The sequence below is a fragment of the Schistocerca nitens genome, chromosome 1 (assembly GCF_023898315.1).
Source record: "Schistocerca nitens isolate TAMUIC-IGC-003100 chromosome 1, iqSchNite1.1, whole genome shotgun sequence".
NCBI lineage: Eukaryota > Metazoa > Arthropoda > Insecta > Orthoptera > Acrididae > Schistocerca > Schistocerca nitens.
Genome location: NC_064614.1, coordinates 846,046,187 through 846,118,275, shown reverse-complemented (window position 1 = coordinate 846,118,275; position 72,089 = coordinate 846,046,187).

Here is a 72,089-nt window from a genome sequence, read left to right as displayed (position 1 = left end):
GTCCAAACTATTTATCGTCCACGGTTCACTTCCATACATGGCTACACTCCATACAAATACTTTCAGAAACGACTTCCTGACACTTAAATCTATACTCGATGTTAACAAATTTCTCTTCTTCAGAAACGCTTTCCTTGCCATTGCAAGTCTACATTTTATATTCTCTCTACTTCGATCATCATCAGTTATTGTGCTCCCCAAATAGCAGAAATCCTTTACTACTTTAAGTTTCTTATTTCCGGATCTAATTTCTTATGTCCCATATGCAAGTTCAAATGGTTCAAATGGCTCTGAGCACTATGGGACTTAACATCTGAGGTCTTCAGTCCCCTAGACTTAGAACTACTTAAACCTAACTACCCTAACGACATCTCACACATCCATGCCCGGGGCAGGATTCGAACCTGCAACCGTAGCAGCAGCGCGGTTTCGGACTGAAGCGCCTAGAACCGCTCGGCCAGAGTATCTCTTTCCTGCGACGTACAGGGGTGGGTAAAAACATGATAACACAACACATTTTTACGCCTAATACGGTGTAGAGAAACGTTTGGCGTTCGAAACAGCTTCCAGTCGTCTGAGAATGGATAAGTACAAGTCCCGTGTTCTCAAGGGAGTCGTACACCATTCTTCGTGCAAAACAGTGGTAAGTTCAGGTAACGATGATGAAGGTGAATGGCGATGACGCACCCTTCTATCCAAAGTACATCACAAAGGTTCAATAATATTGCTACACTACTGGTCATTAAAATTGCTACACCAAGAAGAAATGCAGATGATGAACGGGTATTCATTGGACAAATATATTATACTACGACTGACATGTGATTACATTTTCACGCAATTCGGGTGCATAGATCCTGAGAAATCAGTACCCAGAACAACCACCTCTGGCCGTAATAACGGCCTTGATACGCCTGGGCACTGAGTCAAACAGACCTTGGTTGGCGTGTACAGGTACAGCTACCCATGCAGCTTCAACACGATACCACTGTTCATCAAGAGTAGTGAATGGCGTATTGTGACGAGCCAGTTGCTCGGCCACCATTGACCAGACGTTTTCAATTGGTGAGAGACCTGGAGAATGTGCTGGCCAGGGCAGCAGTCGAACATTTTCTGTATCCAGAAAGGCCCGTACAGGACCGGAAACATGCGGTCATGCATTAACCTGCTGAAACGTAGGGTTTCGCAGGGATCCAATGAAGGGTAACGTCCACTGTTCAAAGTGCCGTCAATGCGAACAAGAGGTGACCGAGACGTGTAACCAATGACACCCCATACCATCACGCCAGATGATACGCCAGTATGGCGCTTCCAATTTGCGTTCACCGCGATGTCGCCAACAATCATGCGACCATCATGATGCTGTAAACATAACCTGGATTCATCCGAAAAAATGACGTTTTGTCATTCGTGCACCAAGGTTCGTCGTTGAGTACACCATCGTAGGCGCTGCTGTCTGTGATGCAGCGTCAAGGGTAAACACAGCCATGGTCTCAGAGCTGATAGTCCATGCTGCTGCAAAGTTCGTCGAACTGTTCGTGCAGATGGTTGTTTTCTTGCCAACGTCCCCATCTGTTGACTCAGGGATCGAGACGTGGCTGCACGATCCGTTTCAGCCATGCGGATAAGATGCCTGTCATCTCGACTGCTGCTGATACGAGGCCGTTGGGATCCAGCAAGGCGTTCTGTAGTACCCTCCTGAACGCACCGATTCCATATTCTGCTAACAGTCATTGGATCTCGACCAACGCGAGCAGCAATGTCGCGATACGAGAAACCGCAATCGCGATAGGCTACAATCCGACCTTTATCAAAGTCGGAATCGTGATGGTACGCGTTTCTCCTCCTTACACGAGGCATCACAACAACGTTTCACCTGGCAACGCCGGTCAACTGCTGTTTGTGTATGAGAAATCGGTTGGAAACTTTTCTCATGTCAGCACGTTGTAGGTGTCGCCACCGGCGCCAACCTTGTGTGAATGCTCTGAAAAGCTAATCATTTGCATATCACAGCATCTTCGTCCTGTCGGTTAAATTTCGCTTCTGTGGAACGTCATCTTCGTGGTGTAGCTATCGTAATGGCCAGTAGTTTATTTGGTGACTGTGGTGGCCAGGGGACATGCGACAATCCGTTTCCTTCCTCACAAAACCGGTCATGGACGATAGGTGCTGTGTGAACACGTCATCCACCATGAGGGAATAAATATTGTGCTCTGGGACGGACCTGAACACCCAAAATGGTCACATAATCCTTGGCAGTAACGCGACCTCGCAGAGTAACCATAGGATCCTTGGAATACCACGATATGGTTGCCCAAATCACCATCCAGCCCACGCCATGCTTCGTTAACTCGGCCAGAAGTTGCAAACAGTGTGAAATAAGACTCATTCGATCAAATGACATTCGTCTATTACTCCATAGGCCAGATTTTGTGGCTTGTGCACCATGTTTCATGTTAAGGTCATTTGCATCACTACCGTGTGATTTTAGTATTCCAGTTCGCCCAGCAATTATCGGCTTATGAATATCCGTTCGTTTTCTTTTGGTGCTAAAAGTGTTCGCGGGTGGAACATTCAGTTCTGCAGCGACTTTTACGACTTTCATCTCCTCATATTTCGTCAAGATCCTCTTCACTGACCATTTGTCACAACCACTCAACAGACGGTCTCGTACACGTTGTAAGTTAGCGGATGATGTTTTTTCGCTTTCCTTGTATGCGATATGAATCTTCGATACGGTGCCTCTTGTAATACCTAACACTTCGACCCCCTTGGTTCTGGAAGCAAACATCATATGAGCACCAACGATTTCCCCACCTTCGATTTCACTTACAACCGACACAATACACTGACAATTACATATAACACTGTTCTAACCAAGACTGGCTCTTGAAACGTATTGAGAATATTGCACAAGTGCCGCATCACATCACAACTTGTAGTCTTGGCTATCATCTGCTTTTATGTTCAAACATGCATTTCTCGCTGTGTTCCCATAATTCACCCATCCCCTGCACCAGAACGAGACTGTTTTTTGCCTCGAATTGTGAATTTATGCAATGTCTAATTTAATCAAAATCGATCAACTCATAGGCAGGTGGACTCACCTGCGAAATACTAAGTTTGGTATCTGACAGAGATTTGGGTTCCTCACCCAGTCCCAGTATCGATGTGGAGGAATGGTCAGAGACACTGAGACTTCATACCATGGCAGCAGTTTGCTTCCGTGGAGAGCGTTGCCGCTACCATGGACATGTCACATGGTCCCATCCACTGACAGTGCCCATAAAACTGTATACGTGAGTGATTTCTGTTCTGTCAGACATTTCCGAAAGAGTAGCAACTTCTCAACAAGATTTAAAAAGCACTTTACATGTCCGATAAAACAGGCACTTCTCACATATATAATTCTTGGGTGCGGCAGCTTTTTGACACAAAGTTTAAGTGGGGATGCACAACCGACGTCCGAACTCCTGCAGGAATCAAAAATCTGCGAGTGGCGGTTATTGGTCATGGGTCGCTGCAGTGCTGTGAGCAGGAAGCTGTGAACTTGAGTGAGACGGAAAGCGAGTCCGGATGGCCAAAGTGGTTAAGGCAACCGTTCTAGAGAAGCGAAGCACCAGGATTCGAGTCCCGGGCCAGCAATTCTGATTGATTGCTTAGGTGTGAGTGTAGCTCATTCGTGGTCTAAGAATCAGCTCAGCCTTGCGAGTCGAGTGAGCAGGTTGTTCGTAATTCTGCCGCAAGCATCCAACTTTTTGTACTCAGTCTTGTGCGTGTATCGGCCTGTGTCAAATCGATCTTGCCTAGCGGAGTTCTTTGTCGTTTGTTCTCTGGCGGAGGCGTTCTCTGACCACGCCGTGATGTGTGTCGAGTCTCCCAAGAATATTCCTCGATGGTGTGCCGTTCGTTTCATTTTCGACGAGAGAACGCGTCATTTGCAACCGTATTCTCTAGAAATTCACGGTTGTCTTGTTGACACGATTCGAGATCAGGAAGACACTGTCTACTTTTATTCCGGTTTACATGTACTTTTTTGTGAAATTTTACGATTCCTTGTAAGTAGACGGGCTTTTCTAGGTGATGGTTCTCAGGTGATGTTTACACATCTTGGTGTTTCCGTCAGATCAGTCCTTCTTGCAAATGCAGCGATAGAGTACATTCCGGTTAGAGTTACCAATCTTCCACCCAAAGTCGACGATTCGTTTCTTAAGGCAACGTTGATTCTTTATGGAGTCGTTCGGCATATTCGGAGGGAACGCTGATCTGCTCAACATCACTTGCAATACTGCAGTGCTATCCGAACCATAGAAATGAGTGTTGAAAAGAAAATTTCTTCACACGTAAATGTTTGAAGTTACCGAATTCATGTTACGTATTCAGGGCGAGAAGGAATCTACCTCCTTTGTCATGAACGTGGCCATCTCAGATCCAATTTTCCGCACCGTGTTACGGTTTTGAAGTCGTCCTGTGGGAGACGCAGTCCGTTGACATTAGCTGAATTAGTGTCTTCGCAATCTCCAGCTTTAGAGGACGTTGGGGAGACATTGCCGTCACCGGCACGTTCACATGCGGCTCCTGATACCGTTAAGGCGCCGGCACAGGTAGCGCAATTTAAACGCCGGAAGATTCAGGATTACGAGGATTTTGAAGTCACCCCTCCCCAGTCTCGATTCTCCGAGAGGGTTGTGGTGGATGGTGCTTCTTCCAGTGGTGATGCTTTGAATACCGAGGATAACTACGGTTCTTATTTCGCCAAGAATGGCGTCGCTGGTTCTGTTGGTGTTGAAATGAATGTTGCATCTGCGTCCTCTCCTCCACCATTAGGAACATCTGTTCCCATAATTTAACGGAGACATCGTCTGCTGTTCTGTCATTACAGCGTTCTAGTGAAATGCGATCCCTTCTTCAGTCTGATACGCTGGAGGGATAGATTACTGTAGATTCTCTTCCGGGTAGTCAGTTGAGCCGGCCGCGGTGGCCTTGCGGTTCTAGGCGCTTCAGTCCGGAACCGTGGGACTGCTACGGTCGCAGGCTCGAATCCTGCTTCGGGCATGGATGTGTGTGATGTCCTTAGGTTAGTAAGGTTTAAGTAGTTCTAAGTTCTAGGGGACTTATGACCTAAGATGTTGAGTGCCATAGTGCTCAGAGCCATTTGAACCATTTTTTAGTCAGTTGATGCAACCAGCTTCAGACGCTGCATTGTCTGTCTCCTCGATGGGAAGAGGAATTCAGCCTTATGGAAGGCATCTTTTTTTCTGTTTCGTTTCACCCAGACATGTTTCAGCACATTTTGTGCTATCTTCATTGGGTTGTTTTTTATTTGTTATAAAAATTGTTGTTGTTACAAATTAACATTTAGCGAAACTTTTTTACATAATATTTGCAGTTGCGAATGAATAATTGTTGTGAAATATTATACATCATTTGTTCATAGTTCACAGTTGAGATATTTACAGCAGGCCGGTGTGTGCAACGGTTCTAGGCGCTTCAGTCTGGAACCGCGCGACCGCTACGGTCGCAAGTTCGAATCCTGCCTCGGGCATGGATGTGTGTGTGATGTCCTTAGGTTAGTTAGGTTTGAGTAGTTCTTAGTTCTAGGGACTGATGACCTCAGATGTTAAGTCCCATAGTGCTCGGAACCATTTTATTTGAGCTATTTACTAATGACCTGATGCACTATGTGTTGTTTATAACATTATGTCAAAGTTCTGTTTATAGCTAACTGGCAAGAAGAGTGGATGTATACATTAGTTGACATACATTACATGATACTACTGGACATTTATTTTGGTGGCTATTCTGCTACACAAGCTACAACTTCTCATCTGCAAAACAGGAAAACGTAATTTTTATTTTTCTGTTTATTATGCATTTACAATCGTAAATGAATATATAGCACGTTTTTCGTGTGTAACTTATGGTTTTGATATTGTAGTGCTTTCTGATATGTTGTTAGCGAAGTGAATAGGCAGATTTCATGGCCTGTGGTCGCTTGACACTGCACTTTCTCCGATTTTTCAAAACATAGGCAGAGTTTTCCCCGCCGTTACCTGTTGTTGTGGCTGTTCATTTGTTTGTAGCGCGTTTGCCTGGGTGGGGCGCACGAGTTTGAAGTGTAGGTGTTTGGTTTGTGTGTGTGTGTGTGTGTGTGTGTGTGTGTGTGTGTGTGTGTGTGTGTGTGCGTGTGTGAGTGTGTGTGTGTGTGTGTTTTCAGGACTGGGGCAATCCTGAACACATAGGCTCTCGTGCTCGGCGTCCTCGCCGCCTGTAGATCGGCGGCCATGTAGCTCAGTTCGACCAGGAAATTTCGGATGTGGGCGGGAGACGGAGCTATGTGATCGGCGGTCGAGGATCTCAGGGCGCGACAATCTGAAGCAGCGTTCCCGTCAAGCTGGTGCAGTTCGCCGTCCATGCGAGTAGCGTCGTCCGTAGGTGTAACACACGCGCGCGGTTGTGGACATGAAACAACCCCACGCCTCCCGCCAGCAGAGGTCTCATTGAAGTAGAGTAGCCGACTATGAGTATGTGACCTGCGCTCACAAAATGTCCGTGCACCGCCTGGAAACTATGGGCCAAGGCGCCCGTTAGGGGAAGAATGTGTGCAAAATAATTTAGTTTGGCCCTAGTTGATATAACGCATCCGAAAAATCATATCCACGTTGCGGAATCTGCTGTCACGGAGCAGCGCACGTGTCCGTTGTAGCAGACGGCCATATATGGATGTCGCAGTTAGGCTAACTGTACTGGAGAATTGCACTCCCAATGCGTTCAGTGAGGAACCTTCTGGAAGCGGATCGCTGTCGGAGGTAGAAGTTCTCTCCCGACATCCATGTATGTCGTCTTGCGGATGTTTACAACGCTGTCTGATACCGCACTGTAGCGACACAACCACTGAAGCGTCACTTGGCCTTCGTCGCCCATCCGCACCAAGAGCACCAGGTTGTCAGCGAAGGCACCACATCGGAAGATCACGTCTCGAATGCAGATGTATTCCAGTAGTTAGAGAATGCAGTGCAGTGCAGGTTCGATGGCTGCCGCGTATAAAACACCTGATAAATGGCTTCCCTATCGCACCAACAGTCCAAAGTGACGTATTTGGTTTAGCGGCCATTTACCATAATACTGGGGGGCGCCCCGTGGATTAAACGTAGGGTCACTCTTGCTGACGCCTGCGAGAGGCCCATGCATTCAATCACGGTGTGAATGAAACCGTGGTCGATACGATCAAAAGTGTGATCAAAATCGACGGATACAAGGGCGTCTCGGAGGCGGCAGGCCGCCGACAGCGCCGTGATGTCGCTTAGGCGCCAAATGCCCTGTGGATGTTGTTGTCGCCTCCTAAACATGTCTGGTCAGAATGGATCATGTGTCCAATTGTGGCCTGAAGATCTGTGCAAAGGATACAGGCGAAAAGTTTATAACACGCGTTCAGGCGTTAGACGACGATAGTCGTGACAACAGCGAGAAGCGGTCTGTTTTGGAACCGGTATCATGATGCCTTTGAGGAAATGCATGGGGACGGTAAAGTCGTCGTGGAGGAGATCTTGATGCATCTGAATCCACTGAGTACCTATCAGGGGATAGAAGGCGCAGGAGAATTCGTTCGTAAGCTGCCAAGTACCGGTGATTCGTTTGGGGCGCTGCGTGATAAGGCCGCTGTTGAGTCTTTAGCAGTTATGGGGGCCAGCAGGGCGTTGTACTGGGATACTAGTCCGGGGACGGACATATCGCGCAGGATGCCTTCGTACTCGCAGACAGACGGTGAGCCTTCGGCATGAAACCTTCTGTAATGCTGGACAAATGCTGCAACAATGACACACTGCGTATCGACACGTCCCCCCACTTCTGACTCTAGTGATGTTATAAGGATAAGGTGGCGTTTGCGGTGGGTCTCTCTCTGATGACGTGATATACGGATCCCATTTCGGTGGGGATGGTGTCCTGCGCCCTCGCCTGGACTCAGGCTCCGTCAAGTTGTTCCGCGATGAGATGGAGTAGGCGAGCTTTGAGACTATTAACCACTGTCTGAAGGTCTCGTGATGGTGGCTGCGTCATTAGTTCCCTCAGCGCTGCGTAATAAAATTCCGACGTTGCCCGACGCCAGCACGCTCTGTCACGGCCATATCCCGTGAGCGTCCGCCGGAGAGCCGGCTTTGCGCGGTCGAGTCACCAATGTAAGGTGGAAGGACGTACACGCAGACTCCAGAGGCAGCAGTCCCATATAGGAGCGGTCTCCCGCCGACATGCGTCCTCGTACAGGTAAGAAACGTTCAGTGGCCATGGGCAGCGACTTCAGCTTGTGAGATGTCGGGCGAATGTGACCGAACAGACGTATGCCAAATGGTCGGTGAAGGCTGTTGCCGACAGTTACGCGTCCCTTATGGCGGCTCAGAGTCCTCTGGAGACGTGTATTTGATCGAGGCGGCTGGCGGAGCGGTCGGTGAAGTTTGTATAACCACTGCAGTCCCCGAGGAGGAGACGCCACGTTTCTTGAAGCACCAGAAGCTCACCAGTGCCCATAGTGCTGGGCAGGTAGAGTAGCGCGGCGTTTGGTTAGCTGCATCCAGGATGCTATTAAAGTCGTCCCCTACCACGTAGTGCGCTGTATTCCCATTCAGGAGAAGAGCAATTTTGCCGGAATAAAAGGTGAGCCTTTCAATGTGGCGAGATGTCCTGGAGGACGCGTATACATTGACAATACGGACTGCTCCCGCCGTAATGGCAAGGCCTCGTGCAGATGGCAGATACGTGACGTCTGATGCCTCGATGCCGTTACGTCGCTAGATGGGATGCAGTAGGCCACGCACACACAAATGTTCAATTGCAGCTCGGGGTGGACTTCTTGAAGGAGGGTGATATCCAGGTCCACCGCGCAGTTCATGTCATGGAACATGCGCGTTTTGATGACAGAGTGTATACCGTTAAAACTGATCGTACCCACACGGTAGGATTAGGACATCTTAATGCGGAGTATGTAGATGCAAATGGCGGCCCCTCCGTGGTAATGGGCCGCTTGGCTACCCATCCTTATGGCAGGCATGTTTAACGCAGCCCTTCTGCAGGTGTCAGGCTCTCCCCAAGTGGGGCAACAATGACGGAGGAACGTCAAGGGCATCTGGGGCGTCTTCTGCCTCCATTTCAGCAGCCTAGTCACCTAGCGGGGAAGCGGTCGGTGACGTCGTGTCATCGCGGGCAATGGGCTCCATCGCCTGGTCTTTGTCCTGAGGAGCGTCGTTTATAGAGACGTCTGGGGTAGGTGAGGCCACCGTCCTGTCCGTGGCGTCGGATGCCTGGCTTCGGAAGGTGCTGGTAGCGTCTGTTAGCAATAACGAGTCAGAGACGGTGTCGGCAGCTTGCTCCCTGTCTCCGTCCCGTTGGTCGTCTTCCATCGAGAGACGGCGACCTTGGTTTCCGGGACCACGTGTCCACCGCCGTCGAAGGTCTGGGGTCAACACATTCGACCATGAGTCCGGCATCCGGAGCTGACACCCCTGATACGACGACGACGGTGGTGGTGGTGGAGGGCATTGTGTACTTCAAGAACGTCTCGTGCTGCGCTGCCGTCATGGCGGCTGGGCTCACGGTCGCGTTTGGCAGCGTGATGGGCGCGGCCTCTGTGCACACCGGCCGCACCGCTTCCACGTACGTAATCGGTAACGTGGTCGGCACCGCTGTCTGTATTGGCTCAGCACGTCGCACCTAGACAAGGTGGCGCTGGAGGCAGATTGATTGGACGTGGCCATTCTGTCCACAGCCGGCACACCTTCGCGGTTGTCTGTCATTAATAATGATGGCTCAGCAACCGCTGATAAACATGTACGACGGTACGCGTTTGCGGAGTTCGATGCGTATCAAATGGTTCAAATGGCTCTGAGCACTATGGGACTTAACTTCTGACGTCATCAGTCCCCTAGAACTTAGAACAACTTAAACCTAACTAACCTAAGAACATCACACACATCCATGCCCGAGTCAGGATTCGAACCTGCGACCGTAGCAGTCGCGCGGTTCCGGACTGCAGCGCCTAGAACCGCTCGGCCACCGTGGCCGGCTACACGCTTCCAATGTGCGTTCACGGGGATGTCGCCAAACACGGATGCGACCATCATGATGCTGTAAACAGAATCTGGATTCATCCGAAAACATGACGTTTTGCCATTCGTGCACCCAGGTTCGTCATCGAGTACACCATCGCAGGAGCTCCTGTCTGTGATGCAGCGTCAAGGGTAACCGCCGCCACGGTCTCCGAGCTGATTGCCCATGCTGCTGCAAACGGCGTCGAACTGTTCGTGCAGATGATTGTTGTCTTGGAAACGTCCCCATCTGGTGAGTCAGTGATCGAGACGTGTCTGCACGATCCGTTACAGCCATGCGAATAAGATGCCTGTCATCTCGACTGCTAGTGATACGAGGACGTTCGGATCCAGCATGGCGTTCCGTATTACCCTCCTGAATCTACCGATTCCATATTCTGCTAACAGTCATTGGTTCTCGACCAACGCGAGCAGCAACGTCGCAATACGAGAAACCGCAATCGCGATAGGCTACAATTCGACCTTTATCAAAGTCGGAAACGTGATGGTTCGCATTTCTCCACCTTACACGAGGCATCACAACAACGTTTCACCAGACAACGCCGGTCAACTGCTGTTTGTGTATGAGAAATCGGTGGGAAACATTCCTCAAGTCAGCACGTTGTAGGTGTCGCCACCGGCGCCAACCTTGTGTGAATGCTCTGAAAAGCTAATCATTTGCATATCACAGCATCTTCTTCCTGTCGGTTAAATATCGCGTCTGTAGCACGTCATCTTCGTGGTGTAGCAATCTTAATGGCCAGTAGTGTAGTTCATGACGTGTACAGCAAACCGACGAAGACAGACAGATATCTGCATGCGGAGTAGTACCACCATTCAGCACAAAAGAACGATGTGCTATGTACGTTGACAGTCCGAGCTCGCAAGACAGGCGACGCAGATAACCTCCTACAAGAAGACTGTAGCGCCTAGAACCGCTCGGCCACTCCGGCCGGCCGATGCGTATCCGTCGGATGCCATTGAGAACGTGATAGGTTTCAAACGCGTTCCACTTCTGTTCCATGTAGCTTAGGACCGTGCCATACGACCGTAACGCGTCATTGACGAACTCGGCCAGGACTTTGAATGGCAGTTCGAATATGCGCACTGTACGCACTCCCACACCCGCGTTGTCCACGGTTGCAGTGCTGCCGTTGCCATCTGCATGGCGAAAGCGGTAGCCGTTGATGGACAGTCAGAATAGATCGACACACGGCTTTTCGTTCTTCATCTTGAGGTAGGCCGTACTGGAAGTGATAGGTGGATGCCAATCAGCTCGTGTGGATCCACATGCATGTCGTCTCTCAATAACCGTTCGATTTCATAAACCTTTGGACGCGCGTAGGAATCGTCGAACGTGAGTTTGACCGTCGCCTGGCGGTAAGAGAAAGCCATATCTGGTGAAAGCACTAAATCACAACAACGAACACAGTACCTCGGTCAGCGAGTAAACACACACACGTGGGGAACGCTGCTCGGCGCGCTGTGCCGTGCGTCCGAGTCGGAGCCGTGTCGCTGCTGAAGACCGACTGTATCAACAATTTTGGAAACCTTGAAATTAAGATGGCAGGGACACACTGTAATGCATCGCCTCCTGTGCTTGTTACAAAGCAATGTGTGTTACAGGGAGGGTGAGGGGTGTTGAATGATTACATATTCTAAGTTAGCAGATTATAGTATTTCTGTGAGCAAAACTGTGTGCCAGCTCAATATGACGACGTATGTATGTATATTAATACTTCACTGAATTAAATCAAACTAATGGTTCCAGAGACATTTCGAAGTCTCAAACATCTATGATGTATATATGCAGACTAAACCGCCCAATAAAAACTTGTACCATGATCATGATTCGAACGCAGGCAGATGCGCTAACCACTATACTACCCTAGCAGCGTGGTATAGCACATCTGCACAGACTACCCGTACACGCCTCTCTCCTCAATCCAAATTCCCATTTACGCCTCAGTCCACTTGGTATTCCACCTACACTTGAACAGCACTCAAATGGCGCAAATGGCTCTGAGCACTATGGGACTTAACATCTATGGTCATCAGTCCCCTAGAACTTAGAACTACTTAAACCTAACTAACCTAAGGACAGCACACAACACCCAGCCATCACGAGGCAGAGAAAATCCCTGACCCCGCCGGGAATCGAACCCGGGAACCCGGGCGTGGGAAGCGAGAACGCTACCGCACGACCACGAGATGCGGGCTGAACAGCACTGCAGAGGCTTTCCAACTCTACTGGAATAGCACCTCAGCATCGAAAAAAATGGGGGAACCTGCCTGAAACCCAAGCATAGGTGGTTTTAGTCAGTCGAAACTACATGGTTCCAGAGACTTTTTGAAGTCTCAAACAACTACGATGTACCCGGTGGTTATAACTAAACTTGCCGTATTTAACGCCTTATAACACGGAAACTAATTACCGTATGAGTACCAAGCTTGGTAGCATTAACGCCAATGACATAGGAAAGAGAAATAATGCAAAACCAATTTAATCTGCCTGGAAGTTTCATATCAGTGCATACTCCGCTGCAGAGTGAAAATTTCATTCTCAAAATCAATTCAGTTGAAACACTTTTAGTCTACTGCTACGGTACATCATACCATTACATACCAATACCACTACTGCTACAAAAGGGGCTCCATATGGCGTTCGTCCGTGTCCAGAAGAGTCTGAAAGCGCAGGTTTGCATTCTTCACAGCTGAACGAAGCATGTCCGTAGGTATGCTGGCTACCTCATTCGATATGCTGCGCTTCAGATCAGCACATATGTGAATGTTCCCCTGGTAAACACTGTCTTTCAGGTGGCCCACAACCAGATATCACAGGCCTACGCGGAGTGGCCACGCGGTTTACGGCGTCATGTCACGGACTGTGCGGCCACTCCCGCCGGAGATTCGACTCCTCCCTTGGGCATGGGTGTGTGTCTTGTTCTTAGCGTAAGTTATTTTAAGTTAATTTAAGTAGTGTGTAAGCCTAGGGATCGATGCCGTAAGCAGTTTGGTCCCTAAGGAATTCACGCACATTTTGAACAGAAATCAAAGGAAGTGAGATCAGGTGTTCGTGCCAGCAAAGCATTTGCAAACTATCGGCTGATAATTCGATCGTTTCCAAATGTGTTTCAGAGAAGCAGGTGAACTTCACGAGCGATGTTCGGTGAGGTCCCATCATGCATCAAAATTGTTGAGTTCAATGCGTCTCTCTTCTTTAAGACTGGTAAAACATGTTGGTGAAGCATATCGTAGTAACACTGGGCAGTGGGAATGCACCTTGAGCGCCAGTCTTTTCAAAAAGGAATGGACCAATGATGAAAGTAGCCATGAATTACACGTTCACCATACAGAGGAACTTCATGCACAGTGACTGGAGGTGAAGATCCCCACACTCGGCAATTATGTGTGTTCACCTCACCCGTCAGAGAAGAATGAGCTTCGTCTGTCCATAAGAAGGTCCAGGGCCAACCCTCGTCAACTTCAGTCCTTGCGAGAAAGTGGAGAGTGAAGTCAACACGTCTTTGTGCGCCCTGTGGTGTAAGCTTCTGAACGATATGGATCTTGTACGGATACTATCCGAGAATGGATCGAGGCATGGACCACGGGATGTTCAGCTGTCGTGACACAGCTCGCGCACTGTTTGACAGTCAGGAATTTCACGCAGCGTTGTCTGCCATAGCAGCAGCGATTTCATCAACCACCTGTGATGCAACCGGTCTTCGACCTCGTCCCTGAGCGACGCTTGGTTCTCCAGCTGATTCGAACTTCATCACGCTCGGCACAGCAGGTGGTGAAAGAGGACCTTGCCGCAATCCTTTTAGACGGTGATATTCTTGAAGTGCAGCTCCAGCATTACAATTGATATAATAATAGAGCTTCATCAATGCATCAAAATTGTTGAGTTCAATGCGTCTCTCTTCTTTAAGACTGGTAAAACATGTTGGTGAAGCATATCGTAGTAACACAATGCGCTGCTCCTTTTGTCCAAGCTTACGTTGACACGTCAACAAGAGAGCTGCAACTGGTCAGGTGTGTGAGGCTATGAATCACGATGACTGGTCACACTACCTGGTGGCCATAGCTGGAACTGGACCGTCGCGCTGTGACGCATGGAAATCATGCACCCCATACTTTGCGCATTAATGCTACCAAGTTTGGTACTCACACGGTAATTAATTTCCGTGTTATAACATGTTAAATAGGGACAGTTTTATTATAGCCACCCGGTAGTCCGTCCCTGGTAGCTGAGTGGTAGCCAGCATGTTAGCTCAGCTACCGAGCGAGGTGGTGCAGTGGTTAGCACACTGGACTCGCATGCGGGAGGACGACGGTTCAATCCCGCGTCCGGCCATCCTGATTTAGGTTTTCCGTGATTTCCCCAAATCGCTCCAGGGAAATGCCGGGATGGTTTCTTTGAAAGGGCACTGCCGACTTCATTTCCCGTCCTTCCCTAATCCGATGAGACCGATGACCTCGCTGTTTGGTCTCCTCACCCCCCCCCCCTCCCCAAACAACTCAACGTAACTACTTGCACTAAGATATTTTGAAGGGTTGCGATTGTGTAATGGTTAGCATGTCCGCCTGCTTAGCTGAGTGGTTAGCCGGCACGGTAGCTCATCGTGTTCGGTCAGAGGGTTAGCTGCCCTCTGTAATAAAAAAAAAAAACTGAGTCAATGGATCAACAACGATCTTAAACGGATGTCTTACGACGCCCGCCCCGAGCAGATGCAACGAACAAAATGAGATTAAAAAAAAAAAAAGAAAAAAAATTGGTTACGTGCTTGCCTTCCTTGCAGCGGGCCCGGGTTCTATTCCCGGCCGGGTTGGAGATTTTCTCCGCACGTGGACTGGATGTTGTGTTGTCCTCATTATCATTTTAACCGGCACGGTAGCTCAGCGTGTTCCGTCAGAGAGCTCGTTGGCCTCTGTAATAAAAAAAAACTGAGTGAAACGATCAACAACGAGCTTCAACGGATGTCATGTGACGTTCGCTACGACGAAATACAACGAACCATAACGAACAAAATGCAAAAAAAAAAGCGTGTTCGGTCAGAGGGTTAGCTGCCCTCTGTAATAAAAAAACTGCGTTAATCGATCAACGACGAATTTAAACGGATGTCTTACGATGTCCGCCCTGAGCAGATGCAACGAACGAAAATGATCAAAATGAGATTTTTTTTAAAAAAAAAAGTAGTCAGCGAGACAGAATGTCATGCCTAGCGGCCCGGGTTCGATTCCCGGCTGGGTCGGAGGTTTTGTCCGCTCAGGGACTGGGTGTTGTGTTGTCCTCCTCATCATCATTTCATCCCCATCGACACGCAATTAGGCGAAGTGGCGTCAACTCGAAAGACTTGCACCAGGCGAACGGTCTACCCGACGGCATTTCATTTTACCATCCGGTATACAAACCACCGGGTGTACAAAGCCTACATGACAGCGTGGTGTAGTGGTTTGCGCGCCTATCTAGTGAGTAGAAAATCTGGATTCGAATCCCAGCATTGCTACAAATTTTCACTCAGCACTTTAGTCTATGTATATACATCATATTTCAATTTATTCTGTTGGGTCAAATTGTAATTCTTTGTTAGGAACATGAAGCACCTGAACGTTCTGCTCTATGCTCCTTGCAGATAGACTGTGCTGAGCAAGATGTGTGCCAAACGCATATGTTTTAAGATGAACTCGGAATGCATGCATATTAGGCTCTTTAAATGTTCTTTTTAAAATAAAGAAATACTTCACTACTGCTCGCAGATATCTGTATTTATATTTCACTTAATATATTATAACAGGGTTCTATAGATCCATAACGCCTAAGCTTAATTTAACTTACTCTTTCTCCTCTTTTACCTTCAAAGTAGGATCCATTTTGCTTGTATTCCTACACTTCAAGGATAAAAAAAAGAATTATTCGTGTTGTTTTCCGTGAGGTTCCGCCCTGGCGACTATCTGTAGTAAACTGCTCATCCACTCCTACGTTTGGCAGCCACGCTCCAAGGTTTACCCACCCATTCAAAACAAACATATATTCCCTCACTAATGTGTATCTGGTGCTCTGAGAGCGCAATAACACTTCATAAATAAGTGCAACTATCACTCTGAAAGTATTGGGACTATGAAGGGTAGAAGAATGAAATTTTTCGTCGCTGGAGTTGTCTGAAGTGCTAACTATTGTACCCACCAACTGTTCAGTTGGGCAGCTACAACCGTACTTATGAAATGTTTGACGCACCAGTGACGTCACAGCCGGCAGCCAGTGTAGTGTACCAGCAGCCCACTGACAGTCATACCACTGGACAATGGCCAAGGAATGCTTGCCCGAAAGCTCGAGTAGTTTTAATTGCCTAACATGGTTGGAAACCCAAGAAATTTTTATTCAGTGTCATCACCGTGAGACTCTGCATTCTTACATGTAAACTTCATTCTGGGTGTTATCGTATTTTAAATGTTTGCGCATCGTATTCTTTACCGGTATCATGAATAATTCAGTTTGTTTCCGGGAAGTTGCAGTTCATTGCTGACTACACGATGTTGTAACTGTGTCACGCTACGCAACACCTGATACGAATTTCAGTAAGACACGCGTAATTGTGTTGATGTAATTTCGAAGGAAACTGATAACAACCTACTCAATCATGAGAGAGGAATATTCAATCATTCAAATCGAATTGCAGGACCTTCATTGGATCATGCGTACTGTCCCCGGTTTTCTTCCGACTGACACGTGCTGTGCCCATATAAGGATTCCGAGGCCCCAATTCAACAGAAAACACTTTACGGAAAGATTTCGTATTCGGTGACACGACTCGCTCTTTTTGCATAAGACAGAAAATAAGAGCAATAGAGCACAGCGGCGGCTCCGTAGGTCAAAGGTTTTGCTGCTGCAGAAGACATCACATTCCGCTCCTTCCGTTGCTTCCCTCTCACAAGGAGCACGGCAGTGGTATCCGGGCACATCATTTGTACGTCAGTCACAGTTATGAGGTGGCTGCCCTAAAGGATCTGCCTCGACGTAAACGTCCTGCACAACTGCGCCCAATAACACTTCAGTTAAGTAAGGAAACGACAGCAGGCAAGAGTTTAACAATTTGTGAGATAGCCGAGCTGTTACACACATAGTATAGATGGAATTAAAATTTTACCAAATCTTGCTAAAAATCGTAAGAAGTTTTGGTCTTATGCATTCAGCCACTCAGTGAGCATAATAACGCCGAAATGGTAGATGATAGAGAGAAGGCCAAAATACTAATTTCAGTACACCAAAATTATTTCATCGTGGAAGATCGTGATACGGTTCCTCCTTTCAATAATCACGCGAACGTCGGAATCGCAGGTAGAAGAATACAAAATCAACAGAAATCGTTAAAGGGTAGAAAGGCATCTGGACCTGATGAGATACTTGTCTGTTTCTACAGAGCTTATGCAAAAGAAATTACTCTCTTTCTAGTAGTATTATAATATACGTCGCTGAAACAACGAAGGGTATCATGCGAATGATAAATGCACACGCCAGTCCCATTTCAAGAAAGATCGTCGAACTGATGTACGTAATTATAGTCCTTTATCGCTGTCGTAAATCTCTTGCACTATTATGAAAAGTGTTGTGTGTCCATGCATTATGACGTTTCTGGAGATCGAAAATCTCCGTTGCAAAAACTAACACTGATTTCGAAGACAGAGCTCTTGCGAAACACAGCTCACTCATTTCGTCTGTAGACTCCAGAGGACTGTTAAAAAAGGCACCCAAGTCGATGCTGTGTGCTTCGAGTTCCAAATGGGATTCCATGCGGTTCCCCATTGTCCTTCATGAACAAACCACGAGCTTAATGAGTACCCGATTTGTGAGTGGATTCAGGACTTTCTAAGAGATGGGACTCAGTTCTTTACTCTTAACGGGATGAAATCGACTAATATAAACGTAATTTCGAGAGTGTTCCATAGGGGTGTTATAGGGCTATTAGTGTTCAGAGTTTATATTAATGTTCTAGTCTATAACGTCAGTAGCTCTGCGAGGTTTTTTGCAGACGATGTTGTCTATAGGAAGGTTGCAACGACAACAGTTAGCGAAGTGCAGAATGGCTTGCAAAGGATCGACGATCGGTGCGGCGATTGACAGTTAATCTTTGTACGTAAATAAATAAAATATATTCCGCGCTAATTTTGGGAGGAGATCCAGTGCTCTTCAGTTGTGCTGTTCAAAAATCATGGGAAACAGTAACAATCGTTAAGTACCTAAGAATAACATAAAGTGGAATGACCACATAAAACAAATTGTTAGAAAACGCGCTGAGATTTCTTGGAAGAATCTCAAGGAAATAAAGATGTAAATCACAAAGAAGAGCAGGATGATTTTCTACTTGGAGCTTTATGTGCAGATCGGAAACCTACTTTATGGAAGACCTTAAATTATCGAGTTGATGAATGTATTGATTTACTTAGCCCAAGGAGACAAAAACAACGGTGGTCTTAGTCCACTGTTTCACACACCAAAATTGAGTTTATTGTGAGCTTCCTAACCCTCTGATTCTAAACAAGCCAGTCTGTACCCTTACGGAGTAGCAGAAGGCGCTTTACCAGTTCTTTATTAGATACGATTCCTTCAGATATTAATGACCCAAATAATCCATGTCTTTTGCCATCCAGCACATCGAATTTAAACTTCAGGTGTGATGAGTTTTCATCCTCTCCACCACATACTCAACACTTAGAGACTACTTCCTGTATACCCATCGTTTGTACATGTTTCTTAATGTTCTGGCAGCCAGTCACAGGTCCTTCCACGAGTTTAATTTGTCCCCTGTTCAAGTTCAGGATTACAGAAGTTCTCTTTAAACATGGCATCGGCCTCATTAGCTTGCCACTTTTTTGTTTTTGGAGCATAGTCCAATATTCTATCTGCAGCCTACTGCTCCAACTATGTACTTCCGGTTTTATCATCGCCTTAGTGATGGTGAGGACAGGTTCCACTAGAATAAATGGAGTCGTCGCGGTTGTTCTGGCCAGCATATCAACTCGATCTTTGACAATAATTCATGAATCACCTGGGACCCACTGCACATTTACGCCGTTGCTTTCCCTTAGTCTCCCAAAGTCTTCATGACATTCTGCAACGACATTTGATATCGTTGCATAGGCTGATCGAGGCTTCAGAGGTACTTGGTGTCTGAATAAATGTAGATACTAGGATCACTGTAGCATCTGCGCAAATTCTCCTCCACGCACACCCTGACAGCGGATATTTTCACCTGGAATACTGTGCCCAGCTTCCCTGGAGAGACTACGCTGTCCAGTCTAGGCTGTCGCGAAGACGACTCCCGAATACCGTCATGGTTCGTTCTCCCCCTGCTCGCTTCTTTCAGATGTTACAGTGATATGTGTACTGAAGCAGCTGGAAGTTATTTTAAGGTCACTCGGTGTTTCCCCAACGATTCCTGAATGTACCACATTCGCTATTTTCGAGTGAGATACTGGATACCCTAAAGGCATCCAGCTATTTTCAGATATTAACCTGTACGCCGCTGCCATGGCCTCCATTATAATGGAGCCATGTCGAGTATGGTCTCCATGAATGATGAATACACTACTGGCCATTAAAATTGCTACACCACGAAGATGACGTGCTACAAAAAAAAATTTTTTTAAATGGTTCAAATGGCTCTGAGCACTATGAGACTTAACTTCTGAGGTCATCAGTCCCCTAGAACTTGGAACTACTTAAACCTAACTAACCTAAGGACATCACACACATACATGCCCGAGGCAGGATTCGAACCTGCGACCGTAGCGGTCGTGCGGTTCCAGACTGTAGGGCCTAGAACCGCTCGGCCACACCGTCCGGCTGACGTGCTACAGACACGAAATTTAAGCGACAGGAAGAGGAGGCTGTGATATGCAAATGATTAGCTTTTCAGACCATTCACACATCAGTGGGTTCAGGAGGGTAATACGGAACGCCGTGCTGAATCCCAACGGCCTCGTATCACTAGCAGTCGAGATGACAGGCATCTTATCCGCATGGCTGTAACGGATCGTGCGGCCACGTCTCGATCCCTGAGTCAACAGATGGGGACGTTTGCAAGACAACAACCATCTGCACGAACAGTTCGACGACGTTCGCAGCAACATGGACTATCAGCTCGGAGACCATGGTTGCGGTCACCGTTGACGCTGCATCACAGACAGGAGCGCCTGCGATGGTGTCCTCAACGACGAACCTGGGTGCACGAATGGCAAAACGTCATTTTTTCGGATGAATCCAGGTTCTGTTTACAGCATCATGATGGTAGCATCCGTGTTTGGCGACATCGCGGTGAACGCACATTGGAAGCGTGTATTCGTCATCGCCATACTGGAGTATCACCCGACGTGATGGTATGGGGTGCCATTGGTTATACGTCTCGGTCACCTCTTGTTCGCATTGACGGCACTTTGAACAGTGGACGTTACATTTCAGATATGTTACGACCCGTGGCTCAACCCTTCATTCGATCCCTGCGAAACCCTACATTTCAGCAGGATAATGCACGACCGCTTGTTGCAGGTCGTGAACGGGCCTTTCTGGATAAAGAAAATGTTCGACTGCTGCCCTGGCCAGCACATTCTGCAGATCTCTCACCAATTGAAAACGTCTGGTCAATGGTGGCCGAGCAACTGGCTAGTCGCAATACGCCAGTCACTACTCTTGATGAACTGTAGTATCGTGTTAAAGCTGCATGAGCAGCTGTACCTATACACGCCATCCAAGCTCTGTTTGACTCAATGCCCAATCGTATCAAGGCCGTTATTACGGCCAGAGGTGGTTGTTCTGGGTACTGATTTCTCAGGATCTATGCACCCAATTTGCTTGAAAATGTAAACACATGTCAGTTCTAGTATAATATATTTGTCCAATGAATACCCGTTTATCATCTGCATTTCCTCTTGGTGTAGCAACTTTAATGGCCAGTAGTGTATATGGTTTAGTCTTCATACACTGAAGCTCCAAAGAAATGGGTATACGCATGCGTATTCAAATACAGAGGTATGTAAACAGGCAGAATATTGCGCTGGGGACGGCGACGCCTATATAAGACAACAAGTGTCTGGCGGAGTTGTTAGATCGGGTCCGTCAACACCGACATTAGACTTTTGATGAGTGGAAACATGTTGACCGGTCGGACGAGTCTCGTTTCAAATGGTATCGAGCGGGTGGACGTGTACGGGTATGGAGACAAGCTCATGACTCCATGGTCCCTGCATGTCAGCAGGGGAATGTTCAAGCTGATGGGAGCTCTGCAATGATGTGGGGCGTGTGCAGTTGGAGTGACGTGGTACCCTTGAGACGTCTAGATACGACTCTGACAGGTGACACGTACGTAAGTGTCCTGTCTAATCACCTGCATCCATTCACGGACTTGGACGATTCTAATAGAACAATCCGACACCCACCAGTTCAGAATTGCTACAGAGTTGCTCCAGGAACATTCTTCTGTGTTTAAACACTTCCGCTGGCCACCAAATTCTCCAGACATGAACATTATTGAGCATTTCTGGGATGCCTTGAAATGTGCTGTCAGAAGAGATCTCCACTCCTTCGTATTCTTACGGATTTATGGACAGCCCTGCAGGGTTCATGGTGTCAATTCCCTCCAGCACTACTTCAGACTTTAGTCGAGTCCATGCTACGTCATTTTGCGGCACTTTCGCATGCTCGCGAGGACTCTACACAATATTAGGTAGGTGCTCCAGTTTCTGTGGCTCTACATTGTAAAAGTTCAGTTGAGCTCATTGATCAACTTGTTTTTAGTTAGTGTGTCAGACGTGTGTGTGTAAGTTTATACAGATTTTACAGGCTGAATCCTATCTGCAACAAGAAAATGTCGGGGAAGGTGAGGAAGGTTTTTATGTGTATATCAGTAGCAGAGAATCATGGTCTCTGGCAGCTCATATCACAGTAGTCTGCTTTTCGTTTGACTTCTTATCCCCATTTTTTCCGCTGTATTGCCTGAAAATATCTTCACCACAGTGCAAATGTATAGGGTATGAGCTTTATGTCTTGTTTTGAAACAAACTTGGTGCATTCACTCACGGTGCCACAGTGTTGCACACTTCAGCCTTTGTCTTCAAGGTTGCACTTAGTACCGCTTAGTTCTGTTTCGAATTTGTTCTTCGGTGATTACTAGCTGTACACAGCGGTGTGGTTTAATGATGAAGAGATGGCCGATACGCACATTGTGTATAGATTCACTGAATTCAGTGCAAGAGCTCCACAACGACGTTATGCTCATTGGCTACAGCAGAGACGACAGCCATATCACAGTACTTTCGCAAACGAAGGTTTTTGTATTACTCTGTGTTTGACGTATATTTTGATGGCTGCATATTACAGACTTTTTTGTTGCTATGAAGCCATTTTCACAGAAACAATGTTAATTGGGGTAACAAACCGAATGTATCATAATCACATTACTACTCTGTAGCTAGCTACCGGACACCACGGGTCCTTTCTAACAAAATACGAGGGCTATTCAGAAAGTGAGGAACTATCGGTTGCGAAATGGAAACCACTGTGAAAATCCGACGAGCCTTTTCACAAACGTTTTGGGCAGTGTCTCTAGTATGACTGTCGATCGCATCAAGACGCTCTTTTCGGTAGTGAGGGCACTGTGAGCGAATAAAGGTGCCTAGAACAACAATGTCTCCCGCCAAGTAGGAGGGCCTGCTGAGAGGCTTCGCCTTGATGAATGCAGCCATCCTAACACAATTGCCACGCACTTCCTTCTTCATGGCAATTCTCAGCTGCACTCTGCACTGGCAGTGAAGATGCTCCTGCAGCCTTTTCGTTGATAAGTGGTCGATCACCCACAATATAGCCCTAATTGGTTCGTCCTGAGTATCATCTCTATTCACATGAAACGCTGGATACGAAGACAACACTTGGGCGCAGGCTACGCGCTATAGACCACCGCAGAGAATTATCGGAAAGCACAGGCGGCTGCCTTCTGTGACGATGGTGTTTGAAATTTGGTATAACGCTCCGATAAATGTCTAAGTCGGAGCGGCGACTATGTAGAGTAGTGCATAGATGCTGAGAAATCAGTACCCAGAACAACCACCTCTGGCCGTAATAACGGCCTTCATACACCTGGGCATTGTGTCAAACAGAGCTTGGATGGCGTGTATAGGTACAGCTGCCCATGCAGCTTCAACACGATACCACAGTTCATCACGAGTAATGACTGGCGTATTGATCCAGTTGCTCGGCCACCATTGACCAGACGTTTTCAATTGGTGAGAGATCTGCAGAATGTGCTGGCCAGGGCAGCAGTCGAACATTTTCTGTATCCAGAAAGGCCAGTACAGAACCTGCAACATGCGGTCGTGCACTATCCTGCTGACATGTAGGGTTTCGAGGGGATGGAATGAAGGGTTGAGCCACGGGTCGTAACACATCTGAAATGTAACGTCCACTATTCAAAGTGCCGTCAATGCGAACAAGAGGTGACCGAGACGTGTAACCAGTGGCACCCCATACCATCACGCCAGGTGATATGCCAGTATGGCGATGACGAATACACGCTTCCAATGTGCGTTCACAGCGATGTCGTCAAACACGGATGCAACCATCATGATGCTGTAAACAGAACCTCGATTCATCCGAAAAAATGACGTTTTGCTATTCGTGCACCCAGGTTCGTCGTTGAGTACACCATCGCAGGCGCTCCTGTCTGTGATGCATCGTCAGGGGTAACCGCAGCCATGGTCTCCGAGCTGGTAGTCCATGCTGCTGCAAACGTCGTCGAACTGTTCGTGCAGATGGTTGTTGTCTTTCGAACGTCCCCATATGTTGACTCAGGGATCGAGACGTGGCTGCACGATCCGTTACTGCCATGCGGATACGATGCCTGTCATCTCGACTGCTAGTGATACGAGGCCGTTGGGATCCAGCACAGCGTTCCGTATTACCCACCTGAACCCACCGATTCCATATTCTGCTAACAGTCATTGGATCTCGACCAACGTGAGCAGCAATGTCGCGATACGATAAACCGCAATCGTGATAGGCTACAATCTGACCTTTATCAAAGTCGGAAACGTGATGGTACGCATTTCTCCTCCTTACACGAGGCATCACAACAACGTTTCACCAGGCAACGCCGGTCAACTGCTGTTTGTGTATGAGAAATCGGTTGGAAACTTTCCTCATGTCAGCTCGTTGTAGGTGTCGCCACCGGCGCCAGCCTTGTGTGAATGCTCTGAAAATCTAATCATTTGCATATCACAGCATATTCTTCCTGTCTGTTAAATTTCGCGTCTGTAGCACGTCATCTTCGTGGTGTAGCAATTTTAATGGCCAGTAGCGTATTTATCTCCCGAAACATGATAAGTCCGCGTTCTTAGCGTCCTCTATGGCGTCCAATCATAACCACGTAGTGCCACAATGGAGTTAAGCCTTGCCGTGTGGAGGCCTCTGTGTGTGTGGCTGTGTGCCACCGCCTATCAGCATTTGTTTACTCAGGTTTTGGTCCATCCACATGGCGTACCCAATCACATATCCGTAATTACTTAATGTTGCCACACTCTAGTGCATATTTAAATCAATTCACTGTTTATAAAATGTCAGCCACTACAATTTGTGACTCACTTACTTGATTTCTTCGCTCACACTTTTGGAAAAATGGCAGCGCTATAGAATTATGTGACAGCAGTTGTGCTTACGGCTGTATACCCATCTTTAGCTACAGACGTCGACGTAACCGCCTGAAGGGTGAAGCGGCCCACCAGAGGGATAGAAGACCGGTCGCAGAGCGGGCGCTACGCCGCGCCACGGAACGGCACGCTCCAGTGGTCTGCGTTCGCGTGCTGAGCAGCGCAGCGCACACGGATAAGTTATCGGCTTTACGCCCAGACGAGCCATTATGGGCGGCTCGCGAGCGCGCCGACTAGACCAATTCACATGCAGATAAACTGCCGGCGACGCGGAATATGGAAATCGCCGGCGGCGGCCGTGTACCGCCTAAGCCGCCGCCACGGGCGCGTACAAACAGGTAATTCACGGCGCCCGCCTCTGTTGCTGGCCCACTAGAGCGTGAGCATCCACTCTGCTGGCCACGCACGACAGGCCTCCATCATCGCCTGTGGCTCGCGTTAAAAGCGGCTCTGACAGGGGCGGGGCACTTAGCGTCGCATTTCTTAGCAACAGGTAGTCTGTTGTTACCTTTGCGGAGTGGCGCCTACACAGTATATTTCACACAACAGAAACTCATTTCCTCCGAATAGGAATACACAGGTGCCAAGTCACTCTGATCACTGTACTGCAGTGCCTTTGGTTTTCCGCTATACTCTGCGACGTCGTTCAGACATGCTTAAAACTTTGGCACTGCTATATAGTATTTCATGCCAAGACAAGGCTGCGACAATCGTGTCTGCCCCTGTGACGAAATCACAGCAAATGTGAGAGAGCAGGACGTCTACAAACGGTGACACACGGACGTTTGGGTCGGCCCTGAGGGCGTGCTCAGATAGCCCAGACCGAACCCAGCACGGTAGCTCAGCGTGTTCGGTCAGAGGGTTAGCTGGCCTTTGTAATAAAAAACTGAGTTAATGTATTAACGATGAACTTCAACAAGTGTCATAGGACGTCCGCCCCGAACAAATACAACGATCGATTACGAACAAAATGAGATTAAAAAATGGTTAAGGCATCCGCTCGCGTAAATTGCGAAATCAGGGCTCGATTCCCGCTCCGGCACAAATTTTCATTGTCACCAATACAATGGGCAACGGGAGTCTGATCATATTCGCAATTGCGAATACATTCCTTTTACTCACTCCAGTTACTTTAAGGCGAGGTTACTACTTCCCTAGCAAAAGCGAAGTCCAGCCCGTGTGCGGGGCCACGCACTAATATGCCAAGACATTATGTCCATCTGCTTAGTAGACTGTTGGAAAACCTCTGGAACGCGGTAAAGCAGCGATTCTGCCTGCCATGGTTTGAGTGAACTCTTGGCAGGTTCCGGGACGTACGAGGCACAAGAGGTCTTCGAACAGGTCTCGTAATTCGTGTAAATTACGAACCAGTGGTTTGCGGCAGCGTAGCTAACACTGGGTAGCGCCCATCATTTGCTACGTAGGGATCAGACAGGGCGAATCTGGGGGCCAAGACATCAACGAGAGTTTGCTGTCACGCTCCTAAAAGTACTGTTTCGTGACTCAGGCCTTCCAACGGACAGTTGTCTTGGTGGAAGACGCCATCGCTGTCGGGGATGACATATAGCATGAAGCGACGCAGGGGGTCCCCAGTAGCATTAGTGTACCCCACAGCTGTCGTGGTGCCTACGATTACTATGACAGTTCTCACGGAAGCTCATGTGAAAGTTCACCATAGCATAATACTGCCTCCACCGGCCTGAGTCGATGCTGAGTTGCATGTTTCGAGCAGCTGTTCGCCTACATGACGCCGGCATCTGTACACGATCAACAAATTGGCTAAAAAAGAAACGTGATTCATCTTATCAGGTAACACGTTCCCACTGACCCACGGTCCTGTCTCGACGATACCGTGTCCACTGTAGTGTTAACTTACGATGTCGCTGCAATAGTAATTAACGGTGTCGTTGAGTGAGAATGGGAACACATAGGAGTAGTGTTCTGCGGATCCCCATGTTGAAGAAGGTGTGCTGAATAGAATATCCGAAAATCTTGTCCCTGTGCCATCACTGCACTCTGTCACCAGGTCTGTCCATGACCTCCAGCTGTCCTGCTTTGTATAGCAGGCAGTCGTCGACCTTCACGTTACGCGACAACGCTTGGACATCCAACACCTTGTCGTCTAATAGTGGTTTCACGGTCCCTCAAACATTTACCGTAGATGCTCACGACAGTAGTACGTGAATAGCTGACGAACTTAGCCGTTTCGGAGAAGCACGTTCCTAGACGCTGCGCCAAACAAGCTGCCGTATGTGAAATGTGAAAGTCGTATGTGTCAGTGGATTTCCCCTTTTTTTGGACCGAATTTTCCTCATTTATCTCTGCTCGGGTTAAGTATTTTCCTCTACACGGACCGAGGGAGGTGGCGCAGTGGCTAGCACACTGGACTCGCATTCGGGAGGACGACGGTTCAATCCCGGTTCCGGCCATCCTGACTAAGGTTTTCCGTGATTTCCCTAAATCACTCCAGGCAAATGCCGGGATGGTTCCTGTGAAAGGGCACGGCCGAATTCCTTCCCCGTCCTTCCCTAATCCGATGAGGCGGACATAATTAATAATATTCATATGTCTACTGAATTAACTGGTTTACTGTTTAGTGATATCGTGGTGTCAAAGCCCCGAAGTTGTTGTTCAAATGTGTGTGAAATCTTATAGGACTTAACTGCTAAGGTCAGCAGTCCATAAGCTTACACGCTACTTAACCTAAATTATCCTAAGGACAAACACACACACCCATATCCGAGGGAGGACTCGAACCTCCGCTGGGACCAGCCGCACAGCAAAGCCCTGATGACCCTTAGACTCCTCCTAGTATTTGTTGTATGTCAAAAGTGGTCTTTAATAACTGACATTTGATAAAGAAAATTCTGAGTTTCGCTCCAGGACACTAGTGGTTCCCCCACGTATAGACAGTGAAACAAGATTCGCTCTCAGGGCTCGCATACGTCTCCCCACTTCCGTGATTCGCTGCCGCGGCACACCTATGGGGCAGACAGCTTCCTACTCGCTGCCATTGTATTCCGCAGCGCTGCTTATGGCAACGAATTACTTCTGCTATGTGGCGAGTGCTAGTAAACGTAAAATTTAGAAAGTAAAATACATTCCAAAACAAGAGAAACCTCACGGTGCCTCTACAGAAAACCAAAACGGCTACACAACCGACATTTCAATCTCCCTCTTTAGAGGTCCTCTTTATGACGGCCAAATTGCTAGATTCTGGGAATGACCTAACCTATACATACCGTCACCGTCTTGTTGAGGTTATCAGCTGACTACGGACGTCACATTTTGGAATACCACAGTTAGAAGTACAGATGCTTATAGAAGGATGGCTACAAGGCTGGCGATTCCTTCAACTTCTCTAAGAGGTGGATGTATGTATGTTTGTATTGAACTGGGGACATAGAAACGGCGGAGAGGCTTCGTCCCCACCGTAGCCCTCAGTGGTACACAGTCCCACAACAGGCTGAAGCATTCCACTCACCCCACCGCCGCTCCACACCAAACCCAAGGTTATTGTGCGGTTCGGCAGACGAGTGTAACCCCAATGTTTGCGTAGTAGAGGAACTACGGTGTACGCGTACGTGGAGACAGTGTTTGAGAGGCAGATGGGAAACCGCCATAAAAACCATCCACAGGCTGGCCGGCACACCGGAGCTCGACATTAATCCGCCGAGCAGATTCGTGCCGGGGACCGGCATAGCTTCCCGCTCGGGAATAGGTGATTGGTAGGCAACAGGGAAACTGAATTTCTGTTCAGAGGTTGTATTTTCCTTCAGCAAACGTCGATTTCACTCGGCCGTTCTCTTGTAGCCGCATTGTTTATTCTGTTGAACCTCGGTAATGTGGACCTGTTGCCTGACGAACATGAGACATCCGCTGGACTAGAATCGCTGGTAGTAAGATTGTAGGTAACTTGTAATCGCTTCCCTGTCCGTACTGTAGAGGCGTTTCATTATTTTGATAGCCTCTCTTATTTTCCACTGCTGCATCCGCGGCTGCCGTGCAAGCCTACGTGGTTCTTGGAGACTGACTGATCTGCCTCAGTCTGGTGGTGTTTAACTGTACCTGATTTGTTGTGTTGGCCCACTTGTACGTTAAGCTGATTCTCCGTCACGCGAGTGGTAATCGGTCTCCCAGTTTCATCAACATAGACTTCCCGTCCGTCCGAACAGACGTCTTAAGGCCCAACGGTACCAAGCGACTGCCGTGTCATCCTCATCCGATAGCAGTCACCGGACGTGGATATCGAGGAGAATTTGGTCCGCACAGCGCTCTCCCAGCCGTTGCCAACTTCCGTGATCGAAGCCACTACTTCTCAATTAAGTATCTCCCCAATTGGTCTCACAAGGGCTGAGTGCACGCCGCTTGGTTGGTTGGTTGGTTTAAAGGCGGGAGAAGGGACCAAACTACGAGGTTCGGCACATCTGGAAGGTCACCCATCCAAATGCTAGCCAAGCTCGACAACGACTATCTTCGTTGTTCTGTACAGGGTGCATCCATCTACAGGTGGTCGCTCATGTCGGCACCAATGATGTGTGTCGCTATGGATCGGAGGAAATCCTCTCTGGCTTCCGGCGGCTATCTGATTTGGTGAAGACCGCCAGTCTCGCTAGCGGGATGAAAGCAGAGCTCACTATCTGCAACAACATCGACAGGACTGACTGTGGACATTTGGTACAGAGCCGAGTGGAGGGCCTGAATCAGAGGCTGACACGGTTCTGCGACCGTGTGGGCTGCTGACTCCTCGACTTGTGCCATAGGGTGGTGGGGTTTCGGGTTCCGCTGGGTAGGTCAGGAGTCCACTACACACAGCAGGCAACTGCAGGGGTAGCAGGGGTTGTGTGCCGTGGACTGGGCGGTTTTTCAGGTTAGATGGCCTCGGGCAAGTACAGACAGGGCAACAGCCTCAAAGAGTGCGGGGCAAAGTCAGAACATGCGGGGACCAAGCAGCAATCGGTATTGTAATTGTAAACTGTCGAAGCTTCGTTGATAAAGTACCGGAACTTCAAGCGCTGATAGAAAGCACCTAAGCTGAAATCGTTATAGGTACGGAAAGCTGTCTGAAGCCAGAGATAAATTCTGGCGAAATTTTTACAAAGGCACAGACGTTGTTTAGAAAGGATAGATTGCATGCAACCGGTGGTGACGTGTTTGTCGCTGTTAGTAGTAGTTTATCCTGTAGTGAAGTAGAAGTGGATAGTTCATGTGAATTATTATGGGTGGAGGTTACACTTAACAACCGAGCTAAGTTAATAATTGGCTCCTATTACCGACCTCCCGACTCAGCAGCATTAGTGGCACAACAACTGAGAGAAAATCTGGAATACATTTCACATAACTTTTCTCATCATGTTATAGTCTTAGGTGGAGATTTCAATTTACCAGATATAGACTGGGGCACTCAGATGTTTAGGACAGGTTGCAGGGACAGAGCATCGAGTGACATTATACTGAGTGCACCATCCGAAAATTACCTCGAGCAATTAAACAAAGAACCGACTCGTGGAGATAACATCTTGGACCTACTGATGACAAACAGACCCGAACTTTTTGACTCTGTAAGCGCAGAACAGGTAATCAGTGATTATAAGGCCGTTGCAGCATCCCTGAATATGGAAGTTAATAGGAATTTAAAAAAAGGGAGGACGGTTTATCTGTTTAGCAAGAGTAATAGAAGGCAGATTTCAGACTACCTAACAGATCAAAACGAAAATTTCTGTTCTGACACTGACAATGTTGAGTGTTTATGGAAAAAGTTCAAGGCAATCGTAAAATGCGTTTTAGACAGGTACGTGCCGAATAAAACTGTGAGGGACGGGAAAAACCCAACGTGGTTCAACAACAAAGTTTCGAAACTACTGCGAAAGCAAAGAGAGCTTCACTGCAAGTTTAAACACAGCCAAAACCTCTCAGACAAACAGAAGCTAATCGATGTTAGAGTTAGCGTAAGGAGGGCTATGCGTGAAGCGTTCAGTGAATTCGAAAGTAAAATTCTATGTACCGACTTGACAGAAAATCCTAGGAAGTTCTGGTCTTACGTTAAATCAGTAAGTGGCTCGAAACAGCATATCCAGACACTCTGGGATGATGATGGCATTGAAACAGAGGATGACACGCGTAAATCTGAAATACTAAACACCTTTTTCCAAAGCTGTTTCACAGAGAAAGACCGCACTGCAGTTCCTTCTCTAAAGCCTCTCACAAACGAAAAAATGGCTGACATCGAAATAAGTGTCCACGGAATGGAAAAGCAACTGAAATCACTCAACAGAGGAAAGTCCACTGGACCTGACGGGATACCAATTCGATTATACACAGAGTACGCGAAGGAACTTGCCCACCTTCTAACAGCCGTGTACCGCAAGTCTCTAGAGGAACGGAAGGTTCCAAATGATTGGAAAAGACCACAGGTAGTCCCAGTCTTCAAGAAGGGTCGTCGAGCAGATGCGCAAAACTACAGACCTATATCTCCGACATCGATCTGTTGTAGAATTTTAGAACATGTTTTTTTGCTCTCGTATCATGTCATTTCTGGAAACCCAGAATCTACTCTGTAGAAATCAACATGGATTCCGGAAACAGCGATCGTGTGAGACCCAACTCGCTTTATTTGTTCATGAGACCCAGAAAATATTAGATACGGGCTCCCAGGTAGATGCCATTTTCCTTGACTTCCGGAAGTCGTCGATACAGTTCCGCACTCTCGCCTCATAAACAAAGTAAGAGCCTACGGAATATCAGACCAGCTGTGTGGCTGGATTGAAGAATTTTTAGCAAACAGAACACAGCATGTTGTTCTCAATGGAGAGACGTCTACAGGCGTTAAAGTAACCTCTGGCGTGCCACAGGGGAGTGTTATGGGACCATTGCTTTTCACAATATATATAAATGACCTAGTAGATAGTGTCGGAAGTTCCATGCGGCTTACCGCGGATGATGCTGTAGTATACAGAGAAGTTGCAGCATTAGAAAAATTGCAGCGAAATGCAGGAAGATCTGCAGCGTATAGGCACTTGGTGCAGGGAGTGGCAACTGACCCTTAACATAGACAAATGTAATGTACTGCGAATACATAGAAGGAAGGATCCTTTATTGTAGGATTATATGATAGCGGAACAAACACTGGTAGGAGTTACTTCTGTAAAATATGTGGGAGTATGCGTGCGGAACGATTTGAAGTGGAATGATCATATAAAATTAGTTGATGGTAAGGCGGGTGCCAGGTTGAGATTCATTGGGAGAGTCCTTAAAAATGTAGTCCATCAACAAAGGAGGTGGCTTACAAAACACTCGTTCGACCTGTACTTGAGTATTGCTCATCAGTGTGGATCCGTACCAGATCGGGTTGACGGAGGAGATAGAGAAGATCCAAAGAAGAGCGGCGCGTTTCGTCACAGGGTTATTTGGTAAGCGTGTTAGCGTTACGGAAATGTTTAGCAAACTCAAGTGGCAGACTTTGCAAGAGAGGCACTCTGCATTGCGGTGTAGCTTGCTCGCCAGCTTTCGAGAGGGTGCGTTTCTGGATGAGATATCGAATATATTGCTTCCCCCTACTTATACCTCCTGAGGAGATCACGAATGTAAAATTAGAGAGATTCGAGCGCGCACGAAGGCTTTCCGGCAGTCGTTCTTTCCGCAAACCATACGCGACTGGAACAGGAAAGGGAGGTAATGACAGTGGCACGTAAAGTGCCCTCCGCTACACACCGTTGGGTGGCTTGCGTAGTATAGATGTAGATGTAGAACCGGTGTTACCACAGGGCAAGGCCCTTGGTAACATAGAAGTTCGTAGACGCCTGCAGCTTGAAGAGCATCTTTGGAAGCCTTCGTGGGCCTAAACTGATGTCGAATGTTGCGGCCGCTAGGGAATATTGGCTTAATTCCTCCTTGACGGCGCTCCTTGCCTACCCCGTCGCTTACGCCTCTCGCGTAAGCTACACGAACAACAGAAAGAGGCTCTTCTGTTTCCTTCAGTTTTATCTTCGCTGTACCTCACTGCTGGCTGTATGTTCTTATTTGCTATAACCATTCTCACGGAATGTTGTCCGCAGATCCTTTAATTTTTGTAGGAGGTTATCTGCGTCGCCTGTCTTGTGGGCTCGGACTGTCAGCGTACATAGCACATCGTTCTTTTGTGCTGAATGGTGGTACTACTTCGCATGCAGATATCTGTCTGTCTTCGTCGATTTGCTGTACACGTCATGCACTAGTTCGCGGCTAGGTGTTTTGCATACATCAACGTCTAGCAAAGGATTCGTGCCGTTATTCTGCATTTCTAGAGTGAACTGCGTTTTTATGTAAGTTGTTGAGACGCTGATGGAAAGTATGTAGTTCTGCTTCCCTATGCTGCCATAAGACCAACGTGTCGTCCACGTTCCTCAGACTACAATATGAGTGTAGTGGGTGGTATTTTATTCTGCCTGACACCGGCCATCGGAGCTTCTGAACTTTTACCCCGCAGTGAGTCACACGAAAAGGGAAAGATCTGGGTTCGAGTAGCAGAGTGGCAGATGGTTCTAAAAAGCCAAGTAGTTTAACCACACTGTACACAGAGGTTCAGAGTCAGTTTTTCTTCCTGAAACCAGGTTGTTATTGTAAAACAATCAGATGTGTAGATGGCTTTGAATTACTACGTAAGCATTTCAGTCTGAAGTAGTTATACGAAAATAAACGCAGAGATAAGCGTTATTTCTCATAAATTTCGAAGTAAGAAGTACGATGTCAATCTAGAACTTACCGCTTGGAAATATCTGTTTGCTGCAGACTTTTCCGCCTGCAAAAATTAAGAAAACGCGCTCATGTGTAAGCCTGATAGTATATATTTTACGAAAGATTGTCATGAAAGACAGTTTAACTAGATCAAAATTACTCACAGTCACAGAAGCGAAGTAATGATCAGGAATTATCTCGGTATTTACCTTCTACGACCCATAATGGCACTTGATGTGTCTTTCGACACTTCATACTGCTGCACAAACAGCGAAATTGTAACATTTTACTGAAACACTGCTCGTACGGTTTGCTCTAATATGAAACAGATTGGCTATTACGAATTACAGGTATAAGAAAAATATTTTATGTCTCAGTAACAATTCCTCGTTTAATGAAGCAGCAGTTCTTCATCATAGTTTAACACCTCGTTTCCTTTTTGTATCATGTACAAATCCCATATTCGCATGCGTACTGTTGCATCGTAATACCCTCACGCAACATCTGAGGTTATCCACAATTTTACTCGAGAAGTCTTATTCCAGTTTCACTGCTTAGCTAAAAGGGCGTGATTTGCATGTTGACGGCGAATCGTAGCTATGGACAATAGAGTACGGAACTCAAAGGACTGACATATTTGTTTTGCTATTCAGCAGAGATAATTATTGAACGAATAATTAACTTGATACTTATGTGCAGTTAATGGGTGTTGGTAATTAAGTCCATTACGCTGCTGCAATCAGGAGGTTTGGCTCTTATTAGCAGCAAAACAGAACCAAATTGTTTCCGTGTAATTATGTTGTAACGTCATTAGGAAATTAAATCACTAACCTATTTCACATATAATTGGAAAGGGGGAAAGAGAATTTCGAGAGAAGGCGACAAAAGCAATGAAAATTGTTGAAAACAAATAGCAATCGAGCACAGCAGAAATTTTAGCAGAGAAGTATTCCACTAGAATTATCAGGCTAGAATTACAGTCTCAGCGTCTGAGATATGGAACTTAATATCAATCAATTACTAAGAGGAGGGGGAGAGGGTATCATAAGCTTTCTGACGGGTTTAAAGCGGATCGCCACGACATTCTCTCCCGTACCAACTTCTCCATTATAAAATGCAACGTCGTACCTGCCTCGCTAACATCTTTGTCTCTCCTAAAGCCAAACTGATGGTTACCTAACAGAGCCTCAGTTTTCATTTTCCGTTTTTCTTATTTCTTGTCAGTAATTTGGACGCATGAGATCTTAAGATGATTGTAGCACAGTTCTCGCATCTATCTGCACTTGATATGTTTCAGATTGTGTGGATTATACATTTCCGAAAATCTGATCCGTTGGTTGTCGTTTCCCCCAGTGATTATAGAAATTTTGAAGGGATTGTTTGTTAGCAAGTCTCCCAAACATCTGTCAATATATCTCTAAAACTGTGTCTCTAGACATTCAGATACATTAAATATGTTATTTCACCACTAACGTTTATACGCATTCTTTCTTGAATTTATCATGTAAATTAGACTCCTAGAGGGACTACAGCTACACAGCGATGCAGATATGCTAATCAGATTACGCATACCGTATTTGCTCGCTCGCATATTACGTACATGAATCAGGCTGTGTACCCGTCTCTGATATTGGCCTGCGCTGGTGAACATAGTGTAGTTAGGTACAGCGTACGGTCAGTGGGTAAGCCGCTTCTATACCCGCTGTATTAGGACACACAGACTGATGGAAATTTATGTGGACGTTCGCGCTGCACAGTAATTACCAACACAGGGTCGGCAATGATCGTGGCTCTCCATCATCAGCGTTGCGGCCGTGTAGTTGCAGTCATCAGCAGTTAGGGCCGCCACAGGATGCACCTCAGTCATGGTACCTCAATTTTGGTCAAATGCTTGTGGTCGCTTCCACCGTGTGTCTATTAAATTCTCTACAGAACAAGGCTGACTAGACGACAGGGCTTCCTCCAGTATTTTCCGCTTGCCTGTTCTTTCTTTACAAAGAAAAGATTTCTATAACTCTCGGAATTTTTACAGATCTATTGTAACAGTCATTTATGCTCGTTGAGTAGCTGTGTGACTACAAATCCCGAAATCCACGGTTCAGTGATTAGTCTTAGGATTCCTGCTATTGCTTCTTTCACCTCTAACGATGAGCCGAGATGCACTGTACATCGCAGGTGGCAATTGTTCGCCCCCATATATCTCACTGCGTTAGTCGAAGATCGGAAGAAACGAAGGAAGGAAATTTAGTGTTCAACGCCCCGTCAACAGTGAGGTCATTAGGGACGGAGCACGTGTTCTGAATGTTTTGAGGACTGAGGACTAATCGGGCGTGCTCTTTCAAAGGAGCAATTTAGAAAAATCACGGATAACCTAAATCTGGATTGCGGGGCGGGGCTTTGAACCTTCGTCCTTCCGAATGCGAGTCCAATGTGCTAAGCAAAGCATCACCTCGCTCGGTAGAAATCAATAGCGTACCATGTCAAATATTACCAGAACACGCAAAGGTACGTTTACACGGGGAATATTTTACGGCAATATGTTGCACAAATAGTGTTACCGTTAACAGTGTAGCAACATGGCTGCAATAAACTTCAACACTCTGCCGTAACGCAATATTGCTGATGTAGCGGGCTGCCGCAGGTACCGGGTGGTTATAATCAAATTGCAGCTACTTGTGGAGGACCAGTGTGGGCTGTGACTATTGTATGGCAGCGAAACTTTGTAAATAAGCCAATACCTTAACGTGGAACCGATTTACGTAGGAAAAAATAGTACTAAGTTTGGCCACCAGGTGCGAATCTGGTGCTGTACACAGTTGACGGTACATGACAATGTCATAGGACAAGCCATAACGCGAGTGAAGAGTATGGTTACCGAGAAGAGAGACCGAGTGCTGTTAGTGAAATAGTTTTATGTGAACATCAGCAATTACAGTGCTGCATTAAGAGAGTATGCCCGACTGAAAGTGTCGAGGAAAGATCCGACGTCATTAACTGGTTTAAAGAAGATGGCAATGAAGAAGGCGTCGAATACAGGTGGAAGTTGTTGACGAGGTTGTTGTTGCTGTAACTGAACATGCAGCATGTGCCCCAGTTATTGCTGGTGCTCGTGCAGTTTTGTTGTCTATTTTACACTGGTACCCACACAAGATTCAGACGGTGCAGCAACTGAAATCTCATGTTCCCCAGCAACGTTCTGAAGATGCTCGTCGGTTTCTGGCACTGATCGAAGTTGATGACATATGGCCGGGCAATATTCTATGGTGTGACGCGGCGCGTTTTACACGACAGGGTACAGTGAATGCACAGAACTGCCGAATTTTGAGTACAGTTAAACGGCGTGCTGTGCACAAAGAGGCATTGCAATCGGCGTACCTTATTTCGCGAAATGGAGTATTATCGGTCCGTTCTTCTTTGAAGCAACACATCCAGACGGCCAGTCAGGTGTACCGTGACGTATGCACGTTATCGATACCTCCTTGCTGTACAGCATGTGATTCATGGCTGAGAACAGCGCAATGCGTGGAAACGACGGTTTTCCTGCAAGATGTGGCAACACCTCTTATTGCTAGCCCAGTGAAAGATCTGCTTAATGTTGCCTTCCGCGAACGTGTTATCTCCAGAGATTTTCCAGAGGCATGACCTGCAAGATATCCTAATCTGATTCCGTATGACATTTGGCTCTGGAGATATCTAAAAGAACTCGTTTACCAGGGACACGTTCGGTCTCTGTCTGTTCTGAAGGCCAATATACAGGAAAACGTTGCTCAAATTCCTCCGGAACTGCTGCAATCAACTGTCGAGCACATCGTTTTACGGACGCAACATCTCGTCAACGTCTCCAGTATTGATACTAAACAAATCTTCTATGCAGTTGCTAATAATAAAATCAGCATTACGTCTTTCTCACTTATTTGACCTTTTCTGCCCATGCTCCGTTCATCATCCATTACAATGGAACCATGTCTATATGTCTTCCTTGCATTCACAGCGCCATATTTGCACCTGGTGGACAAAACTGGAATGATTTCTTTCCGGGTAAATAGGTTCCACATCAGCGCATTAGCATAACTACCAAGTTTCGCTGTCGTACTATAATTACAGCTCACACTGGAACATTGTCAGTAGCTGCAGTTTAATTAGACTATAACCAACCGATCGCTGCCGAGGCACGAGCGACGTGTTGCAAGTATTGTCCACCAAGTATAAAGAACATTTCGTATGGCCGGGCCACATCTCTATACTGCCCGGTATATGCTTCCCTCTCACTCACAACCTTGTTTCCTCTCTCCCTGGCCGACAGAGCTCTGTAGTGTGAAGTCACGTGAAGCAATATAATTTTGCTTTAGTCTGAAAGTAACTGCGCGTAAAGATGCTCGATTTGTTGTTGTCTAGTAGAAAAGAGACGTGGGCAATCGAGAGAACAATGAAATTAATACATATGAGCTAACGTCTGTGACTAGAGCTGCTCTAGAAAGTAAACAAAAACTGGAATCTGCAAAAGGACATTCTCGCTGCTTCAGTCGTAGTACGTCTGCAACAATGAGGCGTAATTGTATTGTATACGGACTCTTAAGACTTCTGTCCGCTGCTCGTGGTCTTGCGGTAGCGTTCTCGCTTTCCGAGCACGGGGTCCCGGGTTCGATTCCTGGCGGGGTCAGGGATTTTTCCTCCCTCGAGATGACTGGGTGTTGTTGTATCGTCTTTATCATCATCATTCATCCCCATTACGGTCGGAGGAAGGCAATGCCAAACCACCTATACTAGGACCTTGCCTAGTACGGCGATGCGGGTCTCCCGTATCGTTCCCCTACGCTCCGTCTCGGAGTATGGGACTTCATCCTCATCATCTTAAGACTTCTAAACTTGCTTTAAGCTTATTCATATGTGTTTCCGTGTTTATGGGCAGCACCTTGCCAGTTCACATTTTTTGATACCTGTCTTTGTAAACGTTACTTTACACTACCCATGACTCTGATGATCAGGGGCGATTCTAGAAGTAGGTCAAGGGGGGAGGGGGTAATGGGGATGGGGGGTAGGTGGTTTGGGGGAATGCAATATGGCTTAACAAAAGGAGAGTTGGGGGTCCTCTACCGACAAACTGGTAAAATTTGGTGTTGCTTAAAGTAGTTTTTGGTAAGTATTTTGGATTTCAGGGAAAAAAATGTGTATTAATAAATAATAAGGCGCCTGTTTGAAGTTAAATGATATTTATTGGTATAGGTAGTAAGCTATTTGCCGCTCTTATTCTTTTGTTAAAATGTGTTTGCCGGCCGCGGTTGTCTCGCGGTTCTAGGCGCGCAGTCCGGAACCGCGCGACTGCTACGGTCGCAGGTTCGAATCCTGCCTCGGGCATGGATGTGTGTGGTGTCCTTAGGTTAGATAGGTTTAAGTAGTTCTAAGTTCTAGGGGACTGATGACCACAGCTGTTAAGTCCCATAGTGCTCAGAGCCATTTGAACCATTTTAAAATGTGTTTGGAATACATTGCAATCCAAATTGCTACATAATTATAAAAAAAATGATTGAATCTGTTGGAGTAATATATTCACTGATTTGTGAAGTCATTTTATCCAGTGTGATATGATACTCCATGGGGGGGGGGGGCTATAGCCCCCATAGCCCCCCGCCCCCCGCCCCCCTTGCCAACGCCCCTGCTGATGATAGATGCGTCGCATTCATAGAAATTGGAAACACAATAAAATGCAGGGCGCTCATAAAGTCTAGAGCCGTTTTTTTTTTCGAAATAGTGGTTGCATTTACATAAGTAGCTTGTTGTTTACTGTCAGGCTATGTATACATTTTCATGGTACTTCAACATGGCCTCCGTCTATCGTTGAAGAGCAGAGTTGTATACTTTGTGAGGCGTATCTTGTGGAATACCGTCGCTGGATCCCAGACTCGAGCTCTTAACTCCTGGAGATCCCTTACCTTTGTTTTTTACGCTCTTGGCCTTGGGTACTCCAATGCGAACACATCCATGGGCGTCATGTAAGGTGAACGCGATTGCCACAGTTCTGCTGAATCTGCGCCTATCTACCTGTTACCGAATATTCAATTTAGGTATTACGTACTTTGAGACCAAAACGACGAGTGCAGAGTCCTTTTAGAACGCTATAGTCTCAGCAATGCCTTCTTGCGGGAACTGTGGATCGAGGAATTTCTCCAGCATATCAGGATATATGTTTCCAGTAATTGTCTCTTCTGCAAGAATTAAGGATCCATAAACTGTAGTATCTGTGATTCCAAGCCACACATTCGGTTTTGGTGTGTCTTTTTGCCGTTTAGTGGCAGCCTGAGTGGCTCCTTATTCCATATCCGGAAGTTGCATATGTTAACTTTACCACAGTTGCGGAATGTTACTTCATCAGTAAACAAAATGTGATCCATGAGGTGTTCGTTGTGTGTAGCTCCAATCAAAACGTAACACACAGCTTGGCGGGATGGTAATCTTCGTGGTCTAATTCTGAAAAACCTGAATGCGGTACCTATTTTTCTTCAGCACTGTGTGTAAAATTTTCAAAAGTCGTTGATTTTGGTGCACCCCACATGTTGCTTCATCATTTAGCTGATGCAGTGGCACCTTTTTCGATTCATTCTCTGATTCGCTGAACAGTCACTTTTGGTATAGGAGGTGACCCGGAGCCTGATTCATCGGAAGTTCTTTGTAACTTATTGTCAAGTAACCGAATGTTTGCTCATGTAGTTGTTGGCTTCTCAAATTTCCAAGTTAACACCTGCTGCAACTCCAGATAAGACAAACCGCACAATCGCGCACTAACAACCACCACGCTTTCTTCTATCGTAAGCATACTTCTTGACTATCCCAAAATAAAAAGAAGCAACAGACCCACGTCATCACAGAAATGGGACATAATTACGCGCTATATAAATGCATCCGTTGCTTTTTCAAACGAACAGGGATTTCATGACAATCCTGTATTAATATCGACATTTATTTTTTATTTCGAAATCCGTAATGAATTCCACCAAATCGTTGCAAACGTCTGGTATGGCTCTGAGCACTATGGGACTTAACATCTGTGGTCATCAGTCCCCTAGAAATACTTAAACCTAACTAACCTAAGGACATCACACACATCCATGCCCGAGGCAGGATTCGAACCTGCGACCGTAGCGGTCACGCGGATCCAGACTGAAGCGCCTAGAACCGCACTGCCATAACGGCCGGCTAAACGTCTGGTATGAAGGGGCATGTAGATGAGAAGTGCACATAGAAGAGATACATTATATTTCTGGATGAATCACCAGCGGCGAACCACCTATTTGCTTGTTAACTACTATACAGTCTTTCATATTCTTATTGGTCTTGCCACTTTTCCGAATAAATGCTTTTACGACAAATTCCAAATCACCTTTTAACATTTCAGCGACAGTTCACGAGTTGAAGATAGAAATCAGTTCGCTTTCTTATAAAAGAATATATCCACAATACCTGATTTCTCATTTTGTTGCTAACTTTTATCCCTGTATCACTTCCCGCAGCAATACCGAGGTCCGTGTAAACACTTGTGACCGAAAAATATGTTGCTACATACACTGCCGAGCGAGATTGGCTGGTAATATCGCCGGATATGTGGCAGCAATTCGTGTGGGCGGTATTGTTGCCAGGCAACATTGTCTAGTTATATCGAAGGGTGATATGTAATTTATTTTGCTCTTGTAAACGCATCTTACAGCACTGCAGTGTTAAAATCATTCTTCAGGTTGAGAATGACTTTATTTACAGGGTCCGTTAGTACGATTCCTCTCTTTAACCTATCTGGTCTGAGAATGGAAACTATGTCAAGAAAAACGTTTCTGATCCAATATTTTTCTCAAACTTCACCCGCTCGCACATCCTTCCCGAAGAGAATTAAAACTTTACATAAATTGTGATTCTTGAGTTTCTCCCGGCGTATTTGATAATCAAAATATCGACGGGTGTACTGCCGGTCTACAGTGTCCAACGGGCACAATATTTCGGCGATGATACATGTCGCCATCATCAGGTGAACTGACGGACTGAGCTCCTGTGAACGTGCCGGCACGGAGTGCGCCTGTATATGGAATAAACGCAGTGCCTACCTCCTCCCTCGAGATTTCATCCATCTCCACAGGTTGTGCTGTAGTGGTTGGGCGGAGAGCACGTTGAATCTGCCACTCTGAGTTTATTCCATATACAGGCGAACTCTCGGGGAAAATCGCCCCCATTTTGAAGAAACATCGGGTCGGAACTGTGTTTTGTCCTCCGAATATAACTCGTGCACTGGTGGGGAGCGCCAAAGATGACCTCGGTTTGAGGAAGGCCGACGTGTACCAGATTCCGTGTCATTGTGGCAAGTCGTATATTGTTCAGACGATGCGTACCGTCGAGGATCGATGCCGTGAACCCCAGAGACACACTCGACTGATGTATCCGAGCAAGTCGGCGGTCGCTGAACATTGTTTGTCGGAAAATCACGATATGGAAAATGAACGCACGAGGATTCTGGCACAGACGTCGAGATACTGCGACAGCGTTCTTAGAGAGGCCATCGAAATTCGCACCAATGACGACCTCATAAATCGTGACTGTGGCTATAATCTTAGCAAGGATTGGGAACCAGCGATTGGGTTAATCAAGAGTTAATCGAGCAAACGTATAGTGCATGGGGGCTTAATTAAAATAAAATGCAAATAATTTTAATTTTTTGTTTTAGTAGCTGTATGTCCGATTACAAGTCTCGTAACGGTTGGCCCTGACTAGTATTATTACGCTATCTGACTGCAAAGAACAACAACAAAGAATGAAATGGAAATTTTCATTAACACAATTAATTAATTAAGTCCCCAGCAACTATAAAACCTACGAAACCAAAGCACAAGTGTAACTGTTCTGTGTGTGGAAGTATGACTCAACGTACGCATCTGGCACGGTTCTTCTTCAACAACACAAGAAATTTTAAATATCATTTATACTGAATTAATTAAAGAAAATAGAAATACCATAATTACTCAAGAAAACCAGAATTACACTCTAATACAAGAACACAAGCCAGATGCTTTGTTGACTGAACCTGTAATGACGCATTATTCAGGACATTGAAATAATGAGAAAGAAAAGAAAAGTAGTTTGTTACCTTAATTTATATTGATGAAAAGCACTCTAGACGTTACAATCTCTCCACACCGACTCGCTACTATCACATCTCAACAAGAACTTTTCAGTATCACATCTCAGCAAGCACTGCCTACTAGCTCATCTCAACAAACACTCCTCACTACGACATCTCAGCACTGACTACCACGAGTTCTCCCAAAGCACTGCCCACTACGAGTTCTCAATAATCACTGCCAGTGGAGGCGGCGGAACAATACTCTCTAGCGCGATCTCTGGCGCTGTGGCTCAGTGTAGCCACCTTTCATATGCCCTTCCTCCACGGGCTAGAATTTGATGGTATTTTTGCCAGCATTGGTGGTGAAAATACCACCAAATTCGTCAAAAAAAAGACAGACAAAAATAAAAGGTAATATTAATGCATAAATATCATATAACTAGATAAAATTTTGGCTTTGCACTGACCTTTCAATAATCTAATATATAAAATACAGTAAGCAATACAAATTTCTTCATACATGTGACTTTACATAACAGTTTACACAAGTATTATGTGGTTAAACAGTTCAATCAATAGCGTCAGCAATGACGAATATGTGCAGGTAAGAGCCTCATAACTTTTCACAAACAGTAATACACAAAAAATCAGTTTATACAAATATTCACATAAACGCTTTCCATAGCCCAAGACACAAGTAGTTGACAGTTCCAGCAGTGGCACCCAGCAATGGTCAACAGGTGCAAAAACCAACAAGTGACATTTTTTCAGTAGAAACAGTCCATCAGTGGCACCCAGTAATGTTGAATAGGTGCAGACACCAACAAGTAACACCATTTCAGTATAAGCAGTTCCATTAGTGGCACCAGTAATGTTGAGCAGGTGCCGACACCAACAAGTAACACCATTTCAGTATAAGCAGTTCCATCACTGGCACCAGCAATGTTGAACAGGTGCAGATATCAACAGGTGACATCTTTTCAGTAGAAGCAGTCCATCAGTGGCACCCAGCAATGTTAAGTAGGTGCAGACACCAACAAGTAACACCATTTCAGTATAAGCAGTTCCATTAGTGGCACCCAGCAATGTTGAGCAGGTGCAGACATCAACAGGTGACATCTTTTCAGTAGAAGCAGTCCATCAGTGGCACCCAGCAATGTTGAGCAGATGCAGACATCAACAAGTAACACCATTTCAGTATAAGCAGTTCCATTAGTGGCACCAGCAATGTTGAGCAGGTGCACACAGCAACAGGTGACATCTTTTCAGTAGAAGCAGTCCATCAGTGGCACCCAGCAATGTTGAGCAGGTGCAGACATCAACAAGTAACACCATTTCGGTAGAAGCAGTTCCATTAGTGGCACCAGCAATGTTGAGCAGGTGCAGACACCAACAAGTAACACCATTTCAGTAGAAGCAGTCCATCAGTGGCACCCAGCAATGTTGAGCAGGTGCAGACAGCAACAAGTAACACCATTTCAGTAGAAGCAGTCCATCAGTGGCACCCAGCAATGTTGAGCAGGTGCAGACATCAACAAGTAACACCATTTCGGTAGAAGCAGTCCATCAGTGGCACCCAGTAATGTTGACCAGGTGCTGACCGCAGTCCATAAAATTCACTATCACTAATCACACTGTTCATCAGCAGAAATTAAACATGTCCTAGTGGCACCAATCATGTAGAAAAAGTGCAAATAACAGTTCATAATATTCCCTATCACTAATCACACAGTTCATCAGCAGAAATTAAACATGTCCAGGTGGCATCCACCATGTTGAAAAGTGCAGCACCATCACTAATCAGACAGTTCAGGCATGAACAATAGTTTGAATACACATACAATGCTTTTACACTAAACATACAAATCATAACAAACACACAAATGATATCAGATAATTGTCCTATTAACTATTACAATACACAAATACCAGTAAACCTATAATATTTATGGGTGTCAGTGCAAGCCACAACAAACAAGTAAAATAATATTTAGGAGATAGATTGGGATCACTTCTCTGGGATTATAAAAGGAAAACACACAAAACACACTCACTCATCTTTCATCCACATTTAGTGCTACTGTGTAGTTGAATAGTGTTAACTGTGTAAATGCAATTCTGTCAAAATTTTATGTTCATCATGTGTATCAAGTGGTAGTGGCAGCAATGTATAACAGTCAATAATAGTTAGTCAACGTCATAGTCATCATGTCAAGACCAATGTTTGCCAAGCCAGATCAAAATGTACAGTTGCTGAACAACTGTCAGTGAGCCAAGATATGCAATTACTTCCTCTCTCCCAAAAAAAAAGTATATACTGCTTAGTGATTTAACAAAGTGTGTGTGTAGACAATCTTCCTTCTACTTGAGTGTTCTAGTCTGCCATCTTCATCCTCCTTGTTCCATATAGACCAACAAATAGCCGGCCGAAGTGGCCGTGCGGTTAAAGGCGCTGCAGTCTGGAACCGCAGGACCGCTACGGTCGCAGGTTCGAATCCTGCCTCGGGCATGGATGTTTGTGATGTCCTTAGGTTAGTTAGGTTTAACTAGTTCTAAGTTCTAGGGGACTAATGACCTCAGAAGTTGAGTCCCATAGTGCTCAGAGCCATTTGAACCATTTGAACCAACAAAAAAAATATGCTCCTCACTTACTTCACCTCTTATCCACCAAAACTCCAATAATCATCAGCATCACATAATCTCAATACTTCAATAATACCTCATTTACCTTACCTCTTGTCCACGAAACTCCAATAATCATCAACTTCACATAATCTCAATACCTAAATAATACGTCGATACATATAAACCTCAGCACCAATATCATTTCACTTCCATAACAACTCTTTCCTCTAGTCAGTCTCCTCGAACAAGTACAGACAAAATCCTAGTGCAACTTCAATTCAGCATCCCATACAATCCGAAGAGACAGTGTCCACACACAACCTCTGTGTAATCCATCTGACACAAATTTTCTACTCATTATAAATTATAAGATACATTTTGGTTCCTTGTCCATCATTAAATAAAAGAAATGCATACATGACCTCTAACAGACTTAGTTCTAATAACTCTCAGTAATTAAGTACGATTACGAAGTGTTAATGATCGTGATATTTCAGTGTGTACACCACTTCAAAAATTATGGCAAACAGAAGCAAACATGTGGAGTATTTCTCGTGTCAAGTGTCACTTCCTATTTCAATTGCTCACGAAGAATGCAGTGTAATAACTGTCAATGGTCTAAACCTAGTGTTGGTATGTCATGTCGTTAGCTTCCTTCCTATTAGCATAAATTTATACAGCTTCCATAAAACCTCCAGCTCATGTGACTTCTAAGCAGTTTCTTGTACCAATGTCGTTCGTAGAATTATAGCAGTTCATTTACTTATCTTAAAAATATCGGGCACTGAGCGTAAGCAATACATGCAATATCGCGACAATATACCAGTAGCGAACAGAATGTCAACAAGTGGATGCAGCACAATCCCTATAACGAGGCTCTGCCAAGCGAACAATCTACAATTAATACAATAGTGTAACCTAATCTTCATGTTTGTACACTGTACATCAGCATTGCTATATTCTAAATTGAAGAGTAGTTATGACAACAAAACAGAAATGTGTAAATATGCAATACATACACACAGCAGCAAACATATATCTTACGTAATAAACAAGTGATTAGCATCATACAGCATAAGCAAATAAATGTTCATACGTAATCTTTAAAAAGTAAACATGAAGGCGCAAGCAGATAAATCACAAAGTGTAACCTACATACATAACCAATGTCAGCACAATTAATCAGGTGACAATTATAACTTAAATAAATAAACACAACAGGCACATAATAAAAAAATATGACATCAGTGAAAAAGCAGTGCAGCCAAGCAATGCGTAATATATACAAATAACAAGCCTGTTCATTAATCAATCATCGTCAAAATCAGTTAATGTGCGTAAGCACGTCGCTTCACAAGTAAATTCATAGAACACGAAATTTAGCACAAAGTATGAGTCACGTAATCGCAAGCAGCAAATTACGTCTAAAGTACGTACCTAAGTGGAAATATGTTACCTGAAAAATAAACTCAATTAATCGTTACCTTTTTTGTTTATTACTTTCTTCTTCGAAATGACATTCTTCCTGAAATTTTCTCAATAGCAAGTCGTCTTAACGTCGGACACGCACAGAATTTACCTAAAGGTCTTAAATATTTTACACAACCGTATCCTGAAAAATACTGAACGTTAATAACCTAATTTATAAACTCACCATAGCTTTATACAGAATTTAGTCGGAAAAATTAGACTGTGTATTTGTTTACGGCTGTCAGTGCATTCACACTGTGCGCTCGATCAGCTGTAGGCGCGTGACGTATGAAGTAATTGTTTGCGGTCAACGACTGCCTTTTGCGGCGCGCAGACTTCACTGTTGCTTTGAGTATCTGCCGCCGCCGGAACACGGCGCGGTATCCTTGCATTCTCCACCTGTTTACGTATAACTGTTGATTTCTCAAAAGTATGTCATTCCACAAAAATTTTTACGTTCGATATATGATGTATTCCCTTAGAGCGCCGAGATTTAAGAGTTTCTACTTCCACAGTATTATCATGTATAATTTTGCGAACTCTATATGGACCGTTATAAAGCAGAAAAAATTTGCGACACAAGCCTTTTCCTTTATGAGACAAACGATGAGACTTAATTAACACCTTCTGACCAACTGACAAGATTTTTAAACGACCAGGACGTTTAGCTGATTTCTCTCTTCTAGCAGCCGCAGATGCAATATTTCGTAGAGCCAGGTTGACAACTTCAGAATGCCGCAGTTTCCGTGAAGGCGGAAAAGGAACGATCTCAGAAATGCGATTTGTTGGTACCTTATTTTTTAATATCAATAGAGGCGGTAAAGAAGTTGAGTCATTAGGAAGTTCATTCAGAATGTTTTGAAAAATATGAAGATACTGATCCCAAGTTCTGTGATTCTGATGACAATAAAGACGGCACAATTTATTGATTTCCTTCATCCATCTTTCTGAAGCGTTAGATTGAGGGTGAAAAAGTGAAATGAAGATTGGTTTAATTTTACGACGCCGTAGAGTACGAAGCCAAATTTTAGAGCGAAACTGTGATCCATTATCTGATATAACCTTATCAACATGACCCACTTCTTTAAGAAAATGTTTGATGAAAGCATTAGATACTGAACGAGCTGTTGCTTTGCGTAACGGTGTAAAACACACATATTTTGATGTCAATTCCACTGCTACAAAAATGTACGCAAAACCATTAGTAGATCGAACCACTGGACCGAACAAATCAACTGCAGCCATCTCCTTTAATTTCGCTGGAATGATAGGAAACAACGGTGCTCTGTGAGAAATTGTTGGCGGCTTAGCCTTTTGACATAATTTGCATTTGGCAAGAACAGATCGAATACGTTTTTCCATATTACTGAAGTAGCAATTTTCTCGTAATTTATGAAAGCATTTTCTGGGACCAAAGTGCGCATAACTAAAATGTGTGTACCAAATCAATTTATTGACCCACTCATCAGGAATACAAACTAACCAAACAGAGTTGTCGACCGATTTTCGTTTGAAAAGAATATCATTGCGAACTAAATAATACTGTCTGATCGCTACGCTTTCCTTTCTCCTCCACTTCTCCTTAATGTCCTTCCAGATTGGATCCTTATTTTGCTCCTTAGCGATGTCCTGGAGCGAAGATGAAATAAAGTTCTCAAACGCAACACCTTGAATGTACATCAAACAATAATGGTTTTCTTTGCAGTCCTCCTCAGCACTTTGTTTCAAACCCATAGGTGCACGTGATAAAGCATCGGCAACAACATTTGAAGATCCCTGTATGTAAACAATACTAAAATCAAATTCCTGTAGATACATCGCCCATCGTGACAATCTGCCATGAGTTAATTTTGTCGACATAAGAAATTCCAAAGCTCGATGATCAGTGTAAACCTTAGTATGTCTACCAAACAAAAATGTGCGAAATTTTGTGAAAGCCCAAACAACAGCCAAAGCTTCAAGTTCCGTAATCGAATAATTCTTTTCGGATTTAGAGAGAACACGACTTCCAAATGCAATAGTCTTCTGTACTACAACGCCGTTTTCTTCTATCTCTTGAAATAAGTGTGCACCTAGGCCTTTGTAAGATGAGTACGTCGCCAAACAAAAATCTTTAGATAAATCCGGATGTGAAAGAAGTGGAGCAGCAACTAAAGCGTCACGAAGTTGTTCAAATTCTGATTGAGCTTCCTCATCCCAACACCAATTAGAATTCTTTCCAGATAGTTCACGTAAACGAGGTGTGGCCAAATTGTCCAATCTAACAAAGCGTCTAAGAAAATTACAGACACCAAGGAAACTACGAACATCACGTTTTGTGGTAGGAACAGCATAATTACGAATCGCGTCTAGTTTTTCTGGATCAGGAAGAATACCTTCTGTAGAAATAATGTGACCGAGAAATTTCACATGAGAACGACCAAATTCAGATTTTTCCAAGTTCACTGTCGTGCCAACTCGTGCAAAAATACGTAATAATGAATCCAAAATTTTGTTATGCTCACTCCAAGAACGTTTAGCAATAAGAATATCGTCAACATATGAAGTAATATTGTCACGAAGATAAACAGGTAAAATTTCATTTAAGCTACGAATGAATGCTGCTGAAGATACAGTAAGTCCAAACGGTAATTTCCGAAACTGGTAACAGTTACCAAAGGCTAAAAAGGCAGTATATTTTCTACAATCAGGGTGGAGTTCTATTTGCCAAAAACTTGCGCGCATATCAATCGTGGATAAAACTTTAATTCCATGGAAATGTTGAAGAAGTTCATCTAAATTTTGTGGACGGTCAGTTTCAGGAATAATAATATTATTTATCTGTCTGGAATCCAGAACCAAACGAATTGACCCATCCTTTTTAAGAACAACGTGTAATGGGCTGGTATAAGGGCTGACTGCTGGCTCAATAATGCCCTGATCTAACATGTATTGAAGTTCATTCTTAACCTTGTTTCTGTAAGCCAAAGGAATAGCAAACGTTTTCCCGCGAAATGGTGTGTGTTCTTTTACTTTAAATAAATATTGTAAGCCTTGTATAGTTCCTGTGTGATGACTAAACACTGTAGCATGTGAAGTCAAAATATGGTGCAGCTCTTCTCTTGCAACGTCATCTGGCACTTCAGCTTTTTTAACCTTTTCATTAATTAATTCTTTGCTACTAATTATATCCTCCATCGCGTCTCTGTATCTATTGTCATTGTCATGAATAAACACACTGTCGTCATAATGCTCAACGAAAACATCAGAAGTAAGAAACCTTAAACATTTTGTATCTGATTCAGATCTTGCTAAACACTCGAAAAATTTCAAACATTTCGGCATTCCGGCAACAGTCAAATTCACACTTCCTTCTTTAAAGTTCAAAATTGCCTTATGTGTGTTAAGAAACTCCACACCTAATATAATCTGTGTACTGAGTAATGGAACAATAATAAAATTAGCAGACAATTCGTATCCTTGACAAATGAAATTTAGGTTGGTCTGTTGTTTAACTTCCACACCTTTTCCAGAAATCGCTCCTCGAATTGTAGTTTTAGAAATAGGTAACACAGGACAGGCAATAGTTCTTTCACATATACGAAAAACTGATTCACTAATGACGTTCAATGGGCTCCCAGAATCTAGAACTGCAGTGAACTTATTCTTACCCACACAAAGTTCAATAACAGGATGTAAAAATGCGTCTACATTATTCTCCTTTCCGCCTAGCAAAATGTCTCTCATATCTTCCAGGCGTACGTAGTGTAAAGTTGTAGTGTCATTACTTTCTGACCCGTCTATATTGCTGCCAGAAGCCGAAGCTGCTAGTCATGGTCGATTGTTTGCGTCACGTCTTTGATTATTCCCGACATTTCGCGGATCAATTTCTACTATTTCCACTTGCCTCTCTGAATTTCTGTCACGCGGAGGATGTCAATTAGGTCCTTCCTGTCTGTTAGATGCAAATTCTTGGTTGTGTCTGTTATTAAAATTTCTGTTTTCCTGTCTGTTTGCATAACTACTTCTTGTATAATTTCGACTGTCACTTCTGTAATTATTGTTGTATCTACTACCCTGGTCATTTCTGTAGTAAGAATTTCTATTATTGTATGGATAATTTCTGTCTTGATGATACCGATTACTGTTTCCGTATGATTGATCATTCCGGTAAGAATTACCGTTATTATAATTGTCTGTGTAATTTCTGTTAGAACGTCTGTTATTGTCATAAGGCTGGTATCTATTGTCCTGTCTGTTACGTCTGTAATTCTCAAAATTACCCATATAACGCCCGATCCGATCACTATCCCTTTTCTCTGAAAATCTATCGTAATTACTGTTACTGAAAAAGTTACAAGAAGTCCCGTCGTCGTTGTCATACTCATGTTCTTGTAACAAAGTCTTAAAAGTCTCAGTGTCGTCTTTACATCTTCCGGCTAAAGCAATTTGTCTTATGGATTGTGGCAGCTTAGTTAAACAAATGCGAATTAATTCAGTCGGGCTATAAGGGTTGGAAAGGAACTGATTCTTTCGAATCATGTCTTCAAAATATTCCGCTGGCGTGCGGAACTCAGACTGTTTGAAATTACGCTGCATAATAAGACTGTGTTTGACTCTGTCTTGCGTGTTTTCGGACCAATATGCCGATAGAAATGCATGATAAAAATCATTCAGATTATTACAATCTCTAATGAGTGCGCGCATCCGCGTCGCCGGTTCATTTTCTAAATATCCACACATAAATTCCAGTTTGTGACTTAGTGGCCAATTTGGTGGGAGTGCATACATAAATTGATCTAACCATGCACATGGATGTATGTCATTCTTAGAATTGCGGAAGATCTTAAATTTCCGAACAGTCAAAAAGTCTTTATAGTCAAAGTTTTCGCCTCGTGGCGACAAAGACCTACCGCGTCTGTCCCAGTCCCAATGTTGATTATTGTCAAGTTCGCGCGCCTGGCGCTCCCTTGTTGCATCCCGTAAATGAAACAAATTATTTTCTCCAAACCCCTCCGCTAACTGTGATTCCAAATTTCTTTTGCTGTCCTTTCCTACGATTTCGCCTTCAATTTGTTTGACTTGCTTTCGTAATGCCTCAACTTCCCTTTTAACGCGTTCATTAAATTTTCCCTGATTTTCAACATGCTTACTTATGTTCTGGTACTCTTCGGTTTCTGCAAATGGTAATGGAGCTGTATCATCTGAATCTCTATCCCCATTTAAACTAAGACTTGTCAATTCATCTGAAATCTCCTCAACTCTTTCCGATAAGTCACCTATTTTTTCTTTCTATTTACTTTCGTCTTCCGTAAGTGTCGCGACTCGGGTTTCAGTATTGACACATTTGGTAGTTAACTGTTCATATTGTTGTGTTAGATTATTTATTCTGTCATTTGGTACGGATTCCTCGATTCTCTCAAATATTTCTTCCTTATCATGTGCACGTTGTAAATTTAACTCTGAAAATTTTTGTACTATCACGCGATCTCTTTCCTCCTGTTCTCTATCCTGTTCCCTTTGTCTAATCTCTACTGCAATTAATCTATTATTGTGAGCATTCAAAATCGGTTGTACTTCTTCTCTGATTTCTTTCTTTAATTCATCTTTCATGTTTTTGAAACATGTCCCTATTCGTGAGTCTAACCGTGTTTCCATTGTTCCCATCTGTGTTTTTAATTCAGATCCAAACCGTGTTTCCATTGTTCCCATATCAGTTTTTATTCAGATCGTAAAGTTCCCATCTCTGTTTTAATTGTTCCTATTTGTGATCCCAGTGATTCCATTGTTCCCCTCTGTGTTTTTAATTCAGATCCAAACCGTGTTTCCATTTTTAATATAGCACTCATCAACTGCTCCATAGTAACTGATTCGAAACTCCTTTCGCCCCTAACATTTCCCGCAAAACCAGTTTCCTTCGTCATAGCTGTAAAGCTATCTGTGTTCGATACTATTTCAGACTCTTCTATCGTTAATCTCGTATTCTGTGAATTTCCTGATTGAGAAAAATTTTGAAATGGTTCCGGACTATTTTCCCGACTTATTAAATTGTCTTCCACTCCATTATTCATCATACTGTTGTCCTGTGTTGGCGAGTTCGCCATGTCAACAATTTCGTCATTCTCACTGTCCTTCATTTTTGCCTTTTTCATCGACCGCGTAATCATTTACAAAACATACAAAACTCGTCACTATATGAAATTACACACAATGACACTTTATCTTCAACAATACCATTCACACGAAATGTTTCCCTCAAACACGATTAATCGAACAATTGAAATAATTGCACTAATTGTCAAACCCGTAGACAAGACAACAGAAATCAAATTTTGCAAAAAAAAAAAAATACCATTAGAAGAATGACAATTACCAAATCTACACATGCAAAATAGACTACTATTGCTAAACTACAAATTACTACAACAATACTACTGTCTACTATTTTTACAATAAGAAGATTCCAAGGGACGATCCGAAGCAGCGGTCGCCACGTGCATGGGGGCTTCATTAAAATAAAATGCAAATAATTTTAATTTTTTGTTTTAGTAGCTGTATGTCCGATTACAAGTCTCGTAACGGTTGGCCCTGACTAGTATTAATTCGCTATCTGACTGCAAAGAACAACAACAAAGAATGAAATGGAAATTTTCATTAACACAATTAATTAATTAAGTCCCCAGCAACTATAAAACCTACGAAACCAAAGCACAAGTGTAACTGTTCTGTGTGTGGAAGTATGACTCAACGTACGCATCTGGCACGGTTCTTCTTCAACAACACAAGAAATTTTAAATATCATTTATACTGAATTAATTAAAGAAAATAGAAATACCATAATTACTCAAGAAAACCAGAATTACACTCTAATACAAGAACACAAGCCAGATGCTTTGTTGACTGAACCTGTAATGACGCATTATTCAGGACATTGAAATAATGAGAAAGAAAAGAAAAGTAGTTTGTTACCTTAATTTATATTGATGAAAAGCACTCTAGACATTACAATCTCTCCACACCGACTCGCTACTATCACATCTCAACAAGAACTTTTCAGTATCACATCTCAGCAAGCACTGCCTACTAGCTCATCTCAACAAACACTCCTCACTACGACATCTCAGCACTGACTACCACGAGTTCTCCCAAAGCACTGCCCACTACGAGTTCTCAATAATCACTGCCAGTGGAGGCGGCGGAACAATACTCTCTAGCGCGATCTCTGGCGCTGTGGCTCAGTGTAGCCACCTTTCAATAGTTGTGACGACCACGGCGGACAGAGCCATCACACCGACGTCATTTCAGACGCCGTCGCAATCTGTTCCACCGCGCGACCGCGGCGCGGGGTGCGGACGGCGGGGGGAGCGCGCCGCGGGCGGAAGGTATTTAAACCGGCCGCCGCCGCGACCGAACCCAGTTCCCTCTGAGCAGCCATAGCGTACGGATCTCCGTGCCGGCACGATCACAGGAGCTCAGTCCATCAGTTCACCTGATGATGGCGACATATATGATCGCCGAAATACTGTGCCCGTTGGACACTGTAGACCGGCAGTACACCCGTGGATATTTTGATTTACATAAATTATTCGTTTACATTCTGACTGAAATATACGATGCTGTAATTGACTTATGATTAATGAAGTTATCCACTGTAATTTGTTTGTAATTTGGGGTCACAAAAGGTATAGCAACGATGTGTTTCGAAATATGATTCGACGAAAGAAGGATTTCATTGTATCACATATTACCTCAGGCAAACTACATAGGCCAAAAAGAGTTGCAGAGAGAGTGAAGGTCTGGAACAGTCAGGACTGCAAATCTGATAACACAGAGTGTGACATAACTTTGTTACACGGTTTAAACTCTTAACTCTTGCATCAACCGAGATGTGGAATCAAGTGTTTTAATGGCTTACGAAAGCTCTCGAAAAGATGACTGCAGTTGTCATGTAACCTTTGTTAACGCAGGCATTGGAACTTTCGCCAAGGTAACCAAGAAACGTACTAAACTTGAAAGGCAAGTCGGCCGGGACCGGCCATTTCGATTTAAATGCCACCACGCCGGTTCTGTTTGTTTGCTCGAATTAACTGCTTCATAATTCCTTGCATGTGCACATATATATTAATGAGACGTTAGGCGTGAAAGTTGAACGTAGAGATCGCCAAACAGATGTTGTCAGAACAGTACGGCGTATCGCGGTATTTATACTTATTGCCGGTGCCCGGTTAACCAGGCACTTACAGGAATTGTTAGGACACTTAGGCGAACAGTATGTTTATGTATTATAACTTTTTGAAGAAATAAAATCTCATTTATAAAAGTCAGCAGGAATTCCGCAACTAGAGATCTTGCGAAACTCAGCTCGCTCTGTTCCCCAGGAGTCATCAGAGCTATAGACATCGACGCTCAGGTTGATCGACTTCAGGAAGGCAATTGACGTCGTCCCACACTGCTGCTTAGTGAAAAAATACTAGCATCTCGAATTTTGGACTAGATTTTTGGCTTGATTGAAGACCTCCTTCCAGACCAGAACTCGAGATATTGTTCTTAACGGAACAGAATAGACAAATGCGACGGTAATTTCGGGAATACGCCATAGAGGTGCGATAGGACCGTTACTGTTTACAATGTATATAAATGATCTAGTAGAACGTGTCGCAAGGCTGTTCGCAGATGATGCGGTTGTCTTTAAGAAGGTAGTAAAGCCAGAAGGTAGTAACGATTTGCAGAATGACTTACAGATGATTGATGAATTGTGTAGGGAATCAGAAGGTTGTAAGTAGGCTGTTTAGGTTTCTTATTGGTAACGCCACGTAGCGCTCTGTATGAAAATCACTGGCTGCGCTGTGTGCAGTCTGTGGCTGGGTGGCATTGTTGGAATTTGCTATTGTAGTGTTGGACAGTTGGCTGTTAACAGTGCGTAGCGTTGCGCAGTTGGAGGTGAGCCGCCAGCAGTGGTGGATGTGGGGAGTGAGATGGCGGAGTTTTGAGAGTGGATGATCCGGACGTGTGTCCATCAGAGACAGTAAATTTGTAAGACTGGATGTCATGAACTGATATATATATATATATATATATATATATATATATATATATATATATATAATGGCTTTTGAACACTATTAAGGTAAATACATTGTTTGTTCTCTATCAAAATCTTTCATTTGCTTAGCACGCCTATCAGTAGTTAGTGCCTTCAGTAGTTTGAATCTTTTATTTAGCTGGCGGTAGTGGCGCTCGCTGTATTGTAGTAGTTCGAGTAACGAAGATTTTTGTGAGGTAAGTGATTCATGAAAGGTATAGGTTAATGTTAGTCAGGGCCATTCTTTTGTAGGGATTATTGAAAGTCAGATTGCGTGGTGATAAAAATATTTTGTGTCAGTTTAAACACAGTCATGTATAATTTTTCTAAGGGGACGTTTCAAGGTAAATATACGTAACATATTGTGAATACATAGGGAAAGAAATCCAGTACTGTACGATGTTGACAATTCTTGGCAACAGTGAACACAGTAAAATACCTGGGAGTATCTATTCGGAGCGATCTTAAATGGAGTATCCACATAAAACAAACAACAGAAAAACCAGATGCCAGACTGAGATTCCTGGTAAGAAACTTAAGGAAATGTCATTTATATAGGAAAGAAGTGGCTTACAAGGTGCAGTATCCACGACACTATGTTCTAGCCACAAGATGTAAAAATGAACTAAGTGTACAAACTTCAACAAATATTATCAATACTATATGTTTGTTTATAAATAAATAAATCTTCTGCTACCAGTCACGATTTTTCTTTATTTTACTATTTGCACGACGCGTTTCGAGAAATAATTCTCATTTTCAAGTGCGTTTTTTGATGTGTGTTAAGCCATTTCTTTTGATGTTGTCAGTGTGTGTGAGTCTGCTTCATTTTGTTGACTTTTACTGTAATACATAAGAAACGCGATTTTTTAGTTGGGTATCAATTCTTTCTTTGAGGTTAGTGGCTAAAGTTTGAGAACAATTTGTACTTACAGTTTTCTAGACAAAACAAATGAATTTTTTGCTGCTAATAATATTCAGCACATTAAAAAAGACCCAACCAAACAATTCCAAAATAAAATTAAGGAACAATTAAAGAACACACATTTTCTGTTGACAGAAACTGAAAAGAAATACCTTACATGTATGAATCCAAAAGCACCACGCCTAAGAGCACAGCCAAAAATACACAAAAATGGAAACCCGATACGTCCTGTGGTTAACTCTATAAACAGCCCAGCATACAAACTGTCACAAAAACTAAATAACATACTGGTGAAAAATTATACATATGAAACAACATATTCCATAAAAAACAGCATGATTCTAGCCAAAGAACTAAGAACCAGAAAGCTCCCCCAAGATGCACAGTTTATATCACTTGACATCACCAACCTTTATTCAAACATACCCATACAAGAAGCTCTAACAGTAATACAAAAGAACCTTATGCAACACAAGAAACTTTCATACACAGAGATTGTCGAATTTATGGAACTCCTTCAGCTAACCCTAAGTTACAACTACTTTACCTTTAATGACGACATTTATAAGCAACCAGATGGCCTAGCAATGGGATCATGTATATCCGGTACCATAGCTGACATATACATAAATCACTTAGAACAAAAATTATTTGACAGCCAAGAACCTTGCCTAAAGAAAATAGAATTTTATAGGAGATATGTAGATGACACACTACTGTTAGTGAAAGGAGATACCAAAGACATCACAGACATTCTCAATCATTTCAATAATCTAAATGAGAAAATCAAATTTACAGTGGAACATGAGCAAAATAAAAGTATCAACTTTCTGGACCTGAATATTACAAGACACAACAACACATGCACATTCAAAATTTATAGGAAAAACACAATGACTGACACCACAATCCCTGCAACCTCATGTCACCCAAATATCCATAAACAGGCAGCATACAGGTCAATGCTGCATAGGGCAACTAAAATACCATTGAACCAAGAAAATATGCAACAAGAAATAAACACAGTGAAGAAGATTGCAGTTGCCAATGGTTACAATGCTGCCATGGTTGACACAATCTTAGACAAAGTGAAGAGAAACCCAGGTACAAACTGCACCACAGAAGAAAAAGAGAAAAACAAATATATATCTAGCATTCCATACATAGGCAATGTATCACAGAAGATTGCAAATATTTTCAAAAATCACAGAGTAAAAATTGGGTTTTCTACATCCAATAAACTACACCAAAAACTAATACATAATATAAAGTGTAATCATGATCCATATTCAGACTCTGGAATATACAAGGTAACATGCCAGGAATGCTCCAAGTTCTACGTAGGACAAACAGGCCGAAATATTAACACCAGGTACACAGAGCACATTAGAGCATACACACACAACAAACACACTACATCAGCAATAGCAACACACATACATAATACAGGACACCCATTTGGAAAAATAGAGCAAAATGTCAAAGTACTCCACCGACTAAATAAGGGACATAAAATGGATTTGCTTGAAGAACTGGAGATATATTCACATTACAGAAAATATGAAGATAAAATATTAAATGAAAAACTTGAAAGTGAATCAGTGAATTTCTTCAGATGTTTCGATAATATACTTAAATAAAAATAGTAAAACATATAAATAAGCACAATTGTAAAATCAAACTGTTAAGATAAATAACCTCTGTACAAAAGCATATCATAATCTGTGGAAGACATATAATGTTATCTCTGTGAACTACCTGTAAGAAGATCTCTGTAACTGTTTTGTTTATATAAGATATTTTCGATGTGTAAAGTGTACAAGTTGTGTGTGATGTTAAGTGTGTGTGAGACTCTACACAAATGGACCATTAGAAAACTGTAAGTACAAATTGTTCTCAAACTTTAGCCACTAACCTCAAAGAAAGAATTGATACCCAACTAAAAAATCGCGTTTCTTATGTATTACAGTAAAAGTCAACAAAATGAAGCAGACTCACACACACTGACAACATCAAAAGAAATGGCTTAACACACATCAAAAAACGCACTTGAAAATGAGAATTATTTCTCGAAACGCGTCGTGCAAATAGTAAAATAAAGATAAATCGTGACTGGTAGCAGAAGATTTATTTATTTATAAACAAACATATTGTATCTACAGTCGCAGGCTTTCAGAAACCATTTATAATGGATCAAATCAAATTATCAATACTACGTACAAAAAGACTGTATCGTGTAAAAATGACGATAATTATTTCATTATGCCTGTAATAATTTAATTTCTGTGTGAATTAAAACTATTATCAGAGAACTACATTCAAAGACAACGACAATTATAATCTTTTTTTGTTATGTGTGGTAATTGTGGTTCAGTTGTTCTTCCTGTGCTAACCGATGAACTGTTCGGACGTGAGACGTGTGAGGTCTGTAAAGAGAAAACCTGTAACTATATTGTTAATTATTATTTTAAAAATAGAGTCGCTATTGTCTGGACGTGGATTTGTATTTATTTCAATTGTAATCGAATCTAATTAATGTTTTTAAGTGTTAATTTTCAGCTCCGCGATTAGGAGCGCAGCCATTAGCGCTACTAACTTACAGCGGAGTTTACTAGTAGCTGGTATAAGAAATATGAAGTAATTTCATTTAAAATTATTAGTGAATAATTTTAAATGCTAAAGAATAGAGATAAAAGGCTTAAAGAGTTTTATCTAAATATATTAACTTGATATGAAGGGAATCGAGAATAACAACAGACAAACTGAATATCGTCTGTCTGCCGCCATCTTAGGAAAAATATCTCCGCGGCAGTTTTGAATCGAGAATTTTAAAAAACATAAATGTTGTTAGATATAAATGAATGGAAATAAATGTGCATCGGTGGTCCCGAATCTACTTTGAAAGACAGAATTCAACTCAGACTGTATCTTTAAAAACAGTGCGAACAGCACGTTACGTAATATCAATTTGTTATTTGCTGATGTATGAAGAATAATTATTTCGGACGATTTACATGATATGTTTTAATAGGAGACATACGTCAGTGTTGTGCACAGGTAGTATTTTGTGACTAAATGTTCCTTTTGCTAGAGAAAACTGCTTCCATCTTAAGTAACAGTTGTGTAAAATCTGATAAATGATATACAATTTAGAGCCACTCGGACAACTTTACAGACAACATTTCTAAGCAACGTCAAGTGGAGATTTCTTTAGCAGAGTGACAAATATTAGCCGGGATAATCATTTTTAAGATCAAACGAATTGTTACACTGACAGTAGGTAACTGGTTTTATATTTTTTTATTCTACCTGAAATACCATTTAGAAGTAATTGAAGTCACGAAATTCTATAAACCGGTTCCGCCACAAAGGCGCTTCTTGAGGAGTATTCATCAATCTGGGACTCTTAGCAGGTAGGGTTGATAGAAGAGAGAGAGAAGAGCCAAGGAAAAGCTGCGTGTTTCGTCACATCGTTTGGTCGGCGCGAGAAGGTTACGCAGAAACTCAACAAATGCCAGAGGCAGACGCCACAAGGGAGGCGTTGTGCATTACGGAGAGGTTTACTATTGAAATTGCGAGAAAGCGCTCTCCGGGAAGAGTCGGTCAACATGTTACTTGTTCCCACCGAGACGACCACAGCAAGAAAAATGGGGAAATGAAAGTTAATATAGAGGCTTACCAAGAATCATTATTCCCATGTGTTGTTTGCGGATGGAACAAGGAATTGGGGGGGGGGGGGGGGGGGTGGCGGGAAATAGTCTTACCAGATGTGACCTCGGCCGCACCCCGTCAGGTGGCTCGGGGAGTATTGACGTAGATGAAGATGCAGAACAGGCAGCTCGAACGCTAGACTACACGGCTGAAGCTTATCTGGCTACGAAGTTTATCAATATGCACTGTGTTACAAGATGCATCGCCAAGTAACGGGGGCATGTCATTCACACCTTGCATCGACGTAAATTCCAGCCTTTGCTTTGACATTACGTCATGCTCTCGACAGACATCATTTCCAACTGCACAAGGACATTTGTGGATTGATATGTCGCCAGAACGATTCCAGTTCATCGTATAGTACATGCATCGACGCGTTGCTACACTTTTGAGGGCTGCTGGAAGAGCGGATTACAATTAATATCACATCCTGTGCTTCTCGTGACTTTCCGATACCCAGCGCAAATCAGTCAGTTTGGGAGGCAGGTTTACTGACAAAACTATTTGCAAGGCGGGCTGCCAGTTCTAGCGACTACGCTAATAATGACGTGCGAACGGCTGCCCCTCGGGGAGACGAATGACAAACATTAAGCGAATTGTGTTGGCCGGCTCAATTCCTGCTGGGTAATTAACGCTGGCCGAGCGCGGCAGCTGTTGGAGGTAAACGCCGTGTGTAATTGAACGGCCGCGACGATAGCGGCGGCCCGGCCTGACAAGTAAACGGCCGCGCGATGCAGCGACCGCGGTCGGCCGACCAGGGTCCGGGCTGATTTAGTAGCACGTGCCCGACAGCGCTGCGACCGCAGAGCGACACACGCCCGTGTCCAGCTGCAACGGCGGCTCGCGCAGCTGTTAACGAATTTCTGCCGAGTTGCTTATTGTTGTTAATTAACTGTGGCCATGTTCGGACGCCGTGACTGCTGCGAATAAATTAGTCGTTTTTTACTGCTGCCAGTCAGATTATTTATTTTTCACTGAGTACCTAGCATTGCCCCGGTATCCATGAGTATTTATTCTAGTTCTATTAGTCCATCTCCTCCTTTCCTCTCCCTCTCTCTCATTGTCCATCTCCTACCCTGCTCTCCGTCCATCTCCTCTTCCCCCCTCTCCCTCTCCTCCTCCCACTCCCTCTATCCGTCTCTTCTTCCTCATCTCTCAGTCCATCTCCTTCTACTCCTCACTCAGTAAACCTCCTCAAACCCCACACTCTGTCCACCTTCTCCATCCCACACTCTCTGTCCATCTACATCCCCCCTCCATTTGATTCTTCCCCTTTTGTCCATCTCATACGCCCCCCTCTCTCTGTCCATCTTCTCTTTCCTCTCTGTACGTCTCCTCTTAACCCTCTCTCAGTCCACCTCTCCAACCCCACCCTCAGTTCACTTCCTCCACCCCCCCCCCCCCCGCTACAATTTCCGTCTCTCATCCCTCTCTCTATCCATCTGTTCCTCCCCTCTCTCTTTGTCCACCTGCTTCTTCCTCTTCTGTCCTAAGTCTTTTCCCCCTCCTCTACCTCATTCCATTCTCTCTCCATGTCCTCCTCCCTAATCTCTCTGTCCATCTTCCCGCCACCCACCTCTCTCTGTCCATACCGAGCGAGGTGGAGCTGTGGTTAGCACACTGGGCTGGCACTGGTTTTAATCCGCATCTGGCTACCTAGACTGAGGGTTTCCGTGATTTTCCTAAATAGCTCCAGGCAAATGTCAAAATTATTGTTTTCAAAGGGCACGGTCGATTTCTTTCCCCATCCTTGAAACAGTCCCAACTTGACTCCATCTCTAATGACCTCGTTGACGATGGGACATTAAATCATAAGCTTACTTTCTTTGTGCATCTCCTCCTCTTCCCTTTCTCTGACCATCTTCCCTCCATCTGTCCATCTCCTCCCTCCCTCCTTCCCATCTGGTCCATCTCCTCCTCACCCTCTCTCCATGTCCATTTCCTCCCCTCCCCCCCCCCCCCTCCTTCTCTCTACACAGTAACACATCCATGATCTCCGAGCTGATAGTCTATGCTGCTGCAAACGTCATCAAACTGTTCGTGCAGATGGTTGTTGTCTTGCAAACGTCCCCATCTGTTGACTCAGGGATCGAGACGTGGCTGTACTATACGTTACGGCCATGCGGATAAGATGCCTGTCATCTCCACTGCTAGTGATACGAGGTTGTTGGGATCCAGCACGGCGTTCCGTATTACCCTCCTGAACCCACCGATCCCATATTCTGCTAACAGTCATTGGATCACGACCAACGCGAGCAGCATTGTCGCGATACGATAAACCACAATCGTGATAGGCTACAATCCGACATTTATCAAAGTCGGAAACGTGATGGTACGCATTTCTCCTTCTTACACGAGGCATCACAACAACGTTTCACCAGGCAACGCCGGTCAACTCCTGTTTGTGTATGAGAAATCGGCTCGAACCTTCCCTCATGTCAGCACGTTGTAGGTGTCGCTACCGGCGGCAACCTTGTGTGAATGCTCTGAAAAGCTAATAATTTGCATATCTCAGTATCTTCTTCCCGTCGGTTAAATTTCGCGTCTGTGGCACGTCATCTTCGTGGTGTAGCAATTTTAATGGCCAGTAATGTATGTAGATGTAGATGTAAACAAAATAAGAACAGACACTTTTGAAATTTGGTGCTATGTGAGAGTCCTGATAATTAGATAGGCAGATCAAATAAACAATGCGCAGACATTGATTCGAATTGGTGAATAGAAATTTATTTCACAACCTCATTAAAAAAGGGATATGTCGAGGCGTCAAGGGACCGACAAACGTAATACAGAGCACTGCGTGGAGGCGGCAAAAATCCTGAAGAGGTCAAACTCTCCAGTAAGCACCTCCACAAATCTAGTTAGGGAGAGATGAGTATCTTTGCACAGAACAGACTAGCGTGCAGAGCTGAATGAAACTAATCTTTGGTCTGAAAACAAAAGTTACTGCAATAAACGAAGATTAGCTATTTCATTATGTATGACGTTTATCATGCGGAAATGGGATGGGGAAAAGCAAGAAAGTGCTATCCACTGTTGTTATTATTATTCTTGTCATTTTGGGCTGTGTCTTTATTTTGGAATTACGATTTCTGCGTTACAAGCTTTCTTTGTTACGATTCACTGATGGGAACTACTGTATTATATTTAAAAATTGTTCACAACATTGTAACTACCGATCACTCGGCAGGTTGAAGAAGACTTTTGTGAAATGCACAGCACAACTCGGTTTGTAACATAGCACAAACATTTGCAGTATTACTCGAATATAGCGGACATACTGTCAAAATGCAGTGAATTTCAGAAAATTCTGTAGTAAGCTGCTTAGTTCTGAGACGCAGTTCTGCAAATACGATAAAGCGGTTCCATCAGGAGATACGTGGCATAAGAAAGCATTTTTTTTTTTCAAGTTATTGGAGTTCAGTTCGTGTACATGCAGTCATCTCAGTAGTGGAAAGGCGATACAACAGTGTGTTTGAGGCGACTTTCGTGTCGGTGCTGACAATATTAATGTACGAACAACACAACAGCCAGTCCTCGATTGGAGTAAATCTCCGACCCGGCCGGGAATCGAACCCGGTCCCCTATCGGTTATCAATCTGCCGCGCTGACCTTGCAGACACCGATGCGGACAAAAGATGCTTTCAACGCCACAATCGCAGTTCCACAATCAACAATATTCAGTCCAACACCGCAACAGCAACAACCTCTACAACTACAACAGTGCATGACACTTTCCTCTCCTGCCCCACCGCCGATCAGAATTTTTCACAACACCCTACTGCGCCAAGATAGCTTAGGCATAGTTTATTAATTATGGAATAATTAATATTATTTAAGTAACTTTGTTTTAATATGTAAGCGTAAAAACGTCGAATAATGTGCAATATGCGTACTTGCATAGCATTGTATTAGAAATAAATAACAAATAAATATTAGCAGTATAAGATAATTTATTACTGATGCTGTTAGTACAGGAGGATCACAAAGCACTGTATGTGTTATTTTTACAACTACCGAATATAAACAAAGGGTACCTAACGGAATAAATTTATCGGGTTAAGTATCAAATGTTATTGCTTATGCCATGCAGCTGGAAACTGTGGTAGTGCCATAGACCTATTTAAGCCTTATCAGGTAAATCATTGTAGACTACTTGCCGATTTCTCTTACTATACTTTGGACAAATTGACACTGAACATGCTCTGACTACATGTTCTATTAGCTTTCAGCCTCCAAGGAGAGACTGATTTCTTCGTCTAATAGCAGACCTGATTCTTCCTCATCACATAGGATTCTTATCACAGCAGAGGCAACGAAGACAGGCAAAACCACAAAATAATAAACCTGAGAACACGGTAAACCTTTATGATGTTAGCATGGGAAGTATATAGAAGTTTGCGCTATAAAACAACGTACGGTACAAAAATGGTTCAAATGGCTCTGAGCACTATGGGACTCAACTGCTGTGGTTATAAGTAAACGTACGGTACAAAGAGAGATGCAAGTCAGCGTGGCTGAAAAATAACACATTGTTTTTTTTTAACCAGTACTGAACAGTAATCAAATAGTACACAAATGTGTTATACGTCAACTCTGCTGCACTTGACGAAACTCATTTGTTCCTATTAATCATTGACACTGTGAATATCGTGATGCGGGGACCGCCATGAGCCCAGACAGTCATAAACCAGCTAAGCATACGGAAACGCCACCGCGACGTTAATTAATTATTAGTTAATAATGGCCACAACAATTAATTTCTGGTGGGTAATAACGTAGCCACGATAATCTACGGTATAACAGTTGTAAATTGTCGTAGCCGTGTTGAGAAACTACCAGAGCTCCGAGCGCTAATGGAAAGCACTGATACTCAGACCGTTATAGGCACTGAAAGCTGGCTAAAGCCGAAGAAAATTTCATCCGAAATTTTTGCGAAGGACCTAACAGTGTTCAGAAAGGATAGGGTAAATACAGTTGGCTCAGCCATGTTTGTTGATGTTAGTAGTAGTTTATCCCGAAACGAAATTAAAATAGATAGATCCTTTGAATTAGTATGGGTAGAGGTTATTCTTGGCAACAGGAAGAAAATAATAGCTGGGTCTTTTTACCGACCTCAGATGATACAACTGCTGAAAAGTTCAAAGAAAACGTGAGTCTAATTTCAAACACGTGCCCGTCTCATACAATTACAATTGGTGGTGACTTTAATTTACCCTCGATATTTTGTCGAAAATACATGTTTAAATCCGAAGGTACGTATAAAACATCAACAGAAACTGTGCTAAACGCATTCTCTGAAAATTATTTCGAGCAATTAGTTCACTCGAACAAAGGCCACTAAGCTATAAATAATCATGAGCTGATAATGAGCTTCAAAACGGATATCAGGGATTAGTGAGTACAGGGTTGTGGTAGCGAGACTGTGTATCGTAACTCCCAAATCCACCAAAAATAAACGAAAAATTTATGTATTCAAAAAATCAAATAAAAATTCGCTTGACACTGTCCTGAAGGACAGTTTCCCTCCTTCCATATTCCCAATGTAGTTGTACACCAGATGTGGCTTGAATTAAAAAATACTAAGACGTCAATTGAGAGATTTATAACAAATAAATTAACAAAAAAGGAGCTTATTCCCCACGGTTCACATCGAAAAAAGCATGCCAAATTTACTTGACAGAAAATCCAAAGAGATTCTGGTCGTATGTAAAGTATGCTAGCGGCAGTGCACAATCAGTGCCTTCTCTGTGCAATACCAATGGAATTACTATCGTTGGCAGTGCTGTTGGAGCAGGGTTACTAAACACAGCCTTACGTAGTTCCTTCATCAAACAAACGAATTAAAAATTCTCGAATTCCGATCACAAACAGATGACAACATGAGTTATTTCGAAGTATATAGTACTGAAGAGTACTGAAACATCTGAAATCACTTAATCAACGCAAGTCTCCCGGTTCACATTGTATACCAATTAAGTTCCTTTCAAAGTATGCTCATGCAGTAGCTCCATACTTAACAGTCATTTACAACGTTCTCTCGACTAAAAATCTGTACCCAGAGACCGGAAAACTGCGCAGGTCACACCATATTCAAGAAAGGCAACAGTAGTAATCCATTAAATTACCGGTCCATATAATTAACGTCGATATACAGCAGGATTTTGGAACATATATTGTGTTCGAACATTATTAACTACCTCGGAGAGAACGGTCTATGGACACATAGTCAACACGGATCATCGGAACATCGTTCTGGTGAATCACAAGTAGCTCTTTACTCACACGAATGCTATCAACATGGGATTTCAAATTGATTCCGTACTTCTAAGTTTCCAGAAGGCTTTTGACATCGTACATCAGAAGCGGGTTGTAATCAAATTACTTGCTTATGAAATAACGTCTCACTTATGAAACTGGATACGTGATTTTCTGTCAGGTCACAGTAAGTGACGGAAAGTAACCGAGTAAAACAGAAATGATTTTTCGCGTTCCTCAAGGTAGTGTTATAGTCCCTCTGCTGTTCTTTATCTGTATAAACGATTTAGGAGACAATCTGAGCATCGGTCTTAGGTTGTTTTCAGATGATGCTGTCGTTTATTGTGCACTAAAGTTATCAGAAGATCAAAACCAAATGCAAAATGATTTAGATAAGATATCTGTACGGTGCGAAAATGGCAACTGACACTAAATAATGAAAAATGTGAGCACATCCATATGATTACTAAAAGGAATCGGTTAAACTTCGGCTACACGATAAATCAGTAAAAACTAAAGGCCGTAAATTCAACCAAATACCTAAGAATTACAGTTACAAACATCTTCAGTTGGAAAGAACACAGAGAAAATGTTGTGAGAAGGCGAACCAAAGGCCAGGTTTCCTTGGCAGAATAGTTAGAAGCCGCAAGTGATCTTCTAAAGAGACGTCCTATACTATACTTGTCCGTCCTCTCTAGGAGTACTGCTGCGCAGTATGGGATCCTTACTAGATAGGATTAACATAGTACATCGAGAAAGTTCAAAGAAGAGCAGTAAGTTTTGTATTATCGAGAAAAAGGGGAGAGTGTGTCACGGACATGATATAGTATCTGGCTGTAAATCATTAAAACAAAGGCGTTTTTCTTTTAGAGATGATCTCACGAAATTTCACTCATCAAATTCCTCCTCCGAATGCGAAACTATTTTCTTAATGCCGACTTGCGTAGGGGGTAACGATCATCATAATAAAATAAGAAAAATCAGAGCTCTTTTCTTCCTCGCGCTCTTCGAGAGTGGAATGATAGAGAAGGAAGTTCGATAAACCCTCTGCCATTCACTTAAAAGTGATTTGCAGAGTAGCGATGTAGATGTAGATGTAGACTCCACAAATTACCGAATGAAAAACCGTGTTCCAGAACCATTAGTTTAATTACAAAATGATACAGTATTAGGGTCGTCATAAGCGTCACACACGCTTGAAAGAAATTCTATCTCGAACGTCTTAGTTCAAGAAAAGACACAAATTTAATAATCAAATGAAAGAATTATAATTTGACACTTATTCGTAATTGGTGGAGAAAAGAGTGGGATTGAACTAAGGAAGGAAACCTGTGCAGCTACTTTTGTTCTAACACCACGAGAAATGTTCTCGCAAATTGAACTGATCAAATGATAGACCACCGGGCTTTAACAGGACAAGAAAAGGAAGGTAAGAGATCATCACTATTTTCCTAAGTACTGATATCCTCTCTACACATATCACTGTCAATTTAGCCCCATATTATCTATCCTAAATCTGTCTCTCTCTCTACTTCGATGTGAACTCGACGCTTCGCATTGCGCAATATCCTCATGTGGCAGCAGACGACGCGATGCAGCCACAAGTCTCGCCATCGCCTCCTTACCACCAGCGGATGCAAACAGAATAGTATCACAGTCTACCTCCGCAGCGCACCGATGCTAATGGATGAAGTCTGCGTCACTTCTCACTGTAAAACGGCAAACCTTTGACTCTCATCGAGGAAAGTTAAATTTTAACAAAAACTTCCTAACTTCGACAACACGGGAAGTCAGTTTGCACACCACGTCTTCTCCCTCCGAAGTCCGAACACAGGGTTCCTAGTCTGAATGACCAAGTAGAATTGTAGAGGACAAGGGGCTATTTTTAGGAAATATGGTGCGAAATTGTGATTTAGTGTGTTTCAGGGCGCGATGCGCCAGCCTCACGGCAGACGGCGGGGAAGGCTGGCCAGCGCGTTATGCAGGTGACACAGTTTTGCAACGAGCGTCGGTATGTGTGTACGTGCGTGGCAGCCATAACAGCCGGAACGCAGCATTAGCAGAATTACGCAGGCGCGGGCCGCGTGTGGCGCGGTTGCGTTAGCCAACTCATCGAGAACCTTCTAATAAACACTCCGCCGCGTAACCGGCGGATTCAGCAGCGGTCTGCACTACTTAAGGACATCAGAGGTGGGCGTCGGCATTCGGTTCGACCGATTGGGCGTTCGGTCGCTATTACGTCGTCGTCATCTGTGACGCTGTCCCCGAGGACCGGCCGGCGGAGGGCGTTGCCTGCTGCTGCACCGGCCACTCCCGGCGTCGTCACGAGCCTCAGCGTCTGCAGGAGGAGGCACCACAGGGCGGTCCTCGTGCCGCTAACCTCCTACCGCCGGTCACATTCCCCGGGCTGCGTGCATCAGCTCGTCTCCACCATGACACGAGCGGTGGGGCTGAGCTACTGGAAAATGTATTGGGCGAACCAACAATAAAGAGGAAGATTGCTAAAAACAACCACATTCTCCTAACCAGCCACGCCCTAAACCCCAACTACGTCACCCGCTCCGGTCATCCCATTACAGAATGAACACTGCCGGGTTTGGAATCTGATGTTAGAATGACCGTTGCTTGCCACCTGAAATCTTTATGCCTCCATGGCCAATACTGAGGCAGACGTGAGACGCAGCTCCCAGTCAAAATACATTGAAGTGACGGGATATCTCCCAGTATCATGTCGGACCTCCTTTCGCCCAGCATAGTGGAGCAGCTCCATGTGCCATGGACACAGTAAGTCGTTGGAAGTTTCCTGCAGAAATACTGAGCCTTGCTGATCCTATAGCCATCCATATTTCGATAGTGTTGCTGGTGATGGATTTTGTGCACAAACTGACCTCTCGATTATGTACCACAATCGGTCGATGGGATTCATGTCAGGCGATCTCTGTGCCCAAATCATTCACTCAGTTTGTGCAGTAGGATGTTCAAACCAGTCGGTGGCCCACTGACATGGGGCATTGTCATCCGTAGCAATCCATCGTTGTTTGATAACATACATTCAATCAATGGCTATAAATGGTCTCTAAGTAGCCGAACATAACCATTTCCAGTCAGTGTTCAAATGCGTGTGAATTCCTAAGGGACCAAACTACTGAGGTCGTCGATCCCTAGACTTACACACTACTTAAACTAACTTAAATTAAGGTATCCTAAGAACAACATACACGACCATGCCCTAGGGCGTACTCGAACCTCCGACGGGAGGGGCCACGCAATCCGTGATATGACGCCTCAAACAGTGCGGCCACTCCGCGCGGCTTCCTGTCTATGATCGGTTCGGTTGGACCAGAAGACCAACTCAATTCCATTGTTCACAACTTGGCTCCATATCTTCGTAGCGGCTGCGCGACACTATAACTCGGTCAACAGCTCTTATCAACTGAAATCGGGAGTCATCGGACCAGCTCACGGTTTTCCAGTCGTCTAGGGTCAGTCCGATATGGTCATGATCACAGGAGAGGCGCTGCAGTCGAAGTCGTGCTGTGACCAAAGCCACTCGCGTAGGTCGTCTGCTGCCATAGCTCATTAACGTCCAATTTCACCGCACTGTCCGAACGAACACATTCGTCGTTCCTCTCACTTTGTATCTGCGGTTATTTAACGCAGTGTTGCTTGCCTGTTAGCACTGACAACCCTATGTAAACGCAGCTGCTCTCGGTCGTTAAATGAAGGCCTTCGGCCACTGTGCTGGCCGTGTTGAGAAGTAATGCCTGAAATTTGGTATTCTCGGCACACTTTTGACAGTGTGGATCTCGGAATATTGAATACCCTAACGGTTTCCGAAATGGAACGTCACATATGTCTAGCCCCAACTACCATTTCGCGATCGAAGTCTCTTAACTCCCGTCGTGCGGCCATAATCACGTCGGAAACCTTCTCACATGGATCACCTGAGTACAAATGACAGCTTCGCCAATGCACAGCCCTTTTATACGCGATACTACCGCCATCTGTGAGTGTGCATATCGCTATCACATAACTTTTCTCGGGTGGCATATCGGAAAAAAATACAACTGTTTATTACCAAAAAAAGTAATTGACATAACTGGTGAAACATTTATTCCACAGTGAGACAAGGTGGTCAAGGCCATCATGGAAATGGCACATGTTGACAATTACAAGTAGGACTGTATATCACGCGATTTGTGATAAACATCAAACTGTTCTTTTCTTTTCTTGGTGCTTCCGTCCGGATGTGACATTTCAGGAAACGTAGTAATAATATAGTTCGCGAAAGCACTATCATACCACGCACCTGATATTTTAGATAATGATCGTTGACGATCGTGCTGTGCACAGATATGCGTGGCACGCAACTTCTTAATGTAAGAAGGATGATGCATCCACCTCTGTTACTGCAGATAACTACTACGTATGACTATCACATTTCAGCTCTCTTCACATTTTTATAGTGTATTGTCATGTTTATTAGAGCTTTTGAGAATGGGCATTGCCTGAAATCTGTAAAGCAAATAGAATATGTTACGCACAGCGTGGTGAAATAACGTTTTTCTTAAAATTCGTGGAAAAATGTTTGCAGTGGCCTACGAAACCGTGGTTATAGCTAGGTGTGCGTCTGATCGCTTAAGGAAAATCGAAGGCCACGATGTCAGGCTCCAAAAATAACGTTTTTCTTAAAATTCGTGGAAAAATGTTTGCAGTGGCCTACGAAACCGTGGTTATAGCTAGGTGTGCGTCTCATCGCTTAAGGAAAATCGAAGGCCACGATGTCAGGCTCCAAAAATATGGCAATCTGGACTGTATGAAGAATGGGGTAAATGTATCAACATTTATGGCGATTACTTTCAGAATAATAAGCAGATTAAATATTTTCTTCCATTTGTCATGTTTTTATTTCATTAGCTCTTATACAGGATGAATCAGCTTCCCCTATCGGTGTCGTTTTATGCAGCCCACAATATTTCAGCGGGTCTTCATAAAGTACGCACGAGATTTTCAAATTCTCTCGGTCGTTACGTGCTAACTGCTGCTCCTACGGAGAAATGAAAAAGACCTTTTTGTAGGAAATTTAATGTAGTAAAATTTTGTACTGGGATAGGTTTTCGCTAAACGCTGTAGTTTTCGAGTAACCTTAAGAAGCACCCCTCCTCCCCCCCCCCCCCCCCCCCCACACACACACACACCCAGCCCCTGCAGTCAGGATTTCCAGTACGTTGTTCATGGTACTATCCTACCTTTGTCCAAGGCACGAATGATTTCCCACATTCGACATTTTTTGGTTTCCACTGACTGGCCTTATTACGCCACCGTTGTAGATCAGTATTTACGAACTGTGTGAATTTTAACAGTACAAAACACACAATTATATCGTTGCTTTCGTCAGGCCTACTCACTACGAAACTTATCACGCCACAGGCTGAGTCGAGGAGTTACAAATTCTAAAAT